The following is a 72,089-nucleotide window of genomic DNA, read 5'->3' on the forward strand; positions in this document are numbered from 1 at the left end:
TAATTTATTGACAATTTACAAGACAATTTATAGTATTCAATATTATGCTTTGATATGCTTTTCTATGATGCTAAAAAAATGCATTTCCATACCAAACATTTTGGGGGGAAGTAACATTTAGAAACAACCACTTATGATCAGTGTTAGTATGATTTTAAACAGAAAATTTACATTATCTAGGGCTGGGCTTTTGTGTGATAGAATGATAGAATGATACAATTATGAATTTCCATCTTCGAATATACAGTATGTAGACAAAATAGAGACATCCTGCCACATTTCTTCAATCATTAAACGCAGAATTCCTGTGTTGCCATCGTTGGGTTGGGTTTTCAGCCTCCAGGACAGTTGGTTACAAAGTCTCACCTGATTGCCAGTTGTTGTTTATTTAAGTTGTAAGGCCCGTGGACTAATCTTTAAGTGTTATTTCAAGTTACTGTAAAACAGACTTACGCATTGAATGAACCAAACCTGTTAGTAACACTTTACTTTAACCACACCTGCAGCCTCGTGATTCCCACCCTTTAAAACAGCTGCTGTACAGGGCACTGCAGTGCGAGGGCTTAAGGGTGTGTGGGAACAATGAGTATTTAGCTTTTGTATTAATTAACACTTCTCAGCTTTGTATAATATGTATACCTAATTGTTAACAGACTTTTTTCTGCTTACATGCTTCCAATTCAAAAAATATTTTAATGGTACAATTAAAGTCACCATCAGTAATGTACTGATGTACTGAGTACAGTAATGTACTCACAAGTAATGCACACATACACCCCACATGTCCCATATACAAACACACACCCCCCCAAACACACACACATACACCCTCCCCCCCACACACAACCGCCCCCACCACACCCTTCCCTAACCCACAGGCACAAACTGTTTTGTATTTGTAATTAATTTAAAAATGTGCAGATTATATTTTTTATTTCGGCATAATGGACATTTTCTGTATTGATCTGTGGCAAAAACTCCTGTTTAAATCCATTTTGATTTATAACACAATGAAATGTTGAAAAGTCTAAGGGGCAGTGGTGTGGTATCCCAACATGCAAATAACGCTATTGCTTGGGCCCCAAGGAGCTAGGGGGCCCTCTGATGCCTAGTACCAGTGTTATATCACAAGCTGAATTGTAACTTGCAACAAATTACTTATTTTTTCAGATAAAAATAATGTATTTTTAATACTACCCAATGCAAACAAGCCAACAGAGTGATGCCTGATAGTTCTATAGTTTCTATAGGAAGCCTGATTCAGAACAACCATGTAGCCGAAGGTATCAATAAAAAGGGGTGAGATTAAACAGTTCCAAAGACTACAACTGCCGTGGCTATAACTGTAGGATTTAATTAAAGGCTGTTTTGGAATCATAGGACATTTAGAAGTATTCAATCTAAAGCAAACAAAACAGTAAGTGATCAGGTTTTATTTATGTAGCTACTGAATTGAATACGTACTTTATCTGTTATTTATGATTTATTATAGCGCTATTTGTTTTTAGCACAGTGTAGCATAAGCTACACTTATACATTTCAGTTAAAGAAGTGAATTTAAGTATCACCTTATCAAGAATCCTAGAATCTTGTAGAACTCAATTTCTGCAATAATTGGACGCAGACACCAATTCCAAAGATATCCATTCTCAAATTGAATAAAATTGAATAAATTGAATAAAATTGTAATGACTTTTATTCATGCTTGACTAAAGAAAATAAAGAAAATGTAATGTAACCACAACTTCCTGGAAAACTCCAATTGAGCATGTATAATTGGGCTGTGTGCAATGTGGGTGAAGTGCCACTAGAGGTCAGCGCACTGCAGTCATTCTCTTCATAGGGTAAATACACCGATCAGCCATAACATTATGACCACTGACAGGTGAAGTGAATAACACTAATAATCTCATTATCATGGCACCTGTCAGTGGGTGGGATATATTAGGCAGAAAGTGAACATTTTGTCCTCAAAGTTGATGTGTTAGAAGCAGGAAAAATGTGCAAGCGTAAGGATCTGAGCGACATTGACAAGAGCCAAATTGTGATGGCTAGATGACTGGGTCAGAGCATCTCCAAAACTGCAGCTTTTGTGGGCTGCTCCCAGTCTGCAGTGGTCAGTACCTATCAAAAGTGGTCCAAGGAAGGAAAAGCGGTGAACCGGCGACAGGATCATGGGCGGCCAAGATTCATTGATACACGTGGGGAGCGAAGGCTGGTCCGTGTGGTCCGATCCAACAGACGAGCTACTGTAGCTCAAATTGCTGAAAAAGTGAATGCTGGTTCTGATAGAAAGGTGTCAGAACACACAGTGCATCGCAGTTTGTTGTGTATGGGGCTGCGTAGCCGCAGACCAGTCAGGGTGCCCATGCTGACCCCTGTCTACTGACGAAAGTGCCTACAATGGGCACGTGAGCATCAGAACTGGACCACAGAGCAATGGAAGAAAGTGGCCTGGTCTGATGAATGAGCATCTGTGGGATGTGCTGGACAAACAAGTCTGATCCATGGAGGCCCCACCTCGCAACTTACAGGACTTAAAGGATCTGCTGCTAACGTCTTGGTGCCAGATACCACAGCACACCTTCAGAGGTCTAGTGGAGTCCATGCCTCGACGTGTCAGGGCTGTTTTGGTGGCAATAGGGGGACCTACACAATTTTTTGGCAGGTGCTCATAATGTTATGGCTGATCGGTGTATGTAGCTCAGTCAAATTCAGGCTAGTTTTACACTTTCAAGTGCGGAATGTAACACGCAGTTGCTCTAAACTAGAATTTAAATGTTAAAATAAAAAGTAATTCAGGAATTATATTTTCTGTGAAATGTCCTAAAATTAATTCTAATTCTCTATGATAAATTATCAATGAAAAGTCAAAAATAGTCAAAGGAGAAAGTTGCTTAGGATAGTCCTTTCGCTCGTACCAGGGGAAAGAATAACGCCAATGCATTCCAGTTTTCAGTCCAGATTATATTTGTACTGAGAATAATAAGAGGAATCTTAATGGTAAATGATAGGTCTACACCTAAAACAACCCTTCAGATAATTTGTTCCAATAGCTTCCATGGGGTATAAATGAATTCAACCCATAAACAAATGGAGTAAAGTAAGAACATCGATCCTAAATTAAGTACTAGTTAAATATCAGTGGTAGTTTAAATAATACATGGAAATGGATCAATATGTGGCTCATTTGCACATTTAAATCACCTCTCGTTAATACCATATTTGTACTTTCTTGAGGAGTCACCATATTTGTAAAAAGTGAAGCACAACACTTCATTTCCCAAAGCCTCCACCTCCACACTAAGCAAGTGACTGCTGTGGGAACAGACCAAGGCAGACCAAGAGTTACATATTAATTTATAATTAATAAAGATCTGTGGCAAAAAGCATGAGTATCCGGTGCTTTACCAGAACGTTTTCACTGTGTATTTTAGTATTATATATATGAAGCAGAATAATTATGCATTGTCCAGAATCTAAAACAGTTCCAAGCTAATTTAGATTCTGCAAACTCCATTCTTTGCTCTTTGCCCTTGTGTGCGTGAATGTTGCAGCATCTCAGGGGCGTGTCCAAATAAATTGATACAACTACAATCCTTGTATTGCTTCAGGTGTGTCAAGTCAGCTACTCTCAGAGTCAAAAAATGATACTGACAATGAGAACCATCCAGCAGTACCAGCAGGCCATGCAGTGTCACCTGGACCTCATGGTATGCCTTAATATTTCATTTTTCATATAAAATATATTGCACTTAATATATTGTACTTCATTCAATTCTTTCATCTGTATTCCCAGTCAATCACATCTGTGACTTACATGACACTTAATGCAAGATCTGATTCTCATGCTTTTGTCACTTTCAGATATTTCACAGTCAATAGCAGCAGGTGAAAAGGGAAGGTTGTTCAATCCATTGTGGTATAACCTGCATTCATGGCTTGAATACTCACAAAGGAAACATTCAGCCTACTGTTATGCATGCAGACACTTTTCCCTGCCTAATCTGTCAGAATCTGTTTTTACCTCAGAATCAGTCTTTTCACATTGGAAAAAAGCAATGTTCAAAGATGGTGGCTTTAAGTTGCATGAGAAATCTGAGTCTCACATTAATGCCATGTTTGCTTGGAATGCGCACAAGAGGGTAGCGCTTACAGATTCTTCTATATTAGACATGATTAACAAAGAGTACAGAAAGAAAGTTGAAGAGAATCGCAGTTACATTTTGACAGCAACACAGAATATAGCACAAAGAGGTCACACTGAATATGAAGAATCTGATAACAAATGGAATTTCTTAGAAATTCTATGGTAGCACAAGAAGGCACAAGACAATGCAAAATACACAAACAATACCATACAGAATTAAATTCTGCAGTGCTTAGCAAGTATGGTGCATTATTCAATTGTGAAAGAAGTGAAGGAGAGTGAGGTATTCTCTGCCATTGCTGATGAAAGCAAAGACCTGCAAAAGAAAGAGTAGCTGTCATTAGTAGTTAGGTATTACTACAGCCTGGCTGTGCATGAAAGCTTTCTTAATTTCCAACATGCCCAACGTCTAGATGCTAAGGGGCTGAGCAAAATGATCATCCAGTGTTTAGAAAGCTATGACCTATCAAATCTTGCTGGACAAGGTTATGATGGGACCTCAGTGGTGAGTGGCAAACACTCAGGTGTGGCAGCCAGAATTAAGGAATGTAATGCGCACTGTCTGAACTTGGTCTTAGCTGACACTGTGAAGTCAGTTCCATAGGCTGATTGCTTCTTCTCACTGCTTGAGAACCTCTATGTGTACATGTCAGGAGCTTACATGCACCAGAAAAGGAGATGTATGGTGACCAGCCTAGGGAGTTACAAAAACTTAGTGACACAAGATGGGCATGTATTGCGTTGGCTTGCAGGAAGTTGATGGAAAGGTTACCAGCTGTGTTGTGTTTTGATGCTCGAGGTTTGCTTTCACAGATTGACCTCACATTCATAGGCCTCCTTGCAACCTTCCGAAAACTGTTTGGTAACACAAAGCTGCTTTCTGACCTGCTACAGTCACCCTCAGGTGATTTATCTATGACAGTAGACATGGTGGAGTCACCTCACGATACATGTCAGGAGTACAGGACTGAGACATTTAGTGATCAACTGTGGCACGACATAGTAGAAACAGCCAAACAGTACAATATAGCTGTTGAGAATGGTGAGAAGAGATCACAAAAAGTTAGCTCCAAACTTGGTGGGTCTTATGTGACATGTACTATAGGCCTGCGCAAGGGTAATGATGACAAAGATATATTCAGACACAGACTGCTCTACCCCATCCTTGACTGCATAATTGGTGAAATAGAAAGAAGGTTCTCAAAACCGTTTAATAATGAAAGGTACACAGGCCCTAAACCCTAAAAGCAGTACATTCCTTCAAGATGATCAGGTATTTGGCTTGGGTGAAATGTATGGTTGTAATCATGAAGATCTTACTCATCAGCTTCACCAGGCTAGGAGAATTTGGAAAAGGAAGGCTGAGAGTGGGGCAGTGCAGTTGGCAAGCATTATAGGTGTTTCATGAGCTCTTCAGGCTGTGCAAAGTAGCTTTAGCCCTTCCAGTCAGCAGTGCTGCCTGTGAGCGGAGCTTTTCAGCTCTAAATCTCATTAAAAATAATTTTCAGACAACCATGGTAGATGGCAGGCTAAGCCATTTAGGTGTGCTAAGCATTGAATCAAGAAGAGCTAAGGCATTGAACATGGTTGACTTCATAAAAGTGTTTGCAAGCCAATACAAGAACAGGCAAATTGAACACTTTTAAATGTATCCTGGGCTGTATTGCAAGAGGCAGCTAATATCTTTTGTAGCAAATGAAGTACATATCAAGATAGACATTTAATAGTGCTGGAAGTGTTGCTTTATCAAAACAGTATGTTGAGATGGCAAATTGCAACAAAGATATTAGTGTGATTGGCCACAGTGTTGTTGGGTCCAACCACACCATTTATATAACATTTTACCAAAGTATGACAAAGGCAAAGACATCTGTTTGTAGCTCAAACTTTTTGATTATGGTGTTACAAACACACAATGTGACCTACCTAATGATTAGGAATTGTTGTTTTTCCATTAACTGTACACAGTATTGTGTTTATAAGCTGGTGAAATCGTTTTTTTCCTCATAAGTGTAGTTGTTTACATCACTGGCTTCAAACCTGAATGTTAACTTTTAAACAACAAAAGTGCCTGTAGCGTTATTCTTATTTATTTCTTAGCAGATTAGTTATTTAACAAGTCATGTTACAGTGTTGAAACAAGATCTGCTGATTTGTTAGGTGTGAGTCTTTTATTCTTGCTGTAAAGTAAGTTAGTGTAAGTTCCGGTCTATCTGTTGCTAAAATCAATACAGTCTGTTCTTCTAAACAACTACACTGTAGCATATTTGAAGTCTTGCACAATTTTGTCAAGTAAATATTTTGTCCACACAGCCTCATTTTTTTAATTGTTTTGTTGGCACTTTATACTGTTACTGTATTTTTTAATGTGCATTGTTTTCTTTTGTATGTAGCCTACTATTGGAAGTACAGTTTATTTAAATGAAGTTAAATTTATATTACATTTGTATGGTGCCACTCTGTTGTGTTGTGATTGGTAGGTCTATTTATCTTTTAAATTAAACTTTAAACACAGGAATATAAGACACTGTAATGTTAGTAATTAAACTTTAAACAGGAATGTAAGACACTGTAATGTTAGTAATTAAAGTAGATATGGGTAGTGGAGACAAATAGTAAATTAATGCTATTCAGACGTGTGTGTGTGTGTGTGTGTGTGTGTCGGTGTGTCTGTGTGTGCTCGTACTTTATGCCACCCCTGTATAAGTTAGTGCCCCACTTGGGCCACCCCAATCAAAAAAGTCTGGACACGCCACTGCAGCATCTTATAGCCCTCACATCGTTTTACAGCACCACTGATGCTCCATCTTGAAATTGACAGACGGCAGTGGAAGAAGGAACAATTTTTATCTTATGCTCAAATTATCAATAATAATAATAATAATAATAATAATAATAATAATAATAATAATGGTAACTATTTATAGATCACTTCTTATACAAAGTCTGCAGCCTGAGTTGCTTTACATTCAAAAATTAAAATAATCAAATAATTACTTTAATATTAATAAGACAAAATTACTATAGCAAAGGTAAATAATAACAAATAATAATGACATACAAAATGAAATACATCAATACATAAATCTTTTTTTAGAATTATATATATTTAAAAAGGAAAGGATGCAGGCAGATGTCAACATTAAAAGGATATATTTTCAGCAGTAATTCTTTTCATAGGGTAAATATGTAGTGCTGTCAAATTCAGGCAAGTGTAACATTTCAGGTACGGTTTGTGAACGCACTTGTTCTAGTCCAGAGCATTAAAGGTGTCTATGTGTACAAGTGTGTGGAGAAACAGATGGTGCCGGCCAGGTGAAATGCTCCACACCAGCCTTATGTAGCTGTGTGGTCAACTTGATCTGTGTTTCACACTGTGGTGATGAAAAGTGAGCATCGTCATAAACATGCCCTTTTCCTACACTCTGGAAATTGCCATCTTGTTCGCACATTGTGGTGAAGTGCAATTACACAAACATTAAAGTTAACAAATATCAGATGTATTTATTAACAGTGACACTCCAATGATTGTCTCTTCTTGGAGGAAGAGTGACATCAAACATTTGAAAAATATATTTTGGCAAAGTCAAAGATATGGGACCAGATTAATTAAAAACTTCAACCAATCAGATTAAGGCACATACAAACCTGTATCTGAGGTACTGGTTTGTAGTTTTATATTATATATTATGTTGGTCAAAGGTTTGCTGTAAGCTGGGCCTTGGAAATTCCTTTGCAAACCAGCTTCTTCTGGTATCTTGATCTTTTTATAGCATTAGGGCTTGCTTTCAGTAACATGCTATCAAAAGTTGAAATGAAAGTATATACAGTGTTTCAACTCCTAGTCACTCAGGAGTAACATCAGGTTTCAGTTTTGAGCATCCGGTCAGGGCTGGGTGTTGGGTAACTGGGGAAGGAAGCACAGATGATACAAGGAATTTAAACCTTCAGACTCAGGGCAGGTGTAATTTGCTGCATTTCAATCATTAGAAGTATTAGATATTAATTAAGATGCCACAAGTATATTACATTGCAAAAACTTTATTCTATTTTGAAAATCTTCTTTAGTCATTTGAAAGCAGGAAACTCCCATGGATGACTAAAGATAATGTTCATTAAAATAAAATAATAAAAATAATCTCTTAAACCCATTCTGGTATTCTTATCTGTTTTTACTTGGTCTAGTCTTTCCCTTTTTTGTTTTCTTTTTGATCATACTCTGTGTTTTTATTTATTTAGAAATCGTATGTCCTCTGTCTCTCATTATTTCACACCCACCTACCTTTACAATTCTTTTGCATTTTAGCTTACATATTACAATTTGAATAATCTTTCCTTCACTGTATTTACCTATAATGGGATGTTGTCCTGTAGGTAAAACAAAGTGCGATGTCATAATAGTGTTGACTGAGCCTAAAAAATAAACCTGACCACATTGTTTTATAAATGTAATTTTACAGCATTTTACTCACGAAACATAAGACCAACATAAAATGAACCATGAAAAGCACTGAATAATGATGTAACCATGGCATTGTATGAAGATTGTTTTGAGTTTTTGTACAGTCTGCTACACTGCACACGTTTGTGATGCCATAACACCTTATCATTCTGTTGTCTCAAAGAAAGTGTGACTTTTTGTTTTATATAACAGCAGGAAAGTTACACCTATAGATTGATCACAGTTTTTGTACATATAGTGGTAGCTATATACTGTATATTTTTAAATTATCTTTCATTTTAAAATAAACAGCATGGAAACATTTTATTTTAAAAGGGGAAAGAAACACTTAATAAATCATAACACCAGTAGAAAAATAAAGAAGAGTAATCTTGGGATAAGGTAAATGCCAAATTCACTATACATGTCTAAGGGAGTTAACAAACTGTGAAGCAAATTATATTTCAGTGGGTACTTATTTTGTACCTCTTCAGTCTCTGCCTGGTCTCTTTGATTCCACACACAGCTCCGGCATCTGATGAATGAGAGAGATTTCAGTTAAATGTTTCTGATTTGTTTCTTTCTCTGATTTTAAACAGAGACTGAATTGCAGTGAAGAGCAGCAATGTGGTCAATTTAAGTACGTAGCTGTGGATAGTCATACACTGCATGAATTCAGTATATCATACCCTCCAATTGTATTAATCCACCTGATAGAGTGTAACTAGAGTAATTAATTTAGAAATATATGTAAGTATGTTTGACAGTGATGCAATTGAAACATACAGTATTGATAGTCATACAAGTCTTTACTCTTTTACAACATTTAGTTATACTTCATCAAGGGTTAAAATAGAACATGTTGGTGCAGAGCCATTTCTAGGCATAAGCAACATAAGCGGCTGCGTAGGGGCCCCCTAGCAAAAATGAATAATTAATACATTGAATATATTTTCTATTATGTTCTATTATTGGTCACAGTGATCAGTTTACTATGGTGGCCCTGAAGTGCAAAACACACAAAAACAAAACGAGAAACACAAAATCATATATATATATATATATATTGTTTCTTCATCCGCCAGCCGCATTATTTCGAAGCCCACTGCTGTTATGGGCAAACAGGAGTGAAGCGCCCGATTTCAAGTACAAGTGTTGATGCAGGTTATATTACAAAGGTTGGAAAGTGATGTTAGCCTACATTAAGTATTTCTTAAAGAAGTTGCCTTGCACATGGTTTGTTGGCGACTTAACAGAAACAACTAAACACAGATGTTAACACAGAAATAAGGACCGATTTCACATGAATGAAGAACATCATACTTTTATTAGCTGAACACTAAAACGCTACAGTTCACACAACTCACGCAGAGAACAGCGAACAGAGACGCTGACCAATAGCAGCGTCAGTCCTGCAGCTGCCCGTATCAGCGGTGCGGGATGAAGAGGCGGGGCACGTTTTCTATTGGTTGGACTCTAGATGACGCAATCGGTAATACTTTTTCATTAAAACGTGGTGGCTGTGTGGCTGTGTACGGAAGTACGGAAGCGTATTGCGGCCAAGAAAAAAAAAAAAAATACATGTTTACAACAGAAAAAAAAAACAAGCAAGTTTTTTTTTTTTTTTTCCGTTTTTTGTTTTAGTTTTCTTCCCTGGTATTTTTTCCTGCCAGGGGAAAAAATAGTTCAAGAACATTTGTAGTTCTTATGGGCTTTCCACAAAGCCCTGTTGAATGCATTTAAGGTGCATCATTTTATACCCAAAGCGGACATGGTTTTCTATTAAAACCCTTCTGAATGATCATACTGAGCACAGTTCTGTTTACCTGACTCAAACATTGTAACATGCTTTAGACCAAGTTTAAAGTAAAAGTGGACAATGTCTGAAACACTTGCAATTCCTGTTTAGCTAGTGAATGGGGCTCATAAGGTATATGAGCACGTTACACATGACTTAAGCATTCATCGTAAAAGTCGGTAGAGTGTTAATTCATGTCTGGAAAGTAGGTTTTTAGGTGTAGTGGGCTTAACACTACTGTGTTCCCAGGCAGGGATCTCCAGCCACACTTGCTATTAGCAGTTTGTCTGGTACATGTTTCTAATTAGTATACTTTGTGGCAGCATTTGGTTTTTGTTTAATGACAACACAAAGAAATATATCAAGCGTTTAACTAAAGAGACGCATTTTTAGAATGAGTCACATAGTTTCAGTTCCTATCCAGTTCTGTATAACGAGGTTACCCATAAGAACTACAAATGGTCTTGGACTACATTTTTTTTTTCGTTGCAACAACACGCACCCCAACCCCATTAAAAAAAAAAAAAAAGTGCATTTTTTTTTCTGTGGCAGCAATAAGCTTCCGTACTACTGTTCCAAAGCAACAGTGACCTTTTTGTACAGTGTCCTCCTGAAAGGCTTTATTAATAGTATTATTAATAATAATATACCTACGTTGAGTAAAAAAAGTGAGGGGCAAATCAAATCCTGCTTAGGGCCCATAAAAGGCTAGAAATAGCGCTGTGTTGCTGCAGTATCTGATTTTGTGCTGTATGTGTAAACATTTTATTACACATATCTCAACCTTATTCATTCTGTTAACTATATTTTGGGAATGAAGGTCATTTTATTATGAGACAATATTTATGATAATACAAAGATTTACTACTCACCTTCTGAATTTTATAAAGACACAGTGGATTGAGATAAAGACTGATGTATATATCAGTGCCCGGATTAGAGTACAGAGGATGACATTAGCTCCTTGAGAGACATCTTGTCCTAGAGATTAAAAAACCAAACCAAAAACAAACAAAAAACTCTTTTCATCTCCCTTTATACAATTTGTTAATCACAGAAGAAATTCCATTAATTATAATCCATTAACGTATTGTACCATTTTAAAGGTCTACTAAGCACTTAATTTCCTGACAATGATACGTAAAAACGCAATAAATTAATCGTTGTTTTACTGTAGTTATGTTGTAAAAACTATTTAATTATGTTTATAAAACAAACTGTGTTTGTGTGCCTTATAAAGCCCAGGTAATTTATTTTAGAGTTTTGCTACTTCCTCGTTGGCTTTACATTCAAAGCTGCCTGTCAATGAAGCTACTGTGTGTCATAAACACATGGACACAATGTTGGATTCACTGACCGCAAAGGCGTGGCAGATAGAGAGACGTACAGAGACAAAGAATAATGAATAGAACAATATTTAACTGAGTTTATGATATTTTCAATAGGATAGCTTATTATTTGTGACTTTTTTGACTTTTTATTTACCGATACTTCTTCCTGACAGCATGCTGCATGCGCTGACTTCATTATTATTTTGGTAAGTTGATTTTGGCATAAATGTGGGCGGGTCAACTTTAATTTTTGGTACCAGTTCACTGTCTCTGAGTGAAGGAGTAAACCCATTGCATATGTTATAAAATCTACTGCACTATGATCTGTTCCTGCAGATCTGGCAAAGCTCCTCTGGTTTGATGACCACATTTTCAGAATTGTGTGTTATTTTGGTAACACCTTCGATTGCATGGCCCATGAAGAACCCAGCCTTGATGCACAGATTATAACATGTATTTATGTAACATGCCAGGCCTGCATGGGCCCAACATGGAAGCTCTCTAGCAGAGACTTCTTGAACAACAGAAGTGGACAGATTTTATACATTGCATGACATGTGGGTCTGTGGGCAGGAAGTTTGTGTGCTTCTCTATGAGCTTATGCTAGACAAGACCTAAAAGGTGAAGACCTACAAACCACAAGGTCTACAAGAAACGTTAGTCTTTTCCTTTTAAGGGTGTCAAGAATGATTGTCTGTATGACAAACAAACATATTTTATTTGTAAAACACAAAACAGCCTGAAGCTAGACAACTGTGATGAAAAATGAAGTAGATTTCCTCTAGTGAATAATAAACATGTATTAAACTCATACAGGATTAATGAATGTTATTTGATCTAAATGATGGACACAACATCACTCATTTCAAATCTTGAAATAGCTTTGCCAAACACATAAATATACAGGATGTGCTAATCTGAGACATGGCATTAGACATGAGCAAACTCAACTAAATACTGGTGACCTCAGGAAATACACATTTAGAGGCAGAACACAAAATACTTTCAGCATGAGTTGACAAGTGGCATTAGATATGATGGAAAACTGGAAGACTAAATATTAACCAATTCAATAATTATAGGATATAGCCACGTACTTGTACTAACACCTAGTGTTTCACTCACTGACAGCCCACTTATCTTACATGGGTTCAATTACTGACATCATTATTAATTAATTTGTTATTCAAAACACGCATGTAAAATGTACCACATAATCCCCATGACTATGTTATATTATGACTGACTGGGATTATGACAGAACCGAGTTAACAAATCATGGACAATATGACTATTCAACCACCCATGACCCTCACTGATGCTTGTGTACTATGGCCTGTATGGTACTGGCAAACTAACACATCTGCGTTCAGTCCATTCAGTCCATCTCAGTCTCGGCCAATACTTTTTGTAATTCGAATGGATGGTGAAGAATACTGGCTATATTAGAATGAGACTACCACTCCCCTTAGAATGAGCCGCTTCCACATAAACCCCTAAACAGGGCAAACTCCACAATTCACATGGATGTTTGGCGCAATTGTAACCATGCTTAAATGCATTGTATGTTTAATAAAATAATCTGTATTAGCCTTATGAAAAGTAGATGCTAAATCCAAACCCAGACCCTTCAGAGGTCAGAATGAAAGAATAAACCATAACCTGTTGTATGCTTTATACGTTTATCACCTTTGTTCTGCAGATGGTCTAAACATCTTCCATGTAACCACAGCCTGTGCCTCAGCTTGGCTATTTACTGCCCACAAATTGAGATGTTTCCTGTTGATCTGAGAAATCTAAACAGACTTCCTCCAAAGAGTCAACGTAATTCTCTGAAAACTGGACAGGTCTGTCTCATTATCAGTCATGTCATTCATTCTTTCATATAAAACTCCCCTATCTTTCAAAGCTTCTGCCTTCTCTTTACTTCTAACTATGGAAGCTGAGGAGCGCAAAAGCAAAACCAACAGGACTTTGCAGCAACCAGAGAAGAGAAAGGGGTGGTAACATTTGAAAATCAGCAGCAGCATTCAGAAAAAGGCATTGCTGCAACCAGGAGAGAGAAAGTAGTGGTAACATCTGAAAAATGTCAACGGCATTAAAAAAGACACCGACACATCCCAGAGAAAACAGCAGCAACATTTAGAAAATGCGTGGTGGAAATAGGATTCTGTGGCGGGCAAAGCAACAGTAAAACAACTGAAAACTAAACAAAGATGACTTGTTTTAAACTTGTATATTGATAGATACACAAATATTAGTAAGCATTTTAAATGCAACCCCTGACAAATTGCAAATTGCGTAATGGTGGTACAATTTTTCCCCTCCTTTTATCTGGTTTAGGCGCATTTACTGTGTGATGTGTTACCCAGACAGACTTCATGCAAGCGCATTGCGATGGTTCAATACGTTCACATGCCACAATACATTTTGGGTGTTCTTTAGCATCCATAGACTACTATGCAATACAGCCTAATATTATTGCCCCTAAAGGGTGGAATGACCTTCCCACCAAAGTCAAAACAGCAGAGTCCTTGACCTCATTCCTGTGCTTACTCAAAACACATCTTTTCAGACAGTACTTGTAATATTAGTCCTTTTAATCCCCGTTAGATAGCGCTGCACAGCATTTTAACATGCTTCTTGCATTATTGATTGATTTCCTCCTTGCTCCCTTTCCCGTAGCCCTTGACTGTGACCCTACATCTTGACACCACTTAGCTTTTACCGTCCAGGAAGTGGGACCTCACTTAATGTAATTGCATGTAAATTGGAACTTGTAAAATGTATTATATTTTGAATTGCTATGTTTAATGTAAATTTAATTTGTAATGTTGATGCCTTGTACTTAACTGTATTTTTGCACTTTGTATTGCACTTATGTTGTAAGTCGCCCTGCCAAGAAATAATAATAATAATAATAATAATAATAATAATAATAATAATAATAATAATAATAATAATAATAATAGGCTAAAGTGGTGAATTTGAAATTTTAAAATGTGTGTTTGTGTGTGTTACCAAGTTTCTGGCGGGATGAATATAAAGAAAGCTTTGCTTATAATGTATGTATTTTATTGTTATTTCCATACGTTTCAAACAGTTCGAAGCATTTTGAATGGTTTTGAAGTAATTTCCAAATTTGTCAGGGGTTGCATTTGTAAGGCTTACTAATATTTGTGTATCTATCAATATACTAGTTTAAAACAAGTCATCTTAATTTTGTTTTTTGTTTTTTTACTGTTGCTTTGCCTACCACAGAATCCAATTTTCACCTGAGCTATTTCCGCCACAGGATCCTGTTTCCGCCACATGTTTTCTAAATGTTGCTGCTGTTTTCTCTGGGATGTGTCGGTGTTTTTTTTAATGCCGTTGACACTTTTCAGATGTTACCACCCCTTTCTCTCCACTGGTTGCTGATGTTTTTTCAAAGTACCGCCCCCTTTCTCTTTCCTGGTTGCAGCAACACCTTTTTTTGAATGCTGCTGATGTTTTTCAAATGTTACCACCCCTTTCTCTTCTCTGGTTGCTGCAACGTCCTGTTAAAGAGTTTTTATTTTTATTTCACACTCCTCGGCTTCCATATGTAACAGTCAGCACCAGAATTATGTTTCTTAACCTTTTAGCTATGGCAAGCCAAATAATCATTTAGAGATATCTCTAAATGCATTTAAAGATATCTTCAAATATTTATAGATATCTCTAAATCATTTCAAGATATCTGCAAATCATTTAGAGATATCTGCAAATCATTTAGAGATATCTTCAAATAACATCCTGTTCATTTAGAGATATCTGCAAATCATTTAGAGATATCTTCAAATGACTTCCTGTATTTCGGCTGAGATTATCACTTCCGGTTTCCTTATTGAGTTACATAGAAATGAATGAACAAGTTAACAGGAAGTGATAATCTTGGGCAACATACAGGATGATATCTCTAAATGATCTGCAGATATCTTGAAATGATTTAGAGATATCTGCAAATCATTTAGAGATATATTCAAATAATTTAGATATCTCTAAATGTACTTTTAAATGAGATATCTTGAAATGATTTAAAGATATCTCTAATTGATTTGCAGATATCTTTAAATGATTTAGAGATATCTCTAAATATTTGAAGATATCTTTAAATGAATTACAGATATCTCTAAATGATCATTTGGCTTGCCATAGTTAACCTAATGTCAATGCTATCAAAGGCCACACCATCTATTGTCTGCTGTCTGCTCCTTGTTCACATGGTTCCATGACCTTTACTGGTTGTGAAGAGGATTGTAAAGGAATGTTATTTTCATTTTCTGTCAGCATGTCTGCAGATGTGTCTGAGATATGCAAGATGAACCCAATTGGTAAATCTTCTCACTCTATTGAGATATTAACCCTCTTTTTGGAACATGTATAGCAACAAGCCTTGCAGTAATCATAAAAAGTGATAGATATCTTTCAGAAAGTTTATATTTATCTGTGTTTAGTAAAGTTTCAGATGGGAAAAGACATATCATAGCCTGTGTGAATATTTATTACAGATTTATAAAGTACACAATTTAGGACTGGAGATACAATATTAATTATTTTGAAGGAGGTTTTTAACCCTCTAGACCCTCCATTAGAATCCTGAGAATTTTGGTTAAAAAAATGATTCTGCCCATATTGTATTTAAATGAATAAAACTAAAAAATAAGACAAATATAAAATTATTTGTGACTAGTAGTAGTTTTCAGACAGTATTCAGTTTGAGCATGATGCAGAGTTCAAAGGCCATAGTGAGCAACAGTATTGGATAGACTATAGGTGACTTTCTACAGATTTTCTACAAGAAACACTATCCCATCTGCATTTCTTACAGCACAATAAGCTATGATAAATGTTGAATGAGTTTTACATAGAGGTAAAAGGTCAAGGTCAAGTATATTTAGACATTTCTTAAGTAAACCAGCGATGCTCTTTCAGAATCTGAAGTCATAGTGGAGCTGTGAGCCTGTGAAATTATTACTTTTCTGACTCTAAATATGTTTGGCCTGGATGGAGAGGTCAAAGGTCATAATGAAGGACATTTTAGATGTCTCATCTATGACTTCCTATATATGTTCTACATTGACCAAAGGCCTATCTGCTGTCTATTAGGCGTTATAGAACAAAAATCACTCTAATTTAGCATTTGACCTGTAAGGAGGGGTCAAAGGTCAAAATTAAGGTCATTTTTAGACAGCACTTTTATGGTTTCCTATACATGTTTAATAGTAATGGTGGGTATATCTTCAATCAGAAAGCAGTTATAAAGCACCAACATATATGTTTTACCTCTACACCCTGAAGGTAAGGAAACAATCCAAAGTATCTATTTTCAAAAATTCACCTTTGGCCTGCTTTACTATGGTATGTTGGCCATGGTGGAATTTTTAGGTGTTCATAGTAAAATTCAACATTTTCACTTTTTACCATGAAGAAGAGGTCAAAGGTCAAGTTGAAGGACATCCATGGATAGGGGATCAATGCTTTCCTATATGTGTTCTACAGAAAATATCGTATCTGGCACCCGAAAGGAGTTATAAGCCGTCAATTTTTATTTTATTTGTATTGTTTGCTCATATCTCTGAGCGGAAAGCAGATCGCATTTTTAGAAACATCATACAGGAGTTCCTATTAGTGTTCAATAGTATGTTTAGCCATAATAGCATCCTTGGAGGTGTAATGAGATGTTCAATATGTGATGGCACCTTGCATCAGAACCAAAATGCTATATCTCAGTCCAGGAAGATCAGAGTTCCCAAGTAGACCACACATCCACAATATAACCAATACCACACCATTCGAGACATAGTTTTAAAATGCAGACAATAAATAACACAAACTATATGCATATAGACCTGTGTACTATAGGACTTTTATCTGCAACAGAACAACACAAAAGAAGTGTGATCACTGACTAAATGTATCAATATAATGCGGCATTCATAGCATATATCTTCAAACAAAATATAATTTTCTGACATTGATATAGCTTGTGATTCACTTAGCAGTTTTCTTTTGGGATGTTAGTAAGGAAAAGTTATTTTTGAGTGTTTTTAATGTTTTCTTTCTGGATTACATTTAACAATATATTTATTTCTATTGGGTTTTTTGGCCTTGAGTGGCCCAGTCAGAGCCCCAACCTTAATTCAATTAAAAATGTGTGGCATGACTTGAAGATTGCTGTCCATCAGTGCTCTCCAAGGAACTCGACAGAGATTGAACAGTCTTGTAAAGAATTAATGTTTCAGTATTATCAAATCTAGGTGTACAATGTTGATAGAGACCTATCCTAGCAGATTTACAGCTGTTATTGCAAGGTGCAAAAGGTACTTCCTCCAAAAACAATTCAGGAGGGTGGAGATGTATTCAGTTATGATATTTCAGCTTTGTATTCTTAATAACAATGTGGAGTATGGTGTGTAGATAATTAGAAAAAAATCCGTATTAAATGCATGAAAATCTGAAGCACTGACACACCGCAAAAAGTAGATTTTCCTTATGCACTGTATATAGATTTGAGTAAAAGTTGAAATTCCTTTCTTGACTTGGACACAGTATTTATTTTGCGATCCTATATTTGTACTGTATTGTGCATAACTGAAGAACAATATACACAGCCAGAGTATACCCTCTGATCTTACATATCTGATCAAAATCAGCTGTAGTGTAATTAACCAGAATGCTACAGATTTTATACCATAGTTTTCTCTGTGACCTATCTGTAACCTTTTTTGGTTTCCAGATACAGTATTGTACATGAAGTCATACAATAAATATCAACCAACAGAAGATGGGAGCAAACTGTATTTCATACAACAGTAAAAGGGAAAGCAAAAGCAAATGCTAGTTTACAAAATGTAAATTATGCAGCATACACATGTTTATTATTTCGGACACTGAAAAGCAGCTTTTTTAAATAAGAAATCTTTTTAGTATTAGTAACTGCAACCTTTACTTATATTGAAGTTTCTGATGCCATATATTGAAGGTGAGCTCATGCCAGTCATTTATTTTTGGTAACATTCATGCTGCAACATTTGTTATCTTTCAAGTCGGAAGCACTGCCCAAGGGGGGAGGGGTTTCTGTGCACTGCTGTAGGAACCTGATCGAAACGTCACTCTATCAAAGCTGTCATTGGCCCCTGCGCTTGTCACTCAGAACAGCAGCAGCAGCATTGAGAACTAGTCAGCAGGTCTTTCATTCTGTCATTGCTCCTTAACATCTGGTTGCCTAGTGATCTGCTTACATGATATGGTGTGTTGATTTCAAAGCTAACTACTGATTCCAATTGAAAATTAATTCGATAATAGTTAGCTTGTTGCATTGAAGTCACACCCAAGCATCACTCGACAGTTGAGGTAAAATTATGAATAATGGCTAATACATGCCTCTATCTTGCACCTTCTTGTCCTCATCCATTTTTCTGCACTCTTTTAAAATACACCATCTCTCTCTCTCTCTCTCTCTCTCTCTCTCTCTCTCTCTCTCTCTGCATGCTGGGAGTTTGTGGGAGGAGTCAGTGACGGCGGGAGGTTTGTTTGGAGAGAGTGGAGTGTGTGTGTTTTTTACTTCTCTTTTTCTTTCCTTTCTGGTTTTTATACATACTTTTAATCATTTGTTGGTTTTAAACAATTCGGTTTTAGGGGGTTGTATTTCGTTTTAGATCGTCATGGCGTTGCAGGGGGGGAGACCCCCCCCCTTCATTTAGTTACGAAACACTGACCTGAAAGCACGGGTTTAACCCTGCTGTGGTACCATGGGGTCTCTATGACAGGCTTTCATGGTGCTGGCAGACGGCGCTGATGAGCTAAGCCTGTCTCTGAAGTTTAAGATCGAGCAGGGAAGTGTACGTGGTGTTCGTGTCAACTGATACCATGAGGTGTTGCGGGGCACATCAGGCGCTCTTGCCCTCAGGGAGAGGCTCCGCAGCGCCGGGAGTCTGAGTGTGCAGCGCTGTGGAGAGGGGGACATCGCTGACTCCCAGAGCCAGCCCGTCTCCACCGACACTGCGGGATCCAGCACTAAAAGCATCAAGGATTTTTTAAGGGAAACCAAGGGGAAGAGGAATGCAGTTTTAGAAAACGTTTTCCCTGATGCAAAGCAGTTCCTGGCGTCTGCAAAAGTGATCTTGCAGGACGCAGCACTCTCGGAGTTTAGTGAGCCGGAGTACTATAGGTTGAAAAAGTGGAAGAGTTTTGTCAGGACTGCTTTGCAAGCTACCGATGATGATTAATAGTATGTGTCTTTCGGTCACCCTCTTTCTCATTTTTATCAATGACAAAGCTTGTATGTGGGAGCATTAATATTAAAGATGGGAGGGCAGTGGTGAAGTGCATGGCGCTGCTGCAGTGCGCACAGAGACACAAACTCAATGTTTTATTTGTACAAGAGACGCACGCAGACAGTGTGAATGAGTGTGAGTGGCCGCGGGATTGGAGAGGAGAGTGTGTTTAGTCATGGGTCTAGTGTGAGGGGGGGAGTGGCGATTTTATTTTCACACACTTTTAAAATTGATTATTTTAAGAAAACAGAGTTGGTTGGTGGACGATTGTTGATGGTAAAGGCTGAGAGTGGGGGAAGGACCTTTGTGTTTATTAATATCTATGCCCCCAATGCTGTGAGAGACAGACTGTCAGTGTTTTCGGTGCTCAGCAAAGTGCTAGCAGACTGTGGGGCTGAGGAGATCCTGGTTTTGGGGGGTGATTGGAACTGTACTGTGGATTATAGATTAGATAGGAATAATTTGGAGCCCAGTCCACAGTCCGCAAAACGGCTGGAATGTAATATAAAGTTGCACAATCTGGTCGATGTCTGGAGGAATGCCAACCCGAAGGCGCAGTACACCTGGGTTAGGCCTGGTTCCAGCATTATTTCGCTGGCCAGGTTGGATAGATTTTATACCTTCAGACATGACCACGTCAATCTGATCAGTGGCTGTCGTATCACCCCCACCAGCCTGTCTCATCACTATGAGTGTCACCCTGCCTCCTGTCCGGCTGCCCAGTGCCTACTGGCTTTTTAATAATAGTTTGCTGCAGGACAGGCATTTTTGTGACTCTTTTATTTTCTTTTGGCAGAGTTTGGGGGTTTGCCTCCCTGAGGCAGTGGTGAGAAATTGGCAAGGTTCAGACCAGGCTCTTCTGCCAGCATTACACCAAGCATAGGACTGACAGCTTGAATGAATCTATGAAGGAGCTAGAAGAAGAGATTCAGGCACTCAACTGAGCCCTGGACTTGGATGCCCTGGATTTGGGGGCATTAGAGGACCTCAAAGCTAAGCAGCAGGCATTGTCAGAGCTGCTGGGGATGTGGGCTTGAGGGGCGATGGTGCGCTCGCGGTTCCAGGGCCTGACACAGATGGATGCGCCCACCAAGTTCTTCTTTGGGCTGGAACGCAGGTGGCAGCAGAGCAGTGTGATGCTCTGCCTGAGGACGGCTGAGGGCCGCGTGCTGCAGGACGGGCAGCAGATGCGTAGTCATGCCGCCTAGTTCTATAGGGAGCTGTACTCTGCAGAGCCAGGCAGCCTGGAGCAGCAGCAGCAGTTTCTGCAGGGTCTGCCTAAGGTCCCACAGGATGGGGTCCAGGGGCTGGAGGTCCCACTAACCCTGGCAAAGCTGACCTGTGCAATGCAAGAGCTCAATAAAGGCTGGGCACCGGGGCTGGATGGGTTCACTGCAGAGTTGTTTTCTGAGTTTTGGGCTGAGCTGGGCCCGGACCTACTCTCAGTGCTGCAGGAGGGCATGCGGGCCGGGCTGCTTCCCATTAGTCGCAGAGCCGTTCTGACCCTGCTGCCCAAGAAAGGGGATCTGTCCACCATTGGGACCTGGAGGCCGGTGGTGCTGCTGTGTCAGGACAATAAGATCCTGTCCAAGGCTCTACCTAAGCAGCTCAGAGACATCATGCCAGCCGCAGTGCATTCAGACCAGTCCATCTTTGACAATGTCTTTTTGATTCATGATATATTGGCTGCTTCTAAGGTCTTCAGTTTTGAATGTGGTCTGATCTCCATAGATCAGGAAAAGGCTTTTGACAAGGTCAATCACCACTACCTGTTTCAGGTGCTGAGAGCTGTTGGTGTCGGCCCGCGGTTCATAGAATTCATTCAGCTGCTGTACTGTCGTGTGTTCAGTGTGCTGAAGATCAATGGTGGCCTGAGTGAGCCTATCCCCATCCTCAGAGGCATAAGACAGGGCTGCCCCCTGTCAGGAATGCTATACTCCCTTTCTATGAGGCAGCTGCTGGCCGTACTGTCCATCCCTTGTCACCCAGAGCAGGCGGTCAGAGTGTCGGCCTACGCTGATGACCTGACTGTCTGTGTGTCCGGCCAGCGAGATGTCCAGGTCCTGGGGGGGTGTCTGGAGGAGTTCAGCAGGGCCTCCTCAGCCAGGGTCAACTGGGGTAAGAGCAGCGCTCATCTGGTTGGGGTGTGGGAGGGTTCTGCACCCCCTGTCCTCCCTGCGGGGCTGCAGTGGTTTCACTCAGGCCCTCGGGTGCTGGGTGTGACTTTGGGGGAGACGCAGGAGAACTGGGCTGCCCTGCTGGAGAGGGTGCAGGGCAGGCTGGGAGCGTGGTGCTGGCTGCTGCCCCAACTCTCCTTCAGGGGGAGAGCAATTGTTATTAATAACTTGGTGGCCTCAATGCTCTGGCACACTTTTGCCTGTCTGGACCCCCCAACGGCCGTGGTGTCCCAGATACAGACCCTCTCCTGGATTTGTTCTGGAACAGGCTGCACTGGGTGCACAAAGCAGTGCTGTAACTGCCGTTCCAGGAGGGGGGGCAGGGGTTGCTGTACCCTCCAGACCCTCCAGACCCCGCCCTGGACACTTCTTGCCTCTGCCGTTCTTCAGCGGGGAAGGGGGCTGGGTTATGACAGACACATGCTTTTACTTAAGGCACCTCCCCATATCCTTCCTTCCCTGCCTGTTTTTTATAGTACTGTTTTAAAGGTGTGGCAGCGCTTTTCCCTGGGTAGGGAGGTAGGGGGCAGAAGTCTGTATTGGCTGTTAGAGGAGCCTGGCTGCCAGGCTGGGTGTGCGGTCACTGAGAGTCATATTATTATTATTATTATTATTATTATTATTATTATTATTATTATTATTATTATTATTATTATTTTATTTTTTATTTCTTGGCAGACGCCCTTATCTAGGGCGACTTACAACATCAGTGCAGAAATACAGTGAAATACAAGACATCAATCATTACAAATTCAATTTAGCTGAAACAGCAATTCAAAATAATACATTTTACAAATTCCAATTTACAATTTACACAAGTACAGTGACTTCCTACATCCTGGACGGTGAAAGCTAAGTGCTGTCAAGATGTAGGGTCACAGTCAAGGGCTATGGGAAAGGGAGCAAGGAGGAAAACAATCAAGAACATGAGAAGCATAAAAAAAACTGTGAAGTGCTATCTAGCAGGGATAGAGGACTAATATTACAAGTCGGAAAAGATGCGTCTTGAGTAAGCGCCGGAATGAGGTCAAGGACTCTGCTGTTTTGACTTCGGTGGGCAGGTCGTTCCACTATTTAGGGGCCAGGGATGAGAAGGAGCGGCTCTGGAGGAAGGAGAGTGGAGAGGAGGCAGAATAAGTCTTCTGGCACTGGAGGAGCACAGTGGTCTGGAGGGGATGTATGGAGAGACGAGTGACTGAAGGTAGCTTGGTGCAGTGTGGTCAAGACAGCGGTAGGTGAGGGTCAAAGTCTTGAACTGAATCTGTGCCGCTATCAGGAGCCAGTGGAGGGAGTGGAGCAGTGGAGTAGCGTGGGCGAATCGTGACAGAGAGAATACCAGATGAGTTGCAGAGTTCTGGATGAGCTGTAGTGGGCGGGTAGTAGATGCAGCCAGGCCGGCCAGGAAGGAGTTGCAGTAGTCCAGGCGGGAGAGGATCAGTGACTGGACGAGTAACTGAGTTGAGTAGTTGGTGAGGAAGGGACGGATCCGATGTATGTTGCTCAGGAAGAATCTGCAGGTGTGTGTCAGCGTGGTGATGTGCTGGGTGTAGGAGAGCACAGGATCGAGGGTGACTCCTAGATTTTTAGCGGAAGAAGAAGGAGAGAGTGTGGTGGATTACAAGGGGATCGAGATGGGGAGGTCAGCAGAAGGTGAGGAAGAGTGGGGGAAAAAGAGGAGATCCGATTTGAAGAGGTTGAACTTGAGGTGGTGCGAGTGCATCCAGGCGGAAATAGCAGACAAGCAGGAAGAGATGTGAGAGGGGATGAGAGGGTCAGAAGAGGGAAAAGACAGGAACATCTGGGCATCATCAGCGTAGAAGTGGTAGGAGAAACTATGGGAAGCGATGAGGGGGCCCAGGGAGCGAGTGTAGAGAGAGAACAGGAGCGGGCCCAGGACGGAGCCTTGGGGAACGCCTGTGAGGAGAGGTTGGGGGGTGGATGAGGAGCCTCGCCATGTCACTTGGTAGGACCGGTCACTGAGGTAGGAGGAGAAACAGGTGAGAGCAGTCCCAGAGATCCCAAGGTCAGCGAGGCAGGAGAGGAGGATGGAGTGATCAATGGTGTCAAATGCTGCAGAGAGGCCAAGGATGATGAGGACTGAGGAGAGGGAGGCCGCCCGAGCACAGCTGAGGGAGTCATTGACAGCCAGGAGAGCCGTCTCAGTTGAGTGAGCTGTGCGGAAGCAGATTGCAGAGGATCAAGGAGTGAGTGTTGGGACAGAAAGTCCGAGAGCTGACGGTGGACAGCCCGCTCGAGAGTCTTGGAGAGGAAGGAGAGGTGGGAGACAGAGAGGTAGTTCTGAGGAGAGGTGGAATCAAGGGTTGGTTTCTTGAGCAGTGGGATGACAGCAGCTTGTTTAAATGCAGAGGGGAAACAGCCAGAGAGGAGTGATGAGTTGAGGAGGGAGGAGATGAAGGGGAGAAGATCAGGAGTGGTTGCTTGGAAGAGACGAGAAGGGAGAGGGTCCAGGGCACACGTTGTGGGTTTGTGACGTAGGAGGAGAGCAGAAACTTCAGCATCTGAGAGAGGCGAGAAAGAAGAAAAGGAAGCTGGATCGGTGGGAGGTTTGGGTGTGATGGGAGATGAGGGTGGATTATTGAAGAGCCTGCAGATGTCTGCAATCTTGGGAGGAGAAGAAGGAGGCGAAATCATCATCAGCAGTGAGAGATGGGGAGGAGGAGGGGGAGGGGGGGCAAGGAGGGAGGAGAAGGTGGAGAAGAGTTTGTGGGGGTTGTTGACAGTGGATTCAAAGAGAGATTGGAACCAGACTTCTTTTGGCAGTGCAGAACGCCCTTCCCATAGGCGCTGTGGAGCGGTTTTCCCAGGTCCTCATGCAGCGCTGCTGGCCCAAGGACCCTGACCCCATCTTTCCCCTTGTATGTCTGTGTCTCTCAGTCCCTCCTAGCTCATAGTGTCATCAAGACACTGTGATTATTTTGGGTGTGCAGTACAGGCAGCGCCACAGACATGTTTGTCAATTAGCAAACTTTCTAATGGTGCAGGCTAAGCTGGCTATCCTGAGCAGTAGGAGAAGTCGGACTGACATATACCCTTCAAAAAACAAATGTACTACATTTTTATCTTTGTCAGGTTTTCCACAAGAGAACATGCTTTGTACTGATAGTCAGTGCATCACAGCTGAGGGATTGCTACAGTGGTCTTCATTTAATAGGTTTTAATTTTAAAAAGAGGACATATGTATCTGATAAGAAAAAAGCCTCTCGCAGTGGTGACTCAAGACTGAGCAATAACATCTTCACACAATCTTCACCCTAACACAATATTTCTTGGAGGTAACGTAGAGAAATTTAATTTCTTCTATGGGTACTTCAGAACTCAGTCATAATCCCTGTTGAATGTGCATGGGAACATCCTGAGTGAAATTTTCATTTAATACATCTACACACCCCTGCAAGATGAAAGCAGCCACAATGAGTTCAAATCTGCCTCAATTATGAAAAACACCTTCTATACTATTGTGTTTTGTTTTGTATTGCCTGTACTGTGAGTAGGGTATGCTGTAATCTGTACTCATGTTGTTTTTCATCAGTATTTTAACAATTAACACTAGTACACAAATGGGATATACACTATATATACATAAACACTAATTGTATAACAACCAAGCATTTCACATTTAATGCATTCAGTTATATAGTCGGACTGACCACGTGCAGCAGCAGTGTGTGCTTCTCCCTTTTCAGGTCTCTCGTGTGCTCCTGAATCCAACTGGATTACAGTTTTTACAGCCTGACGGGTGACCCGGACACCTTTCTGCGGATGTGGGGGGTTGGGTCGGCCCTCTGTGCCATTGACTTTGGACACTCCAACCAACTAGTTTTATTCATTTGAATCTTTTATTGGTAGCATGTTTGTAGTGGTTTTTATTGAGGGTTTTTAGAATAGGATGTGTTTTTATGTCGGGAGTTTTTTCATGTTTTTATGTGTTTCTAGTTTGTTTTTAATGTATTGTTAGTTTTTCTTTTGTAAATAAAGGTGTTAAAAATAAAAAATAAAAATCTCTCTCTCTCTCTCTCATCAGCAGCACTGCTGAGACCGCCCATCACCTGCCCCTTTGCACTAGTGCACGTTTTTAGTCACTCGGCACTTAGCCGACATATTGTGCTCAGCGCAAAAGCACTCGGTTGGATTTTAAATATTATTTATGTCACATTTTAATGTCCCTTTGATATTCTGGGGCCCTAAGTGACCGCCTAGTTCAGGCCGGTCCTGGGCGGGGCCCTACGCAACTTGCTTAGTGAGCTATAGGGCCGCACGGCTCTGCTGCAAACACACTGCTGTGTTGGTACCAGGGCTATATTCAATAATGTAATTAAAAATATTACTTCAAATGTAAAATTAAAATAATAAATACAATAATAATTGTGAAATACCACCTGTAATGTGTTGCATTATAGCCTTGTATTCATATTTTAATAATATTTCTAGATACATATTTAGTTAGCGGAGAGATTCATTAATAAAGTTCATCATAGACCATTTAGGGGGAGTTCAAGGTTTTATATACTTGTTGATAATACTGTAGATTAGTACTCAGAAGACAGTAAACATGTTACAAGAATATGATCAGATCTGGGAATTTACAATTTTGAATGAAAAATAAAAGTGTCTAAGACTGCCACTGAGTACAGGTGTGTTTTTTATAGTTTTCTATAAAATAAAACAGTGCGATGGCTAACACAGTTAAATATGGGGAAAACAGAATAATTGAAATTAATGAAAATAATATTGCATAAAACAAAATTACAATGTAAGCTGATTTACAATATTGTATTCAGTTTTAGTTACCATGTTACAAAAAAAACATTGCTTCCCAGGGGTGAGTGAGTAATGATTAACTGGTGATGGATATATATATATATATATATATATATATATATATATATATACACTCACCTAAAGGATTATTAGGAACACCATACTAATACTGTGTTTGACCCCCTTTCGCCTTCAGAACTGCCTTAATTCTACGTGGCATTGATTCAACAAGGTGCTGAAAGCATTCTTTAGAAATGTTGGCCCATATTGATAGGATAGCATCTTGCAGTTGATGGAGATTTGTGGGATGCACATCCAGGGCACGAAGCTCCCGTTCCACCACATCCCAAAGATGCTCTATTGGGTTGAGATCTGGTGACTGTGGGGACCAGTTTAGTACAGTGAACTCATTGTCATGTTCAAGAAACCAATTTGAAATGATTCGACCTTTGTGACATGGTGCATTATCCTGCTGGAATTAGCCATCAGAGGATGGGTACATGGTGGTCATAAAGGGATGGACATGGTCAGAAACAATGCTCAGGTAGGCCGTGGCATTTAAACGATGCCCAATTGGCACTAAGGGGCCTAAAGTGTGCCAAGAAAACATCCCCCACACCATTACACCACCACCACCAGCCTGCACAGTGGTAACAAGGCATGATGGATCCATGTTCTCATTCTGTTTACGCCAAATTCTGACTCTACCATCTGAATGTCTCAACAGAAATCGAGACTCATCAGACCAGGCAACATTTTTCCAGTCTTCAACTGTCCAATTTTGGTGAGCTTGTGCAAATTGTAGCCTCTTTTTCCTATTTGTAGTGGAGATGAATGGTACCCGGTGGGGTCTTCTGCTGTTGTAGCCCATCCGCCTCAAGGTTGTACGTGTTGTGGCTTCACAAATGCTTTGCTGCATACCTCAGTTGTAACGAGTGGTTATTTCAGTCAAAGTTGCTCTTCTATCAGCTTGAATCAGTCGGCCCATTCTCCTCTGACCTCTAGCATCAACAAGGCATTTTCGCCCACAGGACTGCCGCATACTGGATGTTTTTCCCTTTTCACACCATTCTTTGTAAACCCTAGAAATGGTTGTGCGTGAAAATCCCAGTAACTGAGCAGATTGTGAAATACTCAGACTGGCCCGTCTGGCACCAACAACCATGCCACGCTCAAAATTGCTTAAATCACCTTTCTTTCCCATTCAGACATTCAGTTTGGAGTTCAGGAGATTGTCTTGACCAGGACCACACCCCTAAATGCATTGAAGCAACTGCCATGTGTTTGGTTGGTTAGATAATTGCATTAATGAGAAATTGGACAGGTGTTCCTAATAATCCTTTAGGTGAGTGTATATATATGAGTTATATAATATAAAGAATAAACAGCTACTACAGGGGCGTATTTTTAAAATTTGTTCTAGATTCTTTGTTCTAGTGTTAATTGACACACAAATTGCAGCTATTACAGTGACAAATAAATTCTGTATATAGTTCTAAAATACTGTCTACTCATTAGAAATGGTTGATTATAGATATTATAGTATTCCAAGTAGCTATATACATTATTTTATGTATTTCATTATTTTACATATAGTTGTCTGTCATTGACTATGACTCTGTGGCTTGTATTTCTGTCCAAAAAGATACTTCACAGCATTACACCAGTGCAACATGAATTATCTTCAATAGTGTATGTAAGCATTGTAACACATGACTGTAGATTCCTTTGAGAAATATAAATAGGTTTACCTTCAATATGAAGTATCCATTTGACTTCATGTGAACCAATTTTTGTATCTACAGAGCAGCTGTAGATCCCTCCATCAGATGGCTGTACATCAGTGATCTCCAGCTGTGTAGGTTTCTCTGGATTAACTATTCTCTCAATGCTTGAGTTTAGATAAGTCTGATTTTTATCTTTCATACTGAAAATGAGAATCAGTTCTTTCCTCCAAGTTAGTAGTGTCAGGTTAGTCAATGACAAACTGCACTGAAAATTGGCCGTTTCTCCCAAAAGTTTTGAAACTGTTTTTATTTGTGTTGCTCCATAATGATCTGAAAATAAAAATGTTGAATTTTATTTCAATGAAAAACAACAATATTTATAGAATAAAGAAAACTGCAATTGGAGTAAATAATATCTAAACTATTTAAATTTATGTGGAAGTGACAATATTGTTAAGACACTACTTGACCTACTAATGGTGTATAGGTGTCTACTGGTAATTCAAGTAAATTTTCTTTAATGTGAGAACTAGATTTAACTAGAGTAATGAATGGCTTCCCTTTGCAACTGCAAGCCAATCACAATATCTTAAGCAACAACATTTTAAATTATAGTACTTCAAATCAAAAAATGAATTGCATTACAACATTTACATTACATATTTTTATGTTTATTGTACAATAAAAAACATGTATTTTTGTATTATTGTTCTATGCTCTGTGTGCAGTTTGGTCAATAATACATGGATGTGGATCTCATTGCATCAGAACCCCGGGATGTTTCTACTTTTTATTTTACTGAACTGACTGCATCAGATGGGTATAAATAGAAAGAAATCAGAGGAAACAGTGTTCTTAATGACCCTTTTTCGCTCATGCTTATACTGAGTGTACTTGTCAAGTTTGATTACATCTGCTTTTTCAATCTGTAATGACATTCCAAACAGAGATTAAATTAATGAGCTTTAAATATAACTGACATTAACTTAAACTAATCCTTGTAATTAAGAAAAGAACTTAGCAATTGGCAAATTCAAAACAAAACAAAAATATTAAAGTGGAAGAATAAAGACTCTGTGTTAGCCTTTTATAAAGCACACCGACAGACAGAAGGTATCAGACAAATTCAAAATCAACTACACAGAAATCATACAGAGCAAGCACAGTAGAAAGATTGAAATAATGCTTCAGAATACAGTTGATACAATAATAGTGAATATTTTCCTTAAAATACACAGAATAATGTATATTGAAGGGATTGTTCCTTCTCAATAGGAACCTAAATTATTCAATTTTTTAACCTTATTGTACGCAACCCCAGCTACCTGTCACTAGTTACTTATCTCTGTTTCACCTGATTTAAAATTCCCCATCACTGCACACCTGCAGTCTCTAATAATGTGTCATTCTTTGACCTCACATCCAATTCTCAGCTGTCCGTTTGGTTGTATTTTCCCCTGATGCCCTTTACCTCCCATGTGCATCAATTATCTAGCCCTTTCCTTTAAATGAATGAGAGGATCACATTATATACCATTCTGGCATCCATGGATCTCTATGTATTCAGTGTTTCATTCTTTTGGGAGGAAAACCTTACTAACAGGAAATGTAAATGTGCTTTCTGATGAAGCAGCTTAGGATAATTTCAAAGTATATAATGTTTATTAATTTCTAGAATTTAAAACCAATGTGCATTCCATTGAATTTCCAGTGTCGCAAACTTTTCTGCAAATTAGCACTTCAGCTTTCATTGTGCCGATTGCAATTTTTTCTGATGGTACCACTGAAATGTGTATCTTGATTGAACTTCTTGATTGAACATTTTGCTTATATTCCGTCTGCATAAACATATACCCTTCAAAAAACAAATGTACTACATTTTTATCTTTGTCAGGTTTTCCACAAGAGAACATGCTTTGTACTGATAGTCAGTGCATCACAGCTGAGGGATTGCTACAGTGGTCTTCATTTAATAGGTTTTAATTTTAAAAAGAGGACATATGTATCTGATAAGAAAAAAGCCTCTCGCAGTGGTGACTCAAGACTGAGCAATAACATCTTCACACAATCTTCACCCTAACACAATATTTCTTGGAGGTAACGTAGAGAAATTTAATTTCTTCTATGGGTACTTCAGAACTCAGTCATGATCCCTGTTGAATGTGCATGGGAACATCCTGAGTGAAATTTTCATTTAATACATCTACACACCCCTGCAAGATGAAAGCAGCCACAATGAGTTCAAATCTGCCTCAATTATGAAAAACACCTTATACTATTGTGTTTTGTTTTGTATTGCCTGTACTGTGAGTAGGGTATGCTGTAATCTGTACTCATGTTGTTTTTCATCAGTATTTTAACAATTAACACTAGTACACAAATGGGATATACACTATATATACATAAACACTAATTGTATAACAACCAAGCTTTTCACATTTAATGCATTCAGTTATGTAGCGATTATATATGTGCCAATTTGTTGACAACATGCAATGAAATAGTAGAGGCCTGATATAACCTGGTTATTAACACTCTATTCATACTTAATACTGTCAATCTATTTCAAGTTATCATAAAATATACATGATGTCTTTTAATATGTAGTCATTTGCAAATTCAAATTCAAAAAATGGAATGGGATGAAATGGAAACCTTTTTTCTTTGAATCCCTCTTTCAAATTGCTTTATGACAATAGGTTTGAGCAACTGTAATATAAACCACTGTGCTCTTTCTACAGGCTGAACACATTCTTAGTAGCACAATGATCAAACAGTAGCAAAATTATAAAACACAAAAAACACATACTGTTAATGTATTGAAACACAACTGGTTATATGTCCAAACACAGAACTAGCCAGTAGACTGGAAAAAAGCAGAAATATGGTGCAATCTGTAATGCCCAGGCAGACATACTTAAAATAGGCAAAGACTGAAATAGGCTCCTATGCATTGAAAAGATCGAGCTTAGAAGTCACAGGCACTCACACACACAACTATACCTGAAAGAATGGACACCATCAGGGTTAGTTCAAAATGCAACCAGCTTAAGTTGATGTTCATGCTGTCTGTGTCAGATGCTACAGTATAATGCGCTGCAAACCCGTGTCATGACAGCAGGAACATCTCTGTGAAAAGGATGTGGTTACTTCTGAACAAGGAACTGACAAATCTGCTTCAAAAAGACACTGATGGACGGTACACCGGGGTCAAGTTTGTATTTTCCTGTTGTCCAGTTTCTTGTTCTAGCCCAACCTATCATGTGCGTTTTCTTTGAATTGAATCATGTCCACCTCTAATTTGCGCACCCTCTCTCCCCTATTGAGTCAGCCATACTGATCACTGCTAAACTGTTACTGGGCGAATCTGTAAGAATGAGGATTTTTTATTTGCAAGAGATAACTGAATTTAGACATGGTTCAGTATGGCTCCAAACAAATTAATTTAAAATATTCATTTATCATGTATATATATTTTTTTCTTCTTTATTGCAGAAAACGGAAAACGCCCCCCTCGAGCTACATCACTCCAACCACATCTCAAATTTCAGGTGGCTTACTTTTTAATAAATGTGCACCACAAGACTTGTAAACAGCCCAGCAGATTTGCATTTCTTGCGTATGCTCTCTCATTTGCACACACATCTTCTGCGACTGCTAGTGTAACCTTTCTTTGGTCCTAGATAACACAGCACCAAAGGGAATGAAAAAATGGCATGCCGAAAGTATGCTTTGAAGTCACAAATTTACTGACAGCACCAGATTTTCTCATTTTGATATTCAGCATAGAGTGACTGGTGTTGCCTTAATAAATAGGTTCTCACTTTTTCAACTACCCTATGTGCAGAATAACAACATGAACATCATGGAAGGCGTGTTCTCACAACAGGATATGAAACATGGAACAAGTGTAGTGAGGGAGCAGTAGGTGATCAGCAGCCTGACCACCATGCTTATTTCCATGTCCGCTTGTTTCCCGCTTATTTCCATGTCATGAGGTACAGATGGTTATGCAGATATTCTGCTCAAGGCTCGAAAGAAAGAGACCCTGGGTTTTCTTGATCAAAGTTGAAATCTGTCCACACATAGCCCTTTTGTTTTTCTACCTTCCTTAATTTTGTAAAGATTTCCAACCCAGTTCACTTTTAGTTCAGTTTTCATGTTTCGCACTGCACTCTACTCAATGTTGTTTTTGCAGTGATGTTGATTTCACTAATTTCTTCTTTTTTATTTTGTATTGCTCATTGCAATGCAAATCCCATACATTTTGCAACCACATGATTACTACTGTCATTTTGCTGTCATTTAGGACAATACTCTTAATAAAATCCATAAAACATCTTTCCCATTTTATGATGAACAGACAATAAATGCTATTGGCTAACATGGAAGGGGCTGAGTTAGTACCCAATAGCAATGTGATTTTAACTGTGTGTTCACTGATTCATTTTAAAGGGGGCCTGAGGGATGTCAAACAAGGGGCTGTTCAGCAAAACAAGATGGAAACAGACCCATTTAAATCACTTCAACAGCTATAAAAGTTTGAAAGCAAATTTTATTTTTCATACAAGCAGACTGTGTGTGACTGTTTGCAGTAGGAATACCCTTAAACAATGTGAATGGTGTTTGTAAAGAAGTGCCAAGTCTGTTTTGAAATGCTTTTTCTGATTCTAAGTTGTCTTCTCAAATCACCAGGTTTCTGCTGCAGTTGATGTGATATGTGGCGGTCTTTGTAAAGGGAGCTCAAAACTAATTTCCACCCTTAACATATAGTCCATTGTGGACTAACCGCTAACCATCTCTGTGTTTGCTAGTTAACTCATTTACCTTTTTTGGTCAGTTGTGAAACAGAAACCGGTCTTTTGAAAAAGTGTGCATCTAGGGCAACAAAATAAGACTGCATGTTTAAAACATCCAACAACTTATCAATGCCAATTTGCTGCCATACTGTAATTACACCAATGGGTGCCTCAGCAAAAAATATATAATATATAAAAAACTGTTTCCTATGCTCACTATTGGAACATGACTTATATTAAGTATTTGCATTATTGTTTTATTCTTTACCGAAATAAATCAATTATATTCTGAATCACAGCTATGCTTTTGTTTTGTTTTCAATTCAATACAAAACAGTTTGAGTACAAACAGCTACGGGAATTTGCAAAAATACAACATTTGAGGTGTAAGACATTTTTAAACGCATTTATTAGAGTTGACAATTGAATTACTATGGAATGAGCACATATTACTGCAAATCAGTAAAATGCCACGTCTCAATTACCTTGGACGAGACTAATATATCACAGTATAGTATGTTTCTTGACTATAATGGAAGCATCCATCAGGGAGAAGAGTCTGTTTGTAGGGTGGATTAACACATTAAAACTAATTGGCTTACATTTTCCTGAAGCTTTACATGTGAAGTTTTTTTCTTGTTTGATTTAGTTTTCCACTGAAATTCATGAATTTAACTTGATAAGCAATGTTGAAAAGCTATGTGAAACCATCTGGAGATTTGTTCTCTAAACTAAACTTGTCTATATGCAAAATCTAGAGATTGACAGATGTAGGTTATGGCATGTTTATGTGGTTTTCATTTCGATGCCTTTCATTATAGCTGCCTCAGTTAGATGCAGGTACCAAAATGCAACACTCCACTATAACGTTGTACATTTTCTTGTTGTCAGGTCAAGCGGACTAAAGCTGTATTCTTCCCATTTCAGAATAAAACAAAATCCAATGCTTGAATGTCATATAATCCTATTTTGTTATTGTGAGGATGCACCTTATTTTAGTTAGCTGTCAGCAGGGATGTGTTACATGTGTTTTTTCTAGTTAGTAGTGTTTGAGCCACTTGCAGTAATCGGCCACACCTGCACTAATGTGGGTGAGGCTCCATCTTGATCACTGACTCCACATCCTCACATCCTGTCTCTCATTCGCTATTGATTGACTGGGGCTGCATAAATACAGGGAAGCAGCTGTACTGGGGAAGCTCACAGACAGGCAGCACACACAGTGGAGCAGAAGAAATACAGGCGGGGGCTCAAAGTGAGCCAAGCGGCACAGTAACAACTGAGGATTCCCTATTTTGTGACCTGACCTGACTGCCTCCCCCACTATGATAAAACAGGAAGTCACCAGCTTCCTGATGAGAAGCAGGGCAGAGTGCCAGTGAGAGCGAGAGAGGAACAGGAACAGGAAGACTAGACAGTAACGGAACTGGTCTATGGACTTGACTGTGGAACTTTGGGTTATGGATTGGATTGCATTTATTTTTACGTTTAGAGAGGGACCCGTTTTCATGTTTAGAGGAGTTTATTTTTGCCATTCTGTGTCTGTTTATTTTGAGCACATGCACTATGGCAAGCCAAATTTTCATTTAGAGATATCTGTAATTAATTTAAAGATATCTTCAAATATTTAGAGATATCTTCAAATTACTTCCTGTATTTTGGCTGAGATTATCACTTCCTGTTTCCAAAATTGAGGCTATATGGATTTAGCCTTGAAAGACAAATGTAATGTTTTGAATCCTGAGTAGACATAGATTTGCTGATTTATACTTTTTGTAAACTGAAATGTATGTCCTTTGCACATTATCTGCAATGTTTTTAATTTTTGTGAAGAGGCAATATGGTTGATGGTTCGGATTGTATTGTTAAAGAATCAGAATATTTGATGACAGCACATAATACGTATGTTATTGACACAAAGTCAATTTTATTTGTATTAATATGTCAGTATTAATTGTCTGGTTATTACACATTTCTAAACTGTAATTAGTTAATTAAACTAAAATATTAGCATTGTTGGATGGAGTGTGAAAACATAAACAATCCTCAGTCTTTTGGTATTATTAAACTTTTTTTATCATTAAAAAGGACCAAGGATAATTGAGGAAACAGAACTGTGTGAAATTGGTGACATTTACTATTTCCTGTGATGAGTAACACAGTGCTCTTTAATACTGACCACCCTGACCACCTTCCTGACACAATACAAGATCTTCTGGGCTCTTCAGCAAACTTGCACATATGCACATAAAAAAAAAAATATATATCTAAAAAAATTATCTCTTATGTAATGTAATGTTATCACCATAAGTGCCAACCTCGCCCTTTAGCACTTGCCTGGGTCTTAACTGAATTATGTCTGCACTTGTTACCTCATTTGTACTAGGATGTATGCTTATTGTATTTTGTACTGATTGTATTTACTGCACTTGGCAATGCTTTGAAAATGTATCTTGTGAAATATATAACACTATATAATATTTAAGACATTATAACACATTATTCCATATTGCTGTGTAAAATAATTTCACATATATATTTATTTATCTATGTATGTGTGTTTCTTTTAGACATGCTGCTGGATTCATACTGCCTTTTTTCAGTACAGGAACAGGAAGTTCTCTGCTTAGATTGTTACCAGACCACTTCCTGTAACAAAGAGAAATGTGATGAAAGCTCTTAGGAATCATGGTTTATGCCTGACCACCTTTCTCAAGATGTGTGATTGATTCTTCAGTTCACAGCATTCAAGAAAGCAGTATAGCTAAACTAACCATCATACAGTTTGTTTTCTTAATACAGTTTAAGAACAAAAATAAAAACAATAGGCACAATAGTAAATGGTTGTTACTATCTGGTAATTGACTGAAATAATACTTCTCAAGATTAATCTGTGATCATTTGAGCTGTCCAGTAGTGACACCAGTTATTTCATTCCACTTCCCCTAATGTGTCCTTGAAATAGTATAAGAGCTGGTAAGGGGATCTTTAGTCTGGTAAGGGAACATGTCATTTCAGAGCTGTATTCAGTGGCTAATACAGGTAAACCCCGCTTTCCATGACCCCGCTATGCAGCGATTTGATATAGCACAAATTTATTAAATGTGTGAATTCCTTTCAAAACACACCTTCAGAAATCATTAAAATACCAACATTAGCAAAATCTGAAACGAATCACAGGACTTGCATAGATAGATGACATAACGTTTTTTTTTTTTTTGTGCAATTATGGTCAGTAATGTAACAATATAATTATTCAAATCCACAAAGAGAGTCAAAGATAGGAACACAAGTAGGAGGTTCTTCCCTTGACCGCCAGGTTTATGAAGGACGTGGCTGGAGCCTCAAGACCCGTTGGCTTAGCTGGTATGATTTGCTGACCAATGTGAGCTTGTCTCTCTTGGCCTTGCTCTCATTGGCTGGTCAGTGAATCAATGGGCCGGACAGCTTGATGTCACCACCTAAATTCAGAGCTCTTCTAAGTTAGAATGGAGTAGCAGTGGCTTCCATGGCCTTCATATGAATTCAGTATAAAATACAAATAATACACATCCTCATACAATGAGCTCAAAATGCAAACATGAAGTCTGAAGCAGGATTTCCTCAAGGATTTGCTTGTATTTAACTATATCCATTTTGCCATGTTTACTAGTCCCTGCAGATGACAAGCATCCTCATAACATAGTGCTGGTGTTACCCGGGTGATGTGTTTCATTGGACCACAGTGGGACCTTACAGAGAAAGGTGTATTTAATCTGAAATCATGTGAACCACTTTTTTTGCACTCAGATTCAACTCAGACTCTATTAACCTTTTTGGCAATTGGTTGCTCCTGAGCTTTATGTAGGAGTATCATAGCAAAGGGTGTGAATAGACATCATTTGGAAATGAAGACTTTTCATGATTTTATTTTTAATCCCCCACAGTGGAGTAGGTTGTGTAAATCAAAAGGAAATATATTTAAATGCATCATCATTTCAGGTTGCAACATAATAAAATGTGAAAAAGTCCATGGGGGGAGAATATGTCCTATAGCCACTGTATGCATTTCACATTGATGCAGAACATGAGGAGAAACTGTCATATCTAACCTGCAGTGCTTTGAATTCTGGCCTTGTCTGTAGTCATGTATGAGGTCACTGAGTTCCAGGTCTTGCAAGTGTGGTACATCAATTTGGATGTCAGTTGAATGTGTGAATAAATAAAATGTGACTTCTGCACTGTGCTTATGTGTGAGGGGGCAGTCGTTCTCCATACTCCCTTCTAAAGAGATACCAGTTGTGATAAATGCCTCTGAAAATGCCACAGCCATCTGCAAGAGTAGCTCAACTCATCAAATTTGCTGTAAATCACTTTATCTTTCCCCTGTTTTGAAGAGTTTAGACATGAAAGCATTGCATAACAGGCTGATTGAAGGATGGAGAGCAGAGGATAAAACTCTTGACTGGATTTTTTTTGTTGTATCTAATGTCACAGGAGGTGATGAGTTAATAATATGGCGTATGTCAGCACTAGGTGAGTTTCCCCAGCCACAGCCCTGCAGAGAGCTTGGAGAGTCCACCTGACATAAGAGACAGCTGTTTCACACGAGAACTAAGACTGTGTTCTGGACTGGCCTGTGACAGAGTATTAGGCATATTTTACACATTTCAGAATAGTGCAAAGCCATGCCACACACCACCTGTTACACTGTAATAGCTAAAGCATTTCTTACATTCATTTCTGGCTAGACTGATTGGTATGTGGTTTTGAACTTGTAACTGGGGCAGCAAATGGAGCCCAACAACATCTAACCTGCAGTGCAGTTTGTCTCATCCAACTACTTGATATAAAAGCATCAGAGTTCGTCTGAAAGAATTTGCATGTTTCATAAAAAAAAAGAGCAGATAGATTCCACAGTTTCTACCCCTCCTTCCCTTCCATGATAACAGTGGTTTTATAATAAGGTCAATGAGATCCAGATCTTGATTAAAATGTGAGGCTTTTAAAATGTATATCCACCTTGATTAATTATCTCTGTGTATATTAGCCTTACGGAGACATCAGTCTCCTATCCAGCAATCAATCATTCATTCATTTAGTGCTCAGTGTATTGAATCAGTCAGCCTAAAACTCCCAGAACATCCAGGAGTCACTCAGATCAGAACATGAGCTTTCCTCCTACAAATTGACGACACACATCATGGAAAATGAAACATATGAAATGCACTTTTTCTGAAAGAATCCCTTTTCTGAGCATCTTCACTTCATACTGTAACCACAAAAATTGAAATATTGTGAAAAGAGTACACTCTTGAAAGCCACTGGTTTCACGTCTTGTTTTTTTTTACTTATAATACCTGTATCTATTGCTTATCAGAAGAATATAAGATAAGGAAAGCCAAAATGACTGAATGGTGTCTCTTCTTGCAGGGCAATTTAATGTTGGTGATGAAATTCTCAAAACCACAAATGAATGAAATATTTTGTGGTCACAGGATTACATTCCCATGTGCTATTTTTTTTTTTATTTACTCTGTGCTGTCAGTGTCCACCTGTCACGTTGTCATTGGCTTTTGTTTATGTTTTGTATTTCTAGTCTAAGTTCCTTGTTCCTGTCTTGTGACCCTCTTGTTCTTGTCATGTGATTTCCTGTCCCTGCCATGTTTCCATGTGTTCAGTTCTCATTGGTTTATGTTCCATAGTCTTGTTATTAGTTCTGTTTTCTCATTGGTTCATTTGGTTATCTTGTTATTAGTTCAGTCTTGTTATTGGTTCATGTTTGATTGTCTTGTTTCCTTGTTCCCCTAGTCTGTGTATTTATAGCCCTCTTGTTCTCCAGTCCTTTGTGAGGTATTGATGGTTTGTTTAGGGCTTGTGTGTTGGTTAGGGTTTAATCAACAAGAGCTTTTCAAAACAAAACAAAACAAAACAAATTCCAGCCCCTACCAAGATAGCTGTATTAGAAAAGAGCACTAAGCTCATACCGAGTGTTCAGGTTTCATCACTTATCTTACCTCATTTTGGTGAGCTGTGTCCATGACCAGTTGCCTGGAATAAATGCCTTTAAAGTAAATATTGCAAAAACTTGACTTGAAAGAGGCTTTAGATGTTTTTATTGTGAAACCAGCTTCTAATTTGCCCACTTTCCAGAATGAGTAGGCCGCTTCTTGGCAATTGGTGTGGTGGTGTCATAAAAATGACAGTAAGCACAGCTCCCATTGATACTCATGTCAAATTCTACTCAACTTTTACTATGTACCTAAGTTACTAACATAAAATGTACTGCATATACACTACTAGTCAAATGTTTTAGAACACCTCAATATTTCCAGTTTTTATTTAAATTTACGCAGTTTAATGTCTCAATGTACTCTGAAATTAAAGCATAGAACAAATAAACAATTGCAGATAAAAATAGTTTTGTTTAAGAAGATGTAAACCCTTAAGCTGACAAACCCCTCTGCTACCAAATCCGTGTGCTTCACTTTCATCCCATGTGTATTCTTCACTGTTCTGTTGTTTGCCAAGTGTTTGGTATGTGAAGCATTCTCTGATGTGAAAAAATCTTTTTTCATACCCCCTGCCTTCTGAAATAGGGGGGTGGGGGGATACATGGTCTGAGAAGGAATACAAAATCTCAGAAAATATTTACAATTATGACATATTCTGGAACAATACAGTCTACTGATAAATAAAAGATCATCCATGTTTTGGTAGAAGCAACACACACCGGTAGAGAACTCAAAATGTCAAGATGGAAAACTCTGTTTACAGTGTACTAATACACAACGATTTTACATAATTGGATCTGAACTTCTCTGGCGTAGTGGGAAAATTTACTTTTATTATGTTCTGTATATTATTTCTATATTATGAATTGTTACATGTTTTTATAGTATTAATTGTTTCAGTTTTGTCTATGAAGCAATCATTTGTATTTACCCCTTCATGGGAACTACTTTCATTATTAGTTCTCATGCAAGAATGCTACAGAAATCTACCAAAATCATGTTACACTGCCTCCCCCTCAAGGTTAATTGTTTCTTGGATTGTATACAAAACAATTGTCTCCAAGTCAGTCTGCCTATGCCTGTTGGCCTTTTCTAAGTTTCTTGAATATATAGGCCTACAGCTATTGTCTTTTGAATACCTGATCAACAGTTATCAGTATGCATGGGGTAAATTGAACTCATATAGCTGGATTGAGCTGGATTTGCTGTAACCTATTGTCAAATGCCTCGGTTCCACTGGCTTAAGCGTCTGTGTCGTGCCATGCCGTGCTGGACACGTCCGTCCTCAGACGCGTCCCAGAGCTGTTTCTGTAAAACCAGGCCGCAGTGAATCCGTCCTTCTGATGGAGGAGCAGCGACTGTGGGTTTGGTTTGTGTTTCGTTTTAAAAACAGAGACAGGAAACACTATGAGCGACACAGCCTGACGTGGAAAGGACTTGTGTGTCTATTTTATTCTTTGTGCTTTAACAACTTAATAAATACATGTTTCTGTTCAGAGATATCAGGAAGAGCTAAACGTGTATAGACAACATTATATTCAGACAAGCACGTCCCCATAAGAATACGTTTCCATGCGCAACAATAATACTAAATAGCAAATATGTATTGTTATTATTATCGTCATCATTTGTGCTAGTATATACGTATTTTAAACGGCACAGCATGACTCCCTTAACTTATTACTCTTACTACAGATTTGTAACTGCAAATAATATTTTTTGCCGAATTATTTATAATTTACTTAGCAGACGTCCTTAACCAGGGCAAGTTACAGTTGAAACAAAATACACGCGTTTCACGATTAATCATCCAGATACAATATAGCAGGTTATAATTGAACTAAAGTGCGCGTCTCAGTCATGGCGTTTATGGATGCATTTATTAAACCAGTCCTTAATGTTTTAGAACAGGGGTGTCAAACTCAATTTTACCACGGGCCATATGATCATTTCAAGTTTTATTCGAGGGCCGCATAAATATTTGCTCATCCCTATTTATAATTCACTGTCGATTTAAAGAAATTGGCAACTCTCTAAATTTAAATAGTTAGAATTATAACATTTATGATTATTCAAAACATACATCTGAACTAATTGCTGCTCTGAGGGGGTTCATTTATTGAGGAGACCTGACACCTTTTTCGTGAGACTAGAGGGGGCTTCCTCCAGCTCACATCTCTAGTTCTTTTCTTTACTTCATGTGAGAGGAGAGCTCCGGGTTAACCTGTATTTATGTTTTGTATAATAAACTTGTTACTTCTTCAATGGTGCATCCTGAGATTTACTGAAACCACTACACTGTGTTTGATAGAACATCAAATAATATATACTGCTATAATATAGATACATAATATATACTGAATTAATTGTTAGGTTGTTCTGAACATAACAAACATATTTGCAAAGAAATCCGATCGAGTGATCTGTGTCTGAATGAGACCCCCCTCCCCCCTGACGAGCAGACTGTGCGTTTACCCTTCGGGGTCTGATTGTCGGAAATCGGATATGTTTGAGAATGAAACGTGCTGGTAGCCAAGAGCTTTCAAACAATGTTCGCATTGCAGTAATACAGTGTAACTTCTATGGACAGGAGCTGTGCGTTACACTGCCAAATATAATACTTAAGAGGGTGTAATAACACAGTATATTATTCTGAAATGTACATTATTTTTCAGTTTTTTGTAACCTAAACTATTTTTTTATCAAAGGGAAAACAAAGAGAATTTTAGTTCTCTTAACTTCTTCATCCTGCAAAGAGACACAACAAGAGAGGGCTGGAGGGAGAGAGAAAGAGACACACCGCTGCCTATATGACCAGACTGAACTAAGGTGTCCTGTGAGGAGAAAGAAGAAAATGGGTATTATCTGTTTCTTTCTGTAATCCAGCAGAAGCTTAATATTACTTATTTTCAGTAATATAATTGACTGATATTAGTTTCTTATTTTTGTCAAAATAAATGATTATTGCACATCTGTGACTTGACCACATCTTCCCTCTAAAAAGAATCTTAAAAGAGAAACCAATTGACCTTGAGTTTTCAGTTTCAAAACCAAGCATTCCAAATTCTATTACACAGGCTATGGTCTAGATCATGGAGGTCGAGAGAGAGACAGGACTAGGACAGGGAGCAAGAGAGAGAAAGAGACACACACAGGACTGAGAGAGAGAGACAAAGACAGGACTGGTAGTGAGCAAGGGAGAGATAGAAAGAGACTGGAGACAAAGAGCTAGGAAGAACAATGGGGCGCAAGGCGCAAGGCGCAAGGCGCAAGGCGCAAGGCGCAAGGCGCAAGGCTAGGTGACACATGTTGCACTGACAACACTTCACCCTGAGTGAGGGCAGTGAGGGGTTTAAGAAGGGAGCAGAGATGCAGGTTGGGAGGTGCAAGGCCAATGGGAGTAGAGGGAAAGATCAAACGTGCACATGGGCATGGAGGAATGTTGAAGGGATAATAGGAGGATAGCAGGGAGAAGGGAAGGAAAAGGTAGGAGAACAGTGGCAGCCTCTAGTGGGGATAGAGGGAAAGGGCTTGGAACCATGACAAAGACATTAATTAAGTCACTAATAGCAGCTCTTCAACACACAGTATGTGGAATAAGAACATAATTATTACCTTGTAAACATCTTCTGCTTTACTTGTTTCCTGTCTTTTATGTGGACACGTCTGTGAGGGAAAGGTGCATCGTTATTGTATTTTATTTTTAAGGTGATAACCTTGTGTGGTTTTTATTGTTCTCCATTTGAAGAAATGGTCCATGTGAAAATAGATGTTTCCATAAAGGTGACCTGCGGTTTGCATTACAGTTTTGTATTTGTTTTGTATTTGTTTTACCCTTTGTGCTCACTTGTAACAAAAATGAACGATAGGGATGCCCAGCTAATATGAGAACAGAACGAATAATCTATTTCTAGAGGTTTACGCAGCTTTAGACAAGTGCAATACAATTTGACATTGGACATAGACCTAGATGCAAGTCTCTAAGAATGTAGATAAATTACATTGTCACAACGTTGTACAACGTTGTGGCAACATTGTGTGTTAGCTGGGGAGGTCTTTGACAACTAAAAGGATATGGGGGGTTAATTCCATGCAGACTCTTAACTAATCACTTGAGGCTATTAAGAACTCAAAATCAAAGCCACTAACTGAACACACCTGTAAAACATATTGAGTTAAAATGCTTGCATTCGAAGACGTCACAGTTCATGTGGTGACAGCAGAGGCTGACTTGGAGGTGGTTCTATTCTGGTCCATTCTTTCACTGATTGGTAGATCTAATTGGTATAATCTAAACCACACAGAGAGATTACAAGGGGAAGTTCTGCAAAGGAAAAAGGAAAAATGTGATGGTGGCATGGATGAAATTAGGTTTTGATTGCATTCAAAGTTGCTGGTGTGCATGATTCTTTCACATTGACCACTCTGAAACACTCTGAGAAGTTGAAAGAGACACCGTCAGGCATTTTAGCATTTCAGCTTTTCACCTTGAATTTGAATGACAAGCTGTCGGGCACCACCATAGTTATCTGCACATACGCTCTCCCAATACATTAGCCCCCCTTCTGTTTAGATGTAGACCATCCGGTTTGTTCAGGTCCCATCTGTCCCAGAAGAAAGACCAATGCTCCATAAACCTAAAACCCTTTTCCCTACACCAAGATTTCAACCATGTGTTAAACTTTCTAATCTCTGCCTGTCTCCCTGGCCATGCACGTGGTACCAGAAGTATTTCAGAGAAAACTACCATGGAGGTTCTGCTCTTTAGTTTAATTCCTAACTCTTTAAATTTGTCTTGCAGAACCTCAGTCCAACCTTTTCCTATGTCATTGGTTCCAATGTGGACCATGACCAGTGGATTCCCCCCGGCTTTGGCCAGTAGCTCGTCTACTATTTTAGGGAGATCTGCAACCTGAGCACCAGTCAGGCAAGATACCATGCGGGTCTCCTCATCACTAGAACACACTGTGTGATCTACAAGTCTAAGAATTGAGTCTCCAACTATAACTACCTCCCTGTTCTGGGGGAAGTGGGCACCATTTCAGTTTGAATTAAATAGCATGAACTGTCCCATGGTGCCCAGCTGGGAGAAAGCTGAGAAGAGGCTGGCTGAGGAGGTGCAGGCTCATCAAGTACCTGGTTGAGAGGGAAGTGAAAAGTCTCTGTCAGGACAGAGGGAGACTCCAGGACCAAACATCTCACGTCAATAGCACTTGAATGGAGAACACAAGCATCTGTGGGGAAAAATATAGAAATCCTATTCTGCCTTTGTCCTTGGTGTGCTGTTACTCCTAACTTGGTTATGAGCAGCTCACATTCCTTTCTTGCAACGTATTATCTGCAAAGTACCTTCCAATGCAACTGGCAATGTAGAGGTTAATGATTATTATTCATGAGTATTGAGTATAACATTGATGAGATGGGAAGGCTTAGTTTAGGATGCCAATGAAATCACTGCTAGTTATTAGAAATGACCATTCAGACACTGTTTGTAAAATGTTAAGGCCCCTTGAGGGTATGTCCCAGAGGGGGAATAAAAGCTTTGTTCTGTCTTAAAACCTTTGGGGAACAGTGTCATGCAAGCCTAAAATCCGTTGAGTTCTCTGTGGCGCTGTTCCTCCCATGCACATAATAAATTCTGACTAGAACTCCCGACTCCACAACTTTCTTCTACCACACATCATTGTGTCACTCTTTACTCTTCTATAAACTACCTTCTACTGATTTGTGGACTTGCACAAAATACCTTAAAAAGTTCTAGCACTGTAATAGATATCCACCACTGGCCCAGGTGAACCTGTCTGTGAGTATGTGTTGTGCAGCATTTTTAGAACACAGTCTTGTTCACATGAATCCATACATTTTATATCTATCTATCTATCTATCTATCTATCTATCTATCTATCTATCTATCTATCTATCTATCTATCGACTATTGTCTGTTGCTGTCTGTCTACCGTGGTGTCTGTCGTGAATGTGCATGTGTGGTGAGAGTGTGGAGTAGTGCGCGGAGTTTGTTGAGTGAGTGAGTGGGGTTTTTTCCCCGTTTTTTCTTCTCTCCTTCTTTCCTTTTCTTTCTTTGTGTTGGTTTGGGTGGTACAAAAGATTATTACTGTTTGGGGTTGTGCAGGGAAGCTGACTTTTGTCAGCGATCGCCATGGCTACACCCGGGGTGGGGAGACCGGGGTTTAGTAACCTGACTCGCCGTCACGGGGAGCGGGCCGGACCGGCGGGTCTGCAGGGCGGGGAGCGGGCTGGATCGTTTGGTGTCGGTGCGAAGGGTGGAATTTGTGGTGTTGGGGTGCTTTGTGGGGACGGGGTGCCGGTACAGGTAGTGCATGCTGTACTGGGGGGTGCGGGACATGAGAGTGGGGACACTGTGGCTCCGGCTGTGGTTGCTACTGTGATGCCTGAGAGGGAGATTGCTCTGCAGGAGGCAGGTGTTTCCCACGACGCTGATCGTGAGGGTGAGGGGTCTATGGCTGATCTGGCGCTTGAGATTCAGCCAGTAGAGGTGGCAATGGAGGGAGAGGTGACGGCTGAGAAAGGGGAGTTTAAACTTCCTAAAAGGAAACGTGAGAAGAAGGGCAGACCCGCTGACAGTGATGCGAAACGCAGTTTTGTTGCAGAAAAGCAGGACGTGGAGCGCGGGGTCCGCACTGCGGGCAGGTGGGAGCTGCTGGCTGAGGCCGGGACTGCGGAGGACAGCGGGGCCGGCGAGAGCGATGAGGAGGGACTGACTCTGATCTGTCTGTCTGCCAGTCCGCTGCTCAAAGGGGTTACAAGCACACAGAGGATACGGGAGTTTTTGGGGTCGGTTAAGGGGAGACGTGGGATCAGCATTGTTGATCACTTTCCCGATTTTAAACTGTTTTTAAGTTCAGCGGCGTTGGTGCTGCGGGAGTCTAAAGGGATGTGAATGGAAAAAAAGAGTGATCGCCTGAGACACCTGATGGCTAAAGTCCGTCTGTCCCTTAAAACAGGCACCAATGTATGAGCTCACTCGTTTGTTTGTCATAGTCTGTGTTTCCACTGTGTTTCCCTCTCCTCCCTCAATGCGTGCGCCACTATTTTGCACACTGGATATAAATGGGGTGCGAGATGTCGTGAAGAGAGCTACAGTGTTTGATTATTTGGTGCAGAAACGTGTCTCTGTAGCATTTCTGCGAGAGTCGCACACTGATGCTTTGAATCAATCGCACTGGTCTACACAGTGGCAGGGGGAGGCCATTTTAAGTCATGGCACGAATTTTAGAGCCGGAGTTGCGATTTTATTTGCTCCGGACTTTAAGCCTGAGAGAGTTACAGTGACTGAAATTGTGCCGGGGCGCATCTTGGTAGTAGGACCTTTAATTTAATTAACATTTATGCCCCTAATGATGGTAACCAGAGGATTGCTCTTTTTAAATGTCTTCCTGGTGTTTTAGATCAGTGTGAGCCCGCTGACTTTCTTTTATTGGGTGGTGATTTTAACTGCACTGAAGACTGTAGGCTTGATCGCAATAATACCGTGGAGCCCAACCCCGGGTGGGTTACAGAGCTGAAATCAGTGTCGACAGCTTATGATTTGGTGGACGTTTGGTGAATGACACGTACAACTGACAGGCAGTATACGTGGGCTAAATGCAGTGTAGGAAGGGTCTCCTTGGTCAGGCTGGATAGATTGTATATTTTTAGACACCAACTAAATAGCTTCATTTCACTGAAAATCTCTCCTACTGGGTTTTCTGATCATAGTTTAGAGGCAGTAGAAGTGGTTTTTCCTTCTGCACGGGCTCAGTCCTCTCATTGGCATCTAAACATTCAGTTGTTACATGATACTAAGTTTTTGAAATGCTTTGCCTTTTTTTGGGAAAGGTGGCAGAGGCAAAAACAAACCTTTCCTTCCCTGAGGGAGTGGTGGGACATGGGCAAAATTCAGATAAAACTGCTCTGTCAGCAGTACACTGAAAACATTACACGGAGGATTAGCACAGCGATGAGAGAACTGGAGGCTGATATTTCAGATGTTCCACAGAGCTTTGGAGTCTGATTTCAGCACTAGGCTGTTTGAAGACCTGACTTTGAAGAAGCGAGGGTTAGCGGATCTGTTGGGCACACAGGTACAGGGGGCGCTGGTTCGCTCCCGGTTTCTGAGTTTGTCACAGATGGATGCACCTACGCAGTATTTCTTTGCCTTGGAGAAGAAGGCAGCACAGCGTAAGATGATGCACTGTTTACGGACTGCAACTGGCCAGCTGCTGCAGGAGCCTGGGGAGATTCGTGGGCTGGCGGTCCAGTTTTACAAAGAGCTGTTCACGGCTGAGGCTGTGAACGAGTCGGTGGAGGCTCGCCATTTTCTCATGGACCTGCCTGTAGTTCCTGAGGTGGAGAGGCAGAAGCTTGAGGGGGAGCTGGCACTGCTGGAACTTTCCGAGGCACTCAGTGGACTGAACACTGGGAAATCACCAGGCATTGATGGCCTACCAGTTGAGTTCTAATCGCACTGTATGGCCACAGATAGGAGGAGATCTGTGTGCCATCTTTTCTGAGTGTGTGCAGGACTGTGAACTGCCTCTGAGCTGTCGGCGTGCGGTGCTGACTTTACTCCCCAAGAAAGGGGACCTCTCTGACATCAAAAACTGGTGCCCAATCAGTCTCCTATGCTCCGACTATAAGTTTCTGTCCAAAGCCTTGGCCAATCGCTTGTGTACGGTGCTGGGTTCTGTGGTGCAGCCGAATCAGACGTACTGTGTGCCCGATAGGTCCATTTTTGATAGCATTTTTTTAGTGCGGGATAAATGGCTGCTTCAAGTCTCTTCCCTTTTAATGCTGGTCTTATCTCCTTAGATCAGGAGAAGGCTTTTGATAGAGTAGATCATTCCTACCTTTTTAGTGTTTTTAGGGCTTTTGGCTTTGGTCCCAGGTTTGTGGGGAAAATTTGAAGTCCTCTGTCGTAATGTTTTCAGTGTACTGAAGCTTAATGGTGTGCTTAGCTCTCCCTTTCCGATCCACAGGGGAATCCGTCAAGGCCCTCATTCACAGACTCCGCTCTCTACTGACTGGTGTGCCCATGAATCCTGTGAGAGTGGTGGCCTATGCTGATGACATCTCAGTGCTTATCACCAATGATGCTGATGTCAGGGTGCTAGGCGACTGCCAAGAGTGTTTTGAGAGAGTGTCCTCTGCCAAAATTAAGTGGATTAAGTGCAATGCCTTTCTGATGGGGGACTGGGGAGGTGGAAGCCCACCAGCTTTACCAGCAGGGCTGCAGTGGAACAGGTGGGCTTTCAGTTTTTTAGGGGTGTGGCTGGGGGAGGGCGGAGGGGCTACAGAAAATTGGGATGGGGTGCTGGAACGTGTACAGGGCAGGCTGCAGAGCTGGTGCTGGCTGGTGACTAAATTGTCCTTTAGGGGTAGAGTGCTGGTAATTAATAATTTGGTCACATCTTTGTTATGGCACAGACTTCGGTGTGTGGATCCCCCAGGTTTACTTCTGAAGCCATTCAGAAGATTTTGCTGCAGTTTTTTTGGGATGGCATGCACTGGATCAAGCGGAGTGTCCTGTTTTTGCCTGTGCAGGAAGGGGGGCAAGGGTTGATGGATGTCTGTAGTAAGGTGGTGGCTTTCAGACTCCAGTCTCTCTAGAGGCTGCTTTTTTGCTCTGAGCCTCACCCTTGGAGGGATCTGGCATTTGCGTTTTTGCACAGAGTAGGGGGTTTGCACTGCGATAGGCAACTGTTTTTATTGGAGACTGAAAAGCTTAATCTCTCGGTTTTACCAGCGACTTGTTACTGCATTACAGATGTTTCATGTTCGCTATGATTTCGGGTCTTTGGGGTTGAGGGGTCTTTTGGAACAGCCCCTGGTTTTTAATCGGTCCCTGAAGTGTTCACTTTTAAAGTCCGAGAGTTTTATTTCTCTGTTGGTGGCTAAGGGGTGTTTTAAAGTCGGTCACTTTATTGATATGGACCAGCGCAGTGCTGTCCTAGCTGCTGTGTTAGGGGTGCGGTCTCAACGAGTTATTGGTGTGTTTTTAATGCTTTTTTTATGTGTCATTCTGCCAGGCGTGTCTGACCTGTGTGTATACTGCCAGCATAGGGAAACGGTGTTCCACTGCTTTTTACATTGCTCTCGGCTGCGGCTTCTGTTTGTCATCTTGAAGGAGTTGTTTGCTGGGTGCTGGGTGTCCTGTTCTCTGACACAGTGTTTATTTTCGGGGTACAGCATTGCAAGAACAGGACTTGCACAGTACAACTGGCGAACTTCCTTTTGGGCCAGGCCAAGCTGGCCATCCTGAAAAGTAGGAAGCATAGGGAGAGAGGGGTTCTCACTGGGGATGCAGGGCTGCTGTTCAGAGTGCAGGTGACATCCAGGGTGAGACTGGAGTTCACCTATTATAAACTGGTCCACCGAATGGACATGTTTCTGTTGGTGTGGGGGGTGGGGGGAGTGTTGTGTGAGGTTGTGAACGGTGTCCTGCAGATTACTTTGCAAATTGGAGGAATGTGGGGGGGGGATGGGGGATGGGAGGGTTGTGTTTTTTTTTGTTTTTTTTTTGCTGGGTTTTGTGAATGGTGATTCGGGAGTATACTGTTTATTTATTTGTTTGTTTGTTTTATTTCCTGGATTCCTGGCATGTTGTTTTTCATTTTTATGCAACAACCAAATGAGTGCCAAATTTGATATGGAATGAACTGCTTGTTAGTTTTTGTTTCTTTTGGTGAAATTGTCTATAGCATAGGGGGAGTATGTTATTTACTGTTATTGGGTTTCTATGTTTTTCATAATTTCTTGCGTGTTTCCTTTAGAACCTTTTTGTTTCTATCTATTTGTAACTATCCTTGTTTGTCGGTACCAATCTATTGTTTTCTGTCTGTCAGTTCTTGTCCGTTTGTGTCTGTTAGGGTTTATTTTTGTACCTTTCTATCTGTCTTGTGGGTTGGGGAGCTTGCAGGTTTTGTGGTTTGGTGGACAAGAGTATACTGTGTATTTGTATCCTGTATTTTGTGGAATAAAGTTCACTTTAAAATGTATGTATGTATCTATCTATCTATCTATCTATCTATCTATCTATCTATCTATCTATCTATCAGACTGTTGGATCATGTTTTTAATGTGGTGGTTTAAGGTAAAGGGCACATCTATTAAATTATGTTTTTAAAGCCATACACTGATATTGACATTATTGCGTGCTGGAGGGAAATTGAAGTAGTTCACATTTTAGGGAAAACTACCATGCAGCCAGGGCAAGGAATACACTTCAATGCAGTTTTTCAATTTTGCTAAACTTAAAAGGAAAAAAATGATTTTGATATTCAGTATAGGGATTAATGTGAAAACAATTCTAAATATTGTGCAATGTAATCATGGACCATCAGTCAGTGGTGTAAGTCGTATATCCAGGGAAAGCAAATTTAATCAGAAAATAAAAGCTTATCACTGATAAGTTATATCAGTGATTGTGATGTTTTGTAGCTTTATTCATGTACATGTCAAGTAATACTGTGCCAGCATTACGTAAATATGTGTTGAATCTCTCCACAGTGTGAAACAGTTCATACAGAAGACTGTCATATTAATTACTGAACATCAGCCTATGGACTGCCAGTGAAGTTTAGCTACATTTGTGGCCAATAAACTTTAAGGCATGAATTTATTTAAAATAAATAAATAAAATACATTGAAATGTATATGTAGAACTCCTGTGTTGCCATCGTTGGGTTGGGTTTTCAGCCTCCAGGACAGTTGGTTACAAAGTCTCACCTGATTGCCAGTTGTTGTTTATATAAGTTGTAAGGCCCGTGGACTAATCTTTAAGTGTTATTTCAAGTTACTGTAAAACAGACTTACGCATTGAATGAACCAAACCTGTTAGTAACACTTTACTTTAACCACACCTGCAGCCTCGTGATTCCCACCCTTTAAAACAGCTGCTGTACAGGGCACTGCAGTGCGAGGGCTTAAGTGTGTGTGGGAACAATGAGTATTTAGCTTTTGTATTAATTAACACTTCTCAGCTTTGTATAATATGTATACCTAATTGTTAAAAGCCTTGTATTGGTTGAGATAAGAGTGTTTATATAACAGGCTCAGCTGGACAATGTAATGCAGTTGCTTTATAGTGGCAGTGCACAACACACACTGCCGACTTAACACAAGCTGAAGAAAACCGTGAGGGAGGGAAACTGAATTGTGCAGGTCACAAACACGGAGATGTAGAAGCAGTGTAAATTCAGCTTCTGCAAATTGTGGAACAAATTATGTCACGGGTGATAGGGGTCTCCTATGCCCTGACTACGCCAACCTGATATATTAACCCCATGGAAACAAGCTGACAGAGTGATGCCTGGTAGTTCTATAGTTTCTATAGGAAGCCTGATTCAGTACAACCATGTAGCCGAAGGTATCGATAAAAAGGAGTGAGAGTAAACAGTAAACTGCCGTGGCTGTAACTGTAGGATTTAATTAAAGACTGTTTTGGAATAGTAGTACATTCAGAAGTATGCGATCTAAATCAAATGAGACAGTAAGTGATCAGGTTTTATTTATGTAGCTACTGAATTGAATACGTACTTTATCTGTTATTTATGATTTATTACCGCACTATTTGTTTTTAGCACAGCTTAAGTATTTCCAGTATGATTTCCAAAAAGAGAACTTTTTGATGACAATCCTGTGTTGGTGACCTGATTGTTTGTGATTAAAAGCTTGTGTCATGACAGGTAGAGGTGGAGGGGCCCCTAAACTGAGCTTTGATTGGAGCCCCAAAATTAACAAACAAGCCCCTGCCAAGGGGGGTGAATACATTTGAGAGTCACTGTAAACAAACAAATGCATAAGCACTAAAAAAAGAATTGTATACATCAATTAAATAAACATTTACCCAACTGCTCATCAAGAATTCCAAACCTGGTACCAATGGTGATATTTTGTTTTTGTGAGCAGTTTTGCATTGGGTTTATGATTAGCGGTGGATGGGTTAGCTACTTCCCTAAATACATTTCAGTTTGAATTAAATAGCATGAACTGTCCCAGCTGTCCCTGGAGTGAATTTGTATCTATTAAACAGTGCGTGTATGAGCGATGCAAAGAATGATGACTTTTGATTAGAGCAGAAGATAAAGGCTACATTATTTGAAGAATAGAAAAAAGAATTAGATAGCAATGTTAGACAGTTACGGTTGATTTATTTTACAGTTGTGAAGTGTGACAGGGGTGTTATCAAAGTTTTGTTCAGGTGCTTCCCATAGCCTCTACAAAATACAGAAATGTGCTAGTTCATTTGTTTTTGTAGTTAATTGTTCTCTTTGAAGTAATAGTATAGGATGTTGCAGTATGAGGCATAAGAGCACATAATCATCATAACATAAGAACGTCTGAAAAACGTGGGAATGTTTTCTCCTAAAACCTACAACAAACGTAGGTTCTGGGAACTTAAAATTGTTAACTGGGAGGTAATTCAGTCTCTTCAGCGGCCCATTCTGTCCCGTCCATTAAGCAATCTCTCTCTCTCTCTCTCTCTCTCTCTCTCTCTCTCTCTCTCTTTCAGGATCTCTTGCAGCTTTGTCTTGTATCTGGAATGGCCACCATATGCTCAGAGTCGGGGCTGGTCAATGGTCAATTGACCTGCTGTGGCCACCGTACTTCTTTCTCAGTGAGAGATAGAGCTGCCTGCGGAGAGCTTCCACCTCAGCTTCCATTGCCTGTAAGGGAACAAGGGGAAAGGGCATCAAACGCAGTGATTCACAGTCATTTGGACATTCCTCTTTCTTACAGAGGACAGAAAATGAATGACCCCACAAACCCATGCCATTACAACTGTAGAGCTCTGTTCCTGGCTTCATGAGGGGGTTTGTCAGTTAACAGTGTGTTCCCTGCAAAGACGAGATTTCCAGTTCTCACCTCATGTCTCATCTGCTTCTCCTCCAGGTGATTGAGCAGAAGCTGCTTCCTCTGCAGCTCCTGTAATGAGAACAGAGATTTAGATCCATGGCAGACTTCCTTTCCACACAGGCATCCTCAATGACACCATTGTCCACAAGACATAGCTGATAATTAGGTTCATGTGACTTGCACCTTACCTAGGGAGAGTGATTGACACTTACCTCAGAGATGATCTTCTGCCTCCTTCTGATCTCCTCTGATGTAAGGAACATTCTCCGCTGTGGGGAAGATGGTGCAGTTTTGATTTAACAGACGAGTACACATTTTCCAGCTGGACAAAGCAGGACACTTTGCTTCCTCCCTGAAGTAAACATTACAGATTAAAAAGCCAAAACCCTCACCTCTATGTATCTCACCATCTCCAGGATCTGGTCTTTTATCTTTGTCAGATAATTCCCCTTTTCCTTCAGCATTTGTATCTAGAAGAAAAAATAATGAATTAAAGGCTATCGATAGATTTACTGCGGTACCTCATTCATCTCTTGAGGAGAATTTTATATCCCGTTATTCAAAGCTGCATTTCCTAAACACTCTGCTTACTTGTAGGAGGGGCAAGTTTCTCAAATCTGTAAAGTCACGCACAACTAGAAAAGGGGGTGGAGAAGAAAATGAAAACCTATGAATAATTTTTTAGATTTTCATAATGCAGTTGCCCGGGGAACCGGACGCACCTTTTCTTCCTGCTCAGCAATCTGCCTCCTTGATGAGTCTCTCCTTTCAATCTGTTAGAAAGAACAGAAGATGGCATAAAGAAAGTTTCTATGTTGCTTTTCATTTACAGATAACTTTGCATTGAGTAGGCAATTATATGACCAGTTTTATAATTTCAAACACTCCAGTAATTTCTCTGTTAATAATTTAAAATTTGCATTCAAATGCAGATGTGTCTGACAAAGACTTGCAGTTCACTTCTAACTGTCTGTTAGGTTCACTCACCAGATCCTTGTAGTACTCCAGCAGATTTTCATGGGTCTTTGCCCAGCTTCTCCCAGTCTCCTCCATAATCTGACAGAATTCCTCCCGGGAAAAACTCTCCCTCTTCACCTCATACCTTTACGTATAATAAACAAGAGAAAAATGGCTGGAGTTTGGCTTAATATTAAAGAGTAAAACCTCTTGCCTTTCATCATTGCCTCCCCTAATCAGGTCAGCCATTTGTGTCAGTAGCAGTCACTACTAATTCTTGCACATGAAATCACCCTCATTGAAAGGATCTGTAATTAACCATTGCCATACTCTCTGCCCTTAATTGACCCAGACATGAACTACTAAATACATTCCTACTATGTATTCTGTATTTGCTCTTAGTTCATATTCAAGGTTTGTTGTATTTTCTTGCTCTGAGTGTATTATGTTTCTTGAAATGTGTCAACACTGTGACAACTGAGTTAGACAGTCTGTCAATAAGCAAATAGTAATAATCTACCCCCCCACCCCAGAATAGTAGTGTCATGCCTCCAGTACTCACTCGCAGTCCGAGTCGGAGCTCTCTTCTCCCTCACTCACACTCCAATACATTGTGATACCTGAAGACAAGATAAATAAACTGCATCACATGACTGTAGATGACAGTGTGTGTGTGTGTGTGTGTGTGCAGTGAACACCAGTTTCTCAAGCTTGTGTATGTGGATCTGATGTGAACTGTTTTATCTTACTTTTGCCCCCTACATCGTATCTCACCCATCCACAACACTATCTATTGATCATAAACACAATATGATTTGTATTTAAACCTACTGTTCATAAAAAGGTCTAATTGGACAATGAAGCATTACAGAACTGCTGTGTAACCTTCAGCCTTTCAAGCATTCAGATCAACATTTTCTAATGACCAAAACCACCATTATATTCGTAGTTCAATAAGTGTAACCACACAATACAATACTACTAGCTCCACTTCTACTACTGCTTAACAAGAATGCAGGCACTACATACAGAATCAATTAGTCGGCTATGAAAACATCTGTGTGAAATCATGTGACCTCACTGCCAGGAAGAGTGATCCTCAATTTTATTGATTCGTGTGTTTCTGTCCTACTTATATATATTTGACGTTTTCTGTGTAATACATTTTAAGGACCAGTTCTCCCAAAAATAAAAACGCACAGAGAGGCTTCGGTTCTGAGTTTCGACAATATTAAAACAAGCTCGCAGAGACAGATTGCCAGTGAGGATTTACTCCAGGACTGACCTTTTTATCAGGTTTGCTCACCCATTCAAATCATGTACCGTCACTTCATTACGATGTCGATCGCCTATCTTTCGATTGGTTTTACTCAAAGTTACGTTTTAATTTAGGAATCCCAAAACTGGAAATATGGAAATATTCCGGCCTACCTTTTGATCTAGAAAGAAGTCTGTAACCCGAACTCGTAGTAGTAATAGTCGTGGTAGTTCGCAATGTCGCACAGCTCTTGTCCAATGGGTCTGATCGCCGGGTCGCTCAGCTCTGCGCTGCTAATGGAGCTGGACTTGTACACGTCACACTGCCTCACGTCAATGTCAGCGTTGATGTTAGCAACAGGGGGTTGTACGTCATTACGGATAGAATGCATTCAATCTGCACATTGACTGTAAATCCTCCAGAACATTAAGCCACATTTATCAATAATATCGGCTCCTGATAGAGACCGGTGACATACTGTCGCACAACACTTAAAGATCATTATATTCAGCGTATAATTGTAATGACTGGGTAGCGAGTCGAATGTAATAAATCTAGCAGTAAAGAGATGGCAGAATAAAATTGTAATGACTTTTATTCATGCTTGACTAAAGAAAATAACGAAAATGTAATGTAAGCACAACTTCTTGGTAAACTCCAATTGAGCGTGTATAATTGGGCTGTGTGCAATGTGGGTGAAGTGCCACTAGAGGTCAGCGCACTGCAGTCATTCTCTTCATAGGGTAAATATGTAGCCCAGTCAAAGTCAGCCTAGTGCGGAGTGTGACACGCAGTTGCTCTAGACTAGACTTTAACCGTCAAAATAAAAGTAATTCTGGAATTATATTTTCCTTGAAACGTCCTAAAATTAAAGCTAATTCTCTATGATAAATTATCAATGAAAAGTCAAAAATAGTCAAAGGAGAAAGTTGCTTAGCATAGTCTTTTCACTTGCAGGCACCAGAGGAAAGAATAACTAACGCATTCGGGCTTTCAGTCCAGATAATGTTTGTAATGAGAATAACTTAATAAGAGGAGTATTACTGGTAAATGAGAAGTGTACACCTAAACAAAACCTACAGATAATTAGTTATAATAACTTCCATGGGGTAAAAATGAATTCAAACCATAGGCCTAAACTAATCAAGCAAAATAAGAAAATCAATCCTAAATAAAGTAATAGTTAAATACCAGTGGTCGTTTAAATAATACATGAAAATGGATCAACATGTGGCTCATTTGCACATTTATGTCACCTCTCATTAATACCATATTTGTACTTTCTTGAGGAGTCACCATAAGATATTTGTAAAAAGTGAAGCCTCCACCTCCACACTAAGCAAGTGACTGCTGTGGGAACAGACCAAGGCATGGAGAGTTACATATTAATTTATAATTAATAAAGATCTGTGGCAAAAAGCATGAATATCCAGTGCTCTACCAGAACGTTTTCAGTGTATATTTTAGTATTATATACACTCACCTAAAGGATTATTAGGAACACCATACTAATACTGTGTTTGACCCCCTTTCGCCTTCAGAACTGCCTTAATTCTACGTGGCATTGATTCAACAAGGTGCTGAAAGCATTCTTTAGAAATGTTGGCCCATATTGATAGGATAGCATCTTGCAGTTGATGGAGATTCGTGGGATGCACATCCAGGGCACGAAGCTCCCGTTCCACCACATCCCAAAGATGCTCTATTGGGTTGAGATCTGGTGACTGTGGGGGCCAGTTTAGTACAGTGAACTCATTGTCATGTTCAAGAAACCAATTTGAAATGATTCGACCATCGACGGATGGGCTACAAACAGCAGAAGACCCCACCGGGTACCACTCATCTCCACTACAAATAGGAAACAGAGGCTACAATTTGCACAAGCTCACCAAAATTGGACAGTTGAAGACTGGAAAAATGTTGCCTGGTCTGATGAGTCTCGATTTCTGTTGAGACATTCAGATGGTAGAGTCAGAATTTGGCGTAAACAGAATGAGAATATGGATCCATCATGCCTTGTTACCACTGTGCAGGCTGGTGGTGGTGGTGTAATGGTGTGGGGGATGTTTTCTTGGCACACTTTAGGCCCCTTAGTGCCAATTGGGCATCGTTTAAATGCCACGGCCTACCTGAGCATTGTTTCTGACCATGTCCATCCCTTTATGACCACCATGTACCCATCCTCTGATGGCTACTTCCAGCAGGATAATGCACCATGTCTCAAAGGTCGAATCATTTCAAATTGGTTTCTTGAACATGACAATGAGTTCACTGTACTAAACTGGCCCCCACAGTCACCAGATCTCAACCCAATAGAGCATCTTTGGGATGTGGTGGAACGGGAGCTTCGTGCCCTGGATGTGCATCCCACAAATCTCCATCAACTGCAAGATGCTATCCTATCAATATGGGCCAACATTTCTAAAGAATGCTTTCAGCACCTTGTTGAATCAATGCCACGTAGAATTAAGGCAGTTCTGAAGGCGAAAGGGGGTCAAACACAGTATTAGTATGGTGTTCCTAATAATCCTTTAGGTGAGTGTATAATTGCATTAATGAGAAAGTGAACAGGTGTTCCTAATAATCCTTTAGGTGAGTGTATATGAAGCAGGATAATTATGCATTGTCCAGAATCTAAAACAGTTCCAAGCTAATTTAGATTCTGCAAACTCCATTCTCTGCTCTTTACCCTTGTGTGCATGAATAATAATAATAATAATAATAATAATAATAATAATAATAATAATAATAATAATAATAATAATAATAATAAACTATTTATTGATCACTTCTTATACAAAGTCTGCAGCCCAAATTTCTTTACATTCAAAAATTAAAAGAATCAAAAAAATAATATTAATAAGACAAAATTACAATAGCAAAGGTAAATAATAGCAAATAACAATGACAAAAATAAATATATAAATAAATTGTTTTAAATACACCAATCAGCCATAACATTATGACCACCTGCCTAATATTGTGTAGGAACAGCCCTGACCCATCAAGGCATGGACTCCACTAGACCTCTGAAGGTGTGCTGTGGTATCTGGCACCAAGACGTTGGCAGCAGATCCTTTAAGTCCTGTAAGTTGCGAGGTGGGGCCTCCATGGATTGGACTTGTTTGTCCAGAACATCCCACAGATGCTCCATTGGATTGGATCTGGGGAAAGTCAACACCTTGAACTCGTGATTCATCAGGCCAGGCCACCTTCTTCCATTGCTCCGTGGTCCAGTTCTGATGCTCACATGCCCAATGCCTAATATATCCCACCCACTGACAGGTGCCATGATAACGAGATTATCAGTGTTATTCACTTCACCTGTCAGTGGTCATAATGTTATGGCTGATCAGTTTATATATATTTAAAAAGGAAGGGGTGCGGGCAGAGATGTTTTCAGCTGTATTTCTTTTCATAGGGTAAATGTAGTCCAGTCAAATTCAGGCTAGTGTAACATTTCAGGTACAGTGTGTAACACGCAGTTGTCCAGAGCTTTAAAAGTTAAAAGAAAAAGTGTGGAAAAACAGATGGTGCCAGCTGGGTGAAATGCTGCACACCAGTCATGCAGCTGTGTGATCGATTTGATCTGTGTTTCAGACTGTGATGAAAATACGTGAGCATCGTCATAAACATGCCCTTTTGTTGGTGCTTTTCCTACGCTCTGGAAATCTTGTTTGCACATTGTGGTGAAGTGCAGTTACACAGACATTAAAGTTAGCAAATATTAGATGTAGATGTTGTGACACTCTGGCTCCCTCTTGTGTGGAAAATCTTAAAACACATTGTCTAATCATTTTGCTGTAAACTGGGGCTTTTAGAAATTCATTTGCAATCAAGCTTCTTCTATTATCTTGATCTATATAGTGTTTCAACCAGGAGTAACATTAGGTTTCAGTTTTTGAGCATCCGGTCAGGGCTGGGTGATGGGTAACCATGGGAAGGAAACACACATGAAAAAAGGACATGAAATCTACAGTCTCAGGGCAGGTGTAATTTGTATTTTATTAATTGGAATTATGAGATATTAATTAATATTCCATATTGAATTGCAAAAGCGTTATGCTATTTTGAAAATGGCTTCTGACATCTTCTTTACTGATTTGAAAGCAGGAAACTCACATGGATGTCTATAGATAACATCTATTAAAATAAAATAATACACTTAAACCCTTTCTGGTATTCTTATCTGTTTTGACTTGGCCTAGTCATTCTGCTTTGTCATTTGTTTGTGATCATACTCTTTGTGGTTTTTATATTTAGAAATCGTATGTCGTCTGTCTCTCAACATCATTTCACACTGAAACCTGCCTAACTTTACAATGGTTTTGCATTTTAGCTCACATATAGCAATTTGAATAATCTTTCCTTCACTGTATTTACCTATAATGGTATGTTGTCCTGTTGGTAAAACAAACTGAGATGTCATAATAGTGTTGCCCGAGCCTTAACAAATAAACATGACCACATTTGTTGTATAAATGTCATTTTTCAACATTATTTTACGAGGTCTTGACAATTTCCTGTGGAGTCCATATATTTACTAATGTTCATATTATTATTATTATTATTATTATTATTATTATTATTGGAAAAATAAGTACAACATAAATGCAACCTTGCCAAAGCACATGCCATTGTATGAAGATTGTTGTGAAATGTTTGTACACTGACTTTAGTGTCAAATAAAGTGTGACTTATTTTATACCAGCAGGAAATGACTGACATCATCACAATTCTTGTAAATGTAGTGGTAGATTAGCTATATATGTTTTAATGCTCTTTCATTAACAAGTTGTGTACATAACAGAAACATTTTATTTTAAAAGGGGAAAGGAATACTCAATAAACAGTAACACTAGTGGAAAAACAAAAAGAGTAATCTTGGGAGAGGTAAAGGTGAAATTCAGTGGTATTTCAGGGGGAACTTATTTTGTACAAAGCACTAAATTTCCTGCTTATTAAGATTACATGTTGCTTGATACCTTTATCAGTTTATGAAACTCAATTCTCTGCCCGTATTACGGTGTCCATTTTAGGACATCCCTGCTCCCTCCAACAAAACTTCCCTCCTCCCTCTGACAAAAACTCCCTTCTCCATCCGACAAAACTCCCTCTGACAAAACTACATTGTCCCTCTGACGAACTTCCATCCTCCCTCCTCCATCAGTCATATTTCGATAAACATGTTTTTGTTTTAGTTTTTTTGTTGTTTAAATGACTGCACCATCTAACTGTTGAACTTTAAGCCATGCTATGGAAATGATACAACCATAGTGTTCTTCTGTATGTGAGTTAAAGAACAGTAGCTAAATGCAGGTAGGCCTATGTATTAATTAATATTTAATAACAATAACCTGACTCTATGTGGTTATTATTATTAATTTTAAATGTCAAATTGTGCTCAATACATAGTATAGACTATAGGGCGTCTTATATGCTGTATATTTAAAAATAATAATAATGAATGTGCCTCTATGATGGTAAATCTAAATTGTTAGAGAGCAGTAAGACATCGATGTTAAGTTAGATTGAGGTTTGGTATTCGACTCGTGCTACCTGACATGAATTTAAAAATACTGTAACGATTCTGGTGGGCGTCTGTGCGAGCAAGTGTGTGTGTGTGCCAGTAGGGCACCCTAAGGAATGGAGGGTGTCATAAAAGTGTGTATGGAGGGTGGGTGGGCCAGTTTGGGGACCCTGTCTGTGTATGTGTGTATGTGTATATGTGGGGTGTTATTGTGTTGTGTTAGGGAGGGATGTTCATGGGTAGAAAGGTCATGTGGCTTCCCCTGTCTCTGGGGTGGTATTGCCGGGGAGCAGCGATTGGCGGGTGGGAATCATGTGATCAGGGGGGTATATTAGAGGGCGGTGATGTGCTGCTCGGGGAGTCATAAGAAGGGAATGATAGAGAAAGCATCTGAGAGCTGTGTATTGAGAGTCTGCGTTGGAGGGATCTACCTCCCAGTGTGCTTAAGAAAGCCTCAGTTTTGATGGAAATCTTTTAGTTTATTTTTCCCTTTATTTCACTACTGACCTCAAAAGGCGAGGTCACTACATTTGGTGTCAGAAATATGGATTTGAACCACACGTGTGGGATAAAAGACGAATGGCTGTGCCATCGACCAGGAAGAAGCAGCTGAGAGGAGATTCAGGGGGAAGTTGGGAAGAAAAGAGAGGTGCAGCGACATGTGGTGCAACAGTGGAGAGAGGAGACTGGCCTGGAGGCACAGGATGGGCACGGGCCAACCACGTTGCCACCAGTGGAAGAGGAAGACCGGAAGAGCGGCCATCTTGGGTTGCTATAGGAGCAGCAAAACAATATGGCCTACGCGGAAGACGTGTCAGCCGGTAAGCTCACATGGGAGTGCTTTATGTCCAAGGCGGAACAGAGTGCATGGACTGCTGATATGATATGATGACAAACAGAAGTATTTACAAGTTGCCACAGAGGGAGACGGGAGAGTACAGGTGAGAGGTAGCCATCTTGTTGTTTCAGACCAGTCTTAGCATTGCTCATTTTGTTTTAAGTTTGCCTTAATTGATGTTAGCATTGTCTGTAGTTTGCCTAAATTGAAGTCAATTCAGTTCAGCTGCTGAGTTGGTGAAAGTAAACGGGTTGGAGAAGGGAGATTTTGTCTAGGACTAGCAGGAATTCTGTTGCAGGAGGAGCCAGGTGGGGCCAGTTAGGTGTGAATTGGGGGTAGGTAGACAAAAGCTACTTAAAGCAGCTGTTGAGAAAGAGCTGTGCTGTTTCTCGCTGACAAAAGTTAGACAGTTGACTAGCAGCAGGAACCAAAAGAAGTATAAAGAAACAAAAAAAAAGTAACATTTAGAAGCATGTGGCCACTACAGTGTCAGGTTTGCAGAATGATTGCCTTCCTGGATGAACTCATCCAAGAAGGCTTCATTTGTGAACGTTGTCGGCAGGTTGAAATCCTAGAGGTCCAAGGTTCGTGATCTTGAGGCTCAGCTTGTCGATCTGCGCTGTATTAGGGAAGAATTGGTCAATCAGCCCATGAGAGAGATGGTGTGCACGCCAAAACCTAGGAGAGTTGAGACCTTAGAGCAGGACAGCGTAGAGAACTGCTGGGTTACAGTAGGTCGTAACCGCAGAAAAGGGCGTGCACAACCCCTAGAGACACCCCAAGAGCTTGAATTGCCCAACAGGTTCCAACTGCTGGACACTGAGTTGGACAGTGACAGCTCAGAGGGTGATGGGGGGGGCAGTTGAGCACCAGAGCACCATGGTGCCCACTCCCCCCCAGAAGAAGAAGGTAGTTATAGTAGGAGACTCAATTCTTAGAGGTGTAGATCACACAGTGTGTTCTAGTGACAAGGAGACCCGCATGGTATCTTGTGTGCTTGGTGCTCAGGTTGCAGATCTCCCTAAACTAGTAGACGGGCTACTGGCCAAAGCCGGGGGGAATCCACTGGTCATGGTCCACATTGGAACCAATGACATAGGAAAAGGTTGGACTGAGGTTCTGCAAGACAAATTTAAAGAGTTAGGAACAAAACTAAAGAGCAGAACCTCCACAGTAGTTTTCTCTGAAATACTTCCGATACCATGTGCATGGCCAGGGAGACAGGCAGAGATTAGAAAGTTTAACACGTGGATGAAAGCTTGGTGTAGGGAAGAGGGGTTTAGGTTTATGGAGCATTGGTCTTTCTTCTGGGATAGATGGGACCTGTACAAACCGGACGGTCTATATCTAAGCAGAAGGGGGGCTAATGCATTGGGAGAGCATATGTGCAGAGAAATTGAGAATCATTTAAACTTGGAACCAGGGGGGCAGGGAGCTCTGACAATGGGAGATGTTCCACTAAGGAAAGAAAACCAAGGTAAACTGCTAGTAGGAAAGTCCTGAAATGTTTGCACCTCAATGCCAGGAGTATAAGGAACAAGATGTTAGACTTGGAAGCCACAGTGCTGGCGTGTGACTATGATGTTGTAGGAGTGACAGAAACATGGCTTACAGAAAATGATGGGGATGAATACAAGTTGGAAGGATACACACAGTTTAGGAGAGACAGGCAAAATCGAAGAGGGGGTGGGGTAGCATTATATGTGAAAAATGACATTGAGGCAGAAGAACTCAAATTAGATCCCAGTAACAGAACAGAATCTTTGTGGGTGAAACTTTTGAACAAGAGATCTGGAGGATTAGGGGTAGGAGTGTGTTACAGGCCACCAAACTCAGATATTCAGAAAGATGCTGCATTCTACAGTGTAATCAGGACTGCATGTAGCAAGGATGTGGCTGTTATAATGGGGGATTTCAATTTCCCAAACTTAGACTGGGAAAGCCCAGTGGGGACTACAGAAGCAGAAATAGAAATGGTTTAGATGGTAAATGACTGCTTTCTAACTCAATTTGTCAGGGAACCAACCAGAGAGAGGGCATGTATTGACTTGATCTTTTCAAATGACCAAGATCGAGTCAGGGGGACAGTAGTTAGAGAACCAATGGCAAATTGATCACAATATGGTTAGCTTTGAGGCATTCTTTCAAAAAACAAGGTCCATTTTAGAAAAGCAAACCTTGAAGGTATGAGACGGCACTTAGAAGAGTTAGACTGGAGCACATTGGATACAGTTGAAAATGGATGGTTATATTTTAAGAATATACTACTTGAGGCTCAGGAGCAATTTGTACCAAAACTTAGCAAATTGAGGACCAAAAAACAGTGGCCAAAATGGTTTAATAGAGGTATGCAAAAAAATATCAAGAGAAAGAAAAGGTTGTATAGCGCATACAAAAGGGATGGTGATTAAACAAAATACATAGAATATGTTGAGCTGCAAAGAGATCTTAAGAAAGTGATCAGGAAAGCAAAGAGGGAAATAGAAAGAAACATAGCTCTTGGAGCTAAAACCAATGCAAAGAGCTTTATTCAATATTACAACAGCAAGTGGTCAATAAAGGAGGAGGTGAAACAGATAAAGGGCAAAAATTGAGGTATCTTGGAAAACGAACAAGATGTGGCAAATGTTCTAAATGAGTATTTCACAGAGGTTATTACAAAAGAAAAAACAGATGACATGCCACAGGTTGACAATCAGTCCAGTCAAACCCTAAGAGAGATCAGGATGAATGAGGAGGAGGTAATAAAGGGACTAGCAGAATTAAAAACAAACAAATCACCTGGGCCAGATGGTATATTTCCAACAGTACTTAAAGAAATTAGGGAAATTATTTATAGGCCCCTAACTCAATTATTCCAAATGACACTTAGAACAGGGGATGTGTCAACTGACTGGAAGACAGCAAATGTCATACCAATCCACAACAAAGGGGACAAAACTGAGCCAGGAAATTACAGACCAATCAGTCTCACCTGCATCACCTGTAAAATGTTGGAGAAAATGATTAGACAGAAAATAGAGGAGCATCTTAATGAAAACCATATTCTTGGAGATAGTCAACATGGGTTTATACGAGGCAAATCATGTCTTACTAATTTATTAGAATTTTTTGAACATGCAACTGCAGCTGTAGATCACGTGAAAGCATATGATATGATATACTTAGATTTCCAAAAAGCTTTTGATAAGGTTCCACACCAAAGACTGATCCTCAAATTGGAAGCTGTAGGTATTCAGGGTAATGTAAGTAGATGGATTATGAACTGGTTGATGTTCGGAAGCAGAGGGTGTCGATTAGAGGAGTTGCTTCTAACTGGAGTGAGGTTGTTAGTGGAGTTCCACAGGGATCAGTACTAGGGCCTTTGCTTTTTCTAATTAATGATCTGGACTCTGGGATAGTTAGTAAACTTGTCAAATTTGCAGATGATACTAAAATAGGTGGCTCAGCAGATACAATCTTGGCAGCACAGGCTATTCAGAGGGACTTAGATAATATTCAGTTGTGGGCCGACACCTGGCAAATGAAATTCAATGTGGACAAGTGCAAGGTAATACATGCAGGTAACAAAAATGTCCACTATAATTACACTATGGGAGGTACAGATCTAGATGAAATAACGTATGAGAAAGACCTAGGAGTCTATGTGGACTCCTCACTTTTTCCATCCAAGCAATGTGGGGAAGCAATAAAAAAGGCAAACAGAATGCTAGGGTATATTGTCAAAAGTGTAGAATTTAAAACAAGTTCAGTAATGTTCAGACTGTACAATGCGCTAGTTAGACCTCATCTGGAATACTGTGTACAGTTCTGGGCACCACACTTCAAGAAGGATATTGCTGCTTTAGAGGCAGTTCAGTGGAGAGCAACCAGACTTATTCCAGGTCTGAAGGGAAAGTCCTACTCGGAGAGACTGAGGGAACTGAACCTTTTCACCCTGACATGACTACGTGGGGACTTGATCCAAGTCTTCAAAATCATGAAAGGCATCGACCACATCAAACCAGAGGAGCTTTTCCAGATCAGCAGGGACACACGCACCCGGGGACACAAATGGAAATTGGGCTTCAAGGCATTCAAAACGGAAAACAGGAGACACTTCTTTACACTGAGAGTAGTCACAATCTGGAATAAACTACCCAGCGATGTGGTAGAAGCTGAAAGTTTGGGACTATTTAAAAATAGACTGGATAGGATCCTTGGATCACTTGGACATTAATGAACACCAAATGAGCACGATGGGTCGAATGGCCTCCTCTCGTTTGTAAACTTTCTTATGTTCTTATGTTCTTATGATATGCAGCTCTTACAGCTGGTCAGGAGACTAAGCCTACCCGAGTTTGAGCTGATACAACCGCTGTTAGAAACAGAGCCTGTGAGTAGCGAGACTGTAAAGGGGGATTGATAAGCCTCGACATAGGCATCGCTCCGATAGTGGCGGGGATATTGGCCATGAAACTGCCCGGGCCCAGGATGCACGAGACGCCACTAAAATTTCGGCACCGCAGCCTACACTGATGGCTGGCCGGAAGGAGGTGAAAGCTGGGTATTATGACGGAAAGGCCTCCTGGGAGGCCTACAAGGCCAAATTTGAAATGGTGGCTTGGGCCAATGCCTGGTGTCCAGAGCAAAAAGCCACTGAGCTTTTGGAAGCATTGGAGGTGGAGGCCCTGCAGATATTACCGGACATTGGCAATGACGAGCATCTCGACTAGGAGGCAGTCAGTAAAGCTTTAACCTACTGCTTTTGGGGGGGCTGAACCCGCTCTTCTCCTGTGTCAACGCCTGTCTACACGCTTATGCAGCCCTGGAGAAACATTAGGCCAGTAGGACTAACCACGGATGCCTTCCTCTGCAGCCTCACCCCCGACACTGTCCACCACCAGGTCTGCCTTGCTGCCCCCATAACACCCAATGCTGTGCTTACCAGGCCAAGGTTGTGGAGGTTATCCTGGGGGAACAATTGTTGCATCCCACCACTGCTACACCTCTGCCCCACCTCAACGCTTGCTGCATCCAGGCCCCCACAACCTGGCAACACCCGCCGGTAATGGAGGACACCATACCGGTGCCGAGGAAACCCAACGCCTGCATCTGTTGGCAATGCAAGCAAAGAGGGCACATCCTCCGTGACTGCTGTACAGTCCCACCTGTGCTGCTACGCTCCCTGCCCAGAAACTCTGGGGCCGGTGTAAGAGGGACACCGCCGGCCCAGAGGGATGTCCCAACCCTGTCTTCTTATTTTTCTTCCTCTTTTGCTTCTTTCCCCCCAATAGTCTTCTCCTCATCCTCGCCATCTTCGCCAGGTACAGTTGCTCCCCGGGTTAACAGCCTCCACCCCTGAAGTGGCCCTGCCCAGCCGCCTGGTGAGTCCCTTGGATGTAATGATTGTTAAGTAATGCTTCATGTTGACGGTGTCCCCTGCTGTGCCCTGCTGGACACTGGCTCCACCATCACCCTTATCAACCTGGGCCTACTGAGAGAAGACAAGCGACTGCACAGTCAGGCCTGCACAGTCGGGCCTGCACAGTCGGGCCTGGATGCGCCTAGACATTGGGGGCTGCACCTTTCTCCATGGGTCGCCACCATCCAAGAGGCCTTTATCCTGGGATTGGATTTTTTGCAGCTAGCCGGAGGTCCTCCCTCTCTGGGCTGGGGGCCCACACCTCGAGCACACCGGGATGCAAGCCCAGAGGGCCCAGGCCACCCCCACAAGCCCCGGTCCGGGACCCCCACCTACAGGCCACTGCCACTGTGGTCGCGAGACAGGTGTGTGCCGCAAACCGGGAAGGCCTGCAGGAGGAGCAAGGTGAACAGATGTGGGCCCTGCTGCATGAGTTTCGCCACAACCGCTGCCCATGCTGGCAGAACTCATGTCGCCCAGCATCACATTGTTACATGGAAAGCCTGCCACATCAAACAATGTCTGCGTCGATTACCAACAGCTAAACCAGGTGACGGTCTAGAACTCCTATTCTCTGCCTCAGATTGCGTGATTGCCTGCCCCACCTGGTACTCCTCCCTCAACTTGCAGAGCGGGTATTGGCAGGTGGCCCTGACCCCAGAAGCGCGGACCAAGACCGCTTTCTCCACAGGGCAGGGGCTTTGGCAGTTCTGGGCCATACCTTTTGGCCTCTGTAATGCCCCAGTCACGTTTGAGTGCCTGATGGAAAAGTGCTGTCGGGGGTGCCATCGATGGAGTACCTCGTCCATCTAGACAATCTCCTGGTCCATGGGAGAAGCTTCAATGACGCCCTTTCAGTATTGCGGAAGGTGCTGGATTGACTGTGTCGGGCCGGCCTCAAGCTGCACTTGGAGAAGTGTCGTCTGCTCGGTGAGAAGTCTACTTCCTGGGCCACATGTGTCAGCCAAGCTGGCATCGCCACTGAGGAGGACAAGATTGAGGCAGTGAGAGATTGGCCACCTCCCGCTAACCTCTGCCAGCTGCGGGGTTTCATGGGCCTCGCCTCCTACTACAGGCGGTTTGTCCCGGGGTTTGCTACGGTGGCTGCCCTCCTTCACGGTCTAATCCACGGGTGCCCCCTTCGAGTTTTCATTTGCACGCCAACAGGCCTTCGATGCCCTGATGCAGGCCCTCTGTAACACGCTGTACTCACTGCACCTGATCTCCAGAGGCCCTTCATCCTCGACACGGACACCGGTGATGATGCAATCGGTGGGGTGCTGGCCCAGGAAACCCCGGAAGGTGAGAGGGTGGCGGTGTACTTCAGCTGGACGCTTAGCAAGGCCAAGCATATAGGCACACAAACTACCTGGCACGTGTCCCATTTGCCCTGATCACTCCTCCCCCAATCCGTGCCGCAATGCGCAACTTGGTAGTTGGACCGCACTTAATTTATTTTAATAAGGACATAATGGAAACTAGCTTTTATATAATTAGATAATAATATCTATATTTTTCTCAGTATATAGAGTTAATTCAAAGTTCCTTGTCAATGTGAAGCAGATTTTATTATGTTATTGCTTATTTATATATATAGTTTTATTTAAATCTATTAGTTGCTTTTGTATGCGTTCGATTCATGTCAGGTTTGTTTCAAATTTCTTTGGAAAATGCTTGAATGTGTTTTGTTATTGTTCTTATTGTCTTTGTTATTTCTGAAGACCTAAGTGTGTGAGAGATGTTATTGCTTTTCACAACATATAGGCACAAATTAAACAGAGAAATTATTAAATTGTATGATTGGTGTTTGTATTATTTGTTTTAATTGTATATCAGTACTATTCACAGGTACCACACATTCTGAAACAATTCACAACTGGTCTTCTTCACATAAAGTTAGTTTGAAAACTCTAGCATCTGTGGGTGCACCCGATGCACAAGCCAGCATCAGTGATACACTGTCATTAGTGGTGTTTAGGGATATTAAGCCATTTCACGTGTGACACAGATTATTCTTAGTATTCACAGGTAAAACCGAGACTGTGAAACAATTCACAATTAGACTTCTTAACATTAAAGTTGGTTTGAACGTTCTAGGTGCTGTGGTTGGGAAGATTTTTATGCATGCCAGGCTAAGTGTGGTGCATATATGTGAATTATTGTTCTTCAATAATTATTCTTAGTATTCACAGTTAAAACCAAGACTGTGAAGCCATTCACAACTGGCTTTATTAAAATTAAAGTTGGTTTGGAGGCTCTAGCTGCCATTGTTGACAATATCATTACATTTTAGATGTACCAAATAAGCATGTCTTTTACTTATTTTCACAAAGTATTCTTAGTATTCACAAGTAAAACAAAGGCTGTGAAACAATTCACAAATTGGTCTTCTTTACATTACAGTTGTTTTGATGTTTTGTTTTGAATGCTAGCAGGTGTGGTTGAGGAGATAAAGCCATTTTCATTCATGTAGGGTATTGCGAGTCAAATATCAAACTAATATCAAACATCAAGCTAACTTTACCATGAAGAACACATAGTTTATTTATAAGAATAGATTTGTAAAAATCCCAGCATGTTTCAATGTGCAGCACAAACACACACACACACACATATACATATATAAATGTTTTTTTTTTTTCGGCCTGCCTCAATAATATTTAACTGTTAATGTTAAGTTGTTACCATTTTCAAGTGTGTACATGTTCTATGTGCACAAACATTCCATTTAGAATTAGAATAAGAAGTGGTAATAATGAGATTGCACTTTTCTTAATTTTACATATTATAAACATGACAGGGGGAGGGGAGAGAAAGGGAGAAGGAGATGAAGTGGTGAACTGAGATGTCCAGGGGTGTCACGGAGAGTGTGGAAAGGGAGCAGAGAGAAAGGGGACAGAGAAGAGGAGAGAAGGGGAAAGCAGGAGACTTGTCCCTCCTCCCCGCCCGGTAAGGGTGGTTGAGTTCTCAGGGGAGATCCATGTCTCAGTGAGAGCCAGGAAATCCAGAGAGTGTTGGGAGGCAAAAGCGGAGATGAGTGGCAGTTCCACAGGCCTCCGGAGAGTGGAATAGAGGGGAGGGAGGAGGATGGGAGAGGCAGTGAAATGAGGTTAGAGGGATTAGGGAGGCGATGGCGAGCAGGTGCATGTTGAGAGGAAAGAGAGAGCAGGACAGAGATCGGAGAGACCGTCATGGTTGCCTTGTGTTGCTGTGCATCGTCTCTTCGCAGTCTTTTCCTTGCTGGAGTCTTAATTAATCTCAGGTTTGTATTTGCGTGTGTCAAGGGTGACACCATCACCACATGAAACAACTAAACAGTAGCTGTTCTGACTATGAGCTCCTTCCTTCAACCCTTAAAGCAAGAACCTAAAGTACAACTACTCAAACACATAATCCCAAAAACCTCAACTTTCATACCTTATATCTCAAATGCTCATGTTATATCAAAGAGCTGAAACCAACGTCTATACACTCTTACTTGAGAAGGTTTGAAATTGTGACCCTGGGATTGTAAAAAGCAGAAAGGAATAGGAAGGAAGAAATCATTTTATCATGGGATTCTTCAATGCATTGACAAAGGCATTTTCACTCACTGCAGAGAGACCGAAGCTTGCCTATAGTGAGACTCAGGCTCTTCTTCTTCTTATTATTCATACTGATGCATATAAGTAGAAGTCTTTATAACTATAATATCCTGAATAAGAATGAGCACAATGGGAAATACAGCTTAAGAAAAGAGTTGTAAAATTACTCCTTTACAAATTCTTGTGTTGATTCCCAGTTGTTGTTGTTTCCCAGGTCCTCTCTGGGTCTTTCGGTGCTCAGTTATCTGCTCTTCTCACTGACAGGACTGTGGAGAGCTGAGTGAATCCCTGACCCACTGACCAGCACAGCACAGACTCTTCCAGACCCAGTAACCAGCACAGAACAGACTCCTCCAGCCCCTGATCACCAGGTCACCATGAACAACTCCAGTAGTGATTTCCATTTTGACAGTAATACATTTGAAATCATTATTGACATTGTCATTCTGTGTGTGGGGCTACCGGTCATCTGCCTGACAATCTACGGCCTGTACCGTATGGTCAGGTCTGACATGGTGGTGCCCATTTACATCATCAACCTGCTCATCTCCGACCTCATCCAGATCACTGCATGACCAGTCTTCTTAGCCTTCAGAATTAAAAATATATACAGTAAAGGATCGGAACACTTAATGGATCGGGACATTTTTGAATTCATCTTTTTTGTTGGTCTGTGTGCCAGCGTGTGGTTCATGGTGTGCATAGCCTTGGAGAGATACCTGGTGGTCGCCCATCCTCTCTGGTACTGGAACCACCGCAGCGTCAGGCACACTGCATTGATCTCTGCCGGAGTTTGGGTGCTGGCTTTCATACTCATGGCAATATCGTACCTAAAAGTTTTTTCATATTTGCCAGGCTATGCATGCAGTATTCTAAGGCCAGTCCTCTTGCTCCTGCTGTTCCCCCTCCTCATTTTCTTCTTTGTGGGTACCAAGAGAGCCATCGCTGGCACGACCTCTGTACGGGATGCAGAGAAGAGGAGGATTCTGTGCACACTGGCCTTTGTCCTGGGCACCTACATTGTGCTAATCTTGCCGTACTGCATTGTGTTTATTTACTTGGTTTCAAGAAATTCAAATAGAAATCTGTCCATTGCCTTTTTCATCACAGATCAAATGATTGATCTAAGTGCCCTTGTAGACCCAGTG

At 40.6% G+C, this 72,089-nt stretch overlaps 1 protein-coding gene and 1 long non-coding RNA gene across 2 annotated transcripts; both read right to left on the minus strand.

The window, feature by feature from the left end:
* Nucleotides 1–7,634: 7,634 nt before the first annotated feature.
* LOC136751800 (uncharacterized) lies at nucleotides 7,635–31,822 on the minus strand. Its single transcript, XR_010817076.1, has 5 exons — nucleotides 31,707–31,822; nucleotides 28,728–29,033; nucleotides 11,262–11,370; nucleotides 9,078–9,126; nucleotides 7,635–8,057 (listed from the first exon to the last, which is right to left on the minus strand). It is a non-coding gene; the product is annotated as an uncharacterized LOC136751800 (long non-coding RNA).
* Nucleotides 31,823–52,644: 20,822 nt separating this feature from the next.
* On the minus strand, nucleotides 52,645–55,867 carry LOC136751801 (paraspeckle component 1). The gene is made up of 8 exons (XM_066707574.1): nucleotides 55,759–55,867; nucleotides 54,890–54,947; nucleotides 54,358–54,472; nucleotides 54,093–54,143; nucleotides 53,763–53,840; nucleotides 53,583–53,639; nucleotides 53,380–53,439; nucleotides 52,645–53,180 (listed from the first exon to the last, which is right to left on the minus strand). Exons 2-8 carry the CDS (start codon nucleotides 54,937–54,939, stop codon nucleotides 53,088–53,090), a joined length of 504 nt encoding a protein of 167 aa, XP_066563671.1. The 5' UTR covers nucleotides 54,940–54,947; nucleotides 55,759–55,867; the 3' UTR covers nucleotides 52,645–53,087.
* Between the last annotated feature and the right edge of the window lie 16,222 nt (nucleotides 55,868–72,089).

Source organism: Amia ocellicauda, chromosome 6 (assembly GCF_036373705.1).
Source record: "Amia ocellicauda isolate fAmiCal2 chromosome 6, fAmiCal2.hap1, whole genome shotgun sequence".
In the NCBI taxonomy this organism is placed as follows: Eukaryota; Metazoa; Chordata; class Actinopteri; order Amiiformes; family Amiidae; genus Amia; species Amia ocellicauda.

What these genes read in the sequence shown, in the direction of transcription:
- LOC136751801 (XM_066707574.1), bottom strand. Translation starts at nt 54,939, where the DNA reads ATGTATTGGAGTGTGAGTGAGGGAGAAGAGAGCTCCGACTCGGACTGC. An exon ending in GGCAGAAGATCATCTCTGAG is followed by an intron (nt 53,440 to 53,582) that starts GTAAGTGTCAAT and finishes TTCTCATTACAG; the next exon opens with GAGCTGCAGAGGAAGCAGCT. An exon ending in AGAAGCAGATGAGACATGAG is followed by an intron (nt 53,181 to 53,379) that starts GTGAGAACTGGA and finishes GTTCCCTTACAG; the next exon opens with GCAATGGAAGCTGAGGTGGA.